The 60,948-nt window shown below is 34.6% G+C and overlaps 2 protein-coding genes and 4 pseudogenes across 3 annotated transcripts; all 6 read left to right on the forward strand.

The window, feature by feature from the left end:
- The first annotated feature begins 6,134 nt into the window (after positions 1–6,134).
- LOC143620278 (F-box/kelch-repeat protein At3g23880-like) lies at positions 6,135–48,517 on the forward strand (annotated as a pseudogene). The gene is made up of 2 exons (XR_013151313.1): positions 6,135–7,047; positions 48,278–48,517. The product of XR_013151313.1 is annotated as an F-box/kelch-repeat protein At3g23880-like (transcript).
- Positions 11,137–13,218, forward strand: LOC143620224 (F-box/kelch-repeat protein At3g23880-like). Its single transcript, XM_077091960.1, has one exon. The coding sequence runs from the start codon at positions 11,137–11,139 to the stop codon at positions 12,394–12,396; it is 1,260 nt and encodes a 419-aa protein (XP_076948075.1). The 3' UTR covers positions 12,397–13,218.
- LOC143620225 (F-box/kelch-repeat protein At3g23880-like) lies at positions 21,092–22,859 on the forward strand. The gene is made up of 2 exons (XM_077091961.1): positions 21,092–22,136; positions 22,849–22,859. The coding sequence occupies exons 1-2, from the start codon at positions 21,110–21,112 to the stop codon at positions 22,857–22,859; spliced, it is 1,038 nt and encodes a 345-aa protein (XP_076948076.1). The 5' UTR covers positions 21,092–21,109.
- LOC143620226 (F-box/kelch-repeat protein At3g23880-like) lies at positions 24,304–25,535 on the forward strand (annotated as a pseudogene).
- On the forward strand, positions 28,282–30,562 carry LOC143620227 (F-box/kelch-repeat protein At3g23880-like; annotated as a pseudogene).
- Positions 48,518–56,107: 7,590 nt separating the features above from the next.
- LOC143620279 (F-box/kelch-repeat protein At3g23880-like) lies at positions 56,108–57,356 on the forward strand (annotated as a pseudogene).
- Positions 57,357–60,948: the final 3,592 nt, after the last annotated feature.

Genomic DNA, 60,948 nt, shown 5'->3' on the forward strand with positions numbered 1-60,948 from the left:
TTCATTTCTTTTAATCAAACGCCCCCTTTTGTTAAAGTTTTGTGTAGTTTTTAAACATTTTAAAAGCCTAGGGACTAATGGTGTCAAATCCCAAACCAAACAGCCCCCACCCCCTTTCTCTCCCATTTTCCCGACTGCCAATCATTCCCGCCGCCAACTAAACCCAGCTCCCATCCAGCCACATCTCTGGCTACAAAATCGGTTATGGATAGCCTTGTTAACCGTTAATTAACTATTCAAACACAATATAGATGTATTCAAAGGCCATTACAATCATTAATTTACGTCTTTAACAAATCATTGACTCTCATTGAACAAACTTAAAACTGTCACTTCATGATTATTAATCGAAACCCGTTACAAGTTAAATCGAACATTATAAGACCCCTAAGCACACATGTCTATCCGTTTCGAACACACGCATCCCTTAATTCCTCTCAACACCCTCTGTTAGGGGCAAACTTTGTTTCCTCAAATTTATAAAAAAAAATCATTACTTTTTTTATCTCCACCCTATAATTTATACTCACAGTCCCTCAAACCCCACCCTATAATTTGCCAACTCACCTCACATAATTTTAGAGGATAGGATGAGAATGCTCTAGAGAAGATGATAAATTTTGATGGGCTTATTCGGTGGGTACCAACTAATTAATCTATTTTATTTACTAGATTTTTTATAATATATTAAAAAGGTAAAATGACCCTAATATCTTAATGTGTCTGGCACATGGTCATATTTAACTTAGTTTTTGAATGATCGTTAGTGTAAAAACTAAAAAGCAAAGTAATTTATCATATAAAGGACAACGAGGAAACTAAAATTTTTAAATGACTCAAGCATTAAATTGACTATCAAACAAAAATTGTAATTTTGTCTATAAAGAAATGAGAATTGAAAAAAAAAAACATGTGGTTGGCTCTCTCCCCCTCACCATTTGAAATGAGGAGTGTGACCATGGTTAATGAGCTCATTTAACCAGTGACCAAATGGTGGGCAGTGTTCCACGGATCTCACTCAATGACCAAATGGTCACCTAGGACTATTTTCCCTCACACGTGATGTATACCGGTCGATCAACATTAGAGCATTCACACATAGCTCTTCTATAAGATGTGAGTGTGCTCTATTTTTTAGAGTGTGGTTGTGAGAGTAGAAAAAAATGTTAGGTGAATTGGATAAACACTATAAAAATATGGAATCATATTATTTAATTATTAATTAAATTAACAATATATGATAAACGAGCAAAGCATGAGCTTGTAATCAATCACCGAAACCCTAGTTACGTAACCAGTGTATGAAATGGCACTCGAAGATCAGCTAAATGTAATCGAAACATCTGTTCTCACGCTTCTGATAGATATCATCGTCGAAATTCTGTCGAGGCTTCCGGTTGAATCGGTGTTACGGTGTAGGTATGTTTGCGAATCATGTACTCTTTAATTTCTGATCCTCATTTTATCACGTCTCATCTTGCTTTATCTGTTGGGTTCGTAGGCCTTGTTGGCCCGGTTTATTATATGAAGTCAAAAGAGGAGACGGGTGTGGGCGGTCGGGCCCAAGCCCGGCCCGGTTTAGATTTCTTGCATAATAATTTACTAACCCTAGTTCAGTCTCTATATAAACAACATTATGTACTTGTAATATTGGTCACTCAATAAAGATATACCTAGTTGCCACCCGTGGACGTAGGTCAGTTTAGACCGAACCACGTTAAATCCTCGTGTTCGTTTATTGCTTTCGTGTCGTGTTCGGTTTCGTGTGTGCGTTTAATCCTAACAAGTGGTATTTAGAGCTTAGGTTCGGATCACACGAAGAACACGGTGAACCAGTTCCGCGTGTCACCGCCGCACCAGTGATCGGGGCTAGGGTTCCGCCGCGTTACCGCTAACTGCTGCTAGGGTTTCGCTGCCACCAGTTGCCACAGGTCAGATTCAGGTTGTCGATCTAGGTTTTCGGTGTTGGCAGCTAGCCGACGTATCCAGCGATCGACCGGAAGGTTGAAAAGGTCAGCGCTAGTTTTTTTGGGGTTTCGTAAAAATAAGGTGTTTGGGAATTTGGTGCTACGTGAGATTATACATAGGCAGATAACATAGCCGCCACCCACCTTTGCAATTGGCTTCATATATTGGTTTTCACAACAGAAAAATACAAAAGGAAACAGTAGGTATTTTTTTTTGGTTGCTGTGTTTCATTGTCAAGGCAGAAAGTAATATATTTGATTACTTTGCTTGTGTTCACACCAATAAAAGAAGGCAGAAGTTTTGCGAGTCGAGATCCTACTTTGCAAAGTACGAGCAAAGAACCAGCGAATCAAGATCCTATTTTCGTTGAAGAACAATTTCAAGTCAGAAGAAATTTAAAGAAACTTAGAACCAGTGCCAACCGCGTTTGTCAGGTTTATCGTTTCAGTTTAAAGTTTCGGTTTCTGATTTACAGTTAGTTATTCCGCTGCACGTTAAATAGGTTGATTGTTTAACAGAGTTCAGTTGAACGGTCGTTAAGTTCAGGCTCGTGTTGCTGTGTCTGTCTCTGTTTTTTATCCAGTTTTTTGTTTTAGTCATTGTTATGGCAGAAGACGAAAAGTTTTCGATACAGAAGTTTGACGGACAGAAGTTCGGTTGGTGGAAGATGCAGATTGAGGCACTACTTTGTCAGAAAGACTTGGATGTAGTGTTTGAGGATGAAAAACCAGAAAAGATGTCAGAAGCAGATTGGAAGAAGTTAGACAAGAAAGCTAGGGCTTGTATTACATTGTCGTTGTCGGAAGATGTGGCGTTTAACATCATGAAAGAAACCACAGCACGTGGTTTGATGGAGGCGCTATCCAACATGTATAAGAAGCCTTCGGCAGCGAATAAAGTCTATCTTATCCGAGAGCTAGTGACAACAAGAATGAAAGAGGGTGGGTCAGTTACAACTCATATCAATAATCTTAATTCGATCTTGTCCCGCTTAGTGTCAGTTGACATTAAGTTTGATGATGAAGTTCAAGGCCTCTTGTTATTATCCTCTTTGCCCGACAGTTGGTCGCAAACAGTGACTGCAGTTTGTAGTTCGTCTACAAATATTACTTTCGATGGGATTCGAGATCTGATTCTGGGAGAAGATTCAAGACGCAGAAGTTCAGGTGAATCATCAGGCAATATGCTAGTCACAGAAGGTAGAGGTAGGGGAAAACAGCGAGGCAGTGGGAGCAGGAATAGGAGTCAGTCTAAGACTCGTAAGGATATTGAATGTTGGGGTTGTAAAGAGAAAGGACACTTCAGGAATCAGTGTCCGAATGGTAAAAAAGAGGTGAACGTTACAGAAGACGACACAGATGACGGGGTCAGTAGTGATGAGGCTTTGGTTTGTAGTGTTGAGAGTAGCGTTGATGCTTGGGTGATGGATTCTGGTGCATCGTTTCATGCCACTCACTGTAGTGAAACGATGAAGAATCTTAAATTTGGGGATTTTGGAAAGGTTCGACTAGCGAATGATGATATTTTAGAGGTTACGGGTATGGGAGACGTTGATTTGATAACTTCAGCCGGTACTTCTTGGACTTTGAAAGACGTGAGGGTTATTCCAAGTTTGAAGAAACGTTTGATATCAGTTGGGCAGTTGGATGACCAAGGGCACGATGTTAAGTTCGGGAATGGGCAGTGGAAAGTAGTCAAAGGGAATCTTGTTGTTGCTCGTGGCAAGAAAATGGGTTCGTTGTATATGGTCGATATGTCATCGAAAGGAGTGGATCCAGTTTTGGTGAAAGACAAAATCCGGTTCACAGAATCTCGTGGGCAGAAGAAGGTTCGTTTTGCAAGTAACAAACCCAGAGCCAAAGTGAAGATTCAGGATGAACGAGCTAGGAAGGTTAAATCAGTTGGGGGACATCGTGACAGTGGGAGCACAGGTAGTGTTTAAGTTACAGTTCCAGGTCGACAGTGGATTAAGAAAACCAGTATTCCAGCTGTAAAAGTCTCTCCAATGAATTACTTGCTGAATATGGAGAGTGTTTGTTCTCAGGTTATCTCAGGATCCGGTAGTTCGTTACAGTGGGAGCCGGTAGGGACAGAGAACGGGTCAGGGGCAGTTTCAGCCATGACTGACGTGTTGGAGCTCCGGGGAGCTTCAACGGGCCTTCAGGTTAATTGATGAGAAGGCGGTGGCAACTAGAAGAAGTTTAATGTTCAGATTACAGAAGTACAATCAGGAGTGCAGACGAGAGTACTCAAGGCCTCCGAGTGGGAGATTGTTGGGTTCGTAGGCCTTGTTGGCCCGGTTTATTATATGAAGTCAAAAGAGGAGACGGGTGTGGGCGGTCGGGCCCAAGCCCGGCCCGGTTTAGATTTCTTGCATAATAATTTACTAACCCTAGTTCAGTCTCTATATAAACAACATTATGTACTTGTAATATTGGTCACTCAATAAAGATATACCTAGTTGCCACCCGTGGACGTAGGTCAGTTTAGACCGAACCACGTTAAATCCTCGTGTTCGTTTATTGCTTTCGTGTCGTGTTCGGTTTCGTGTGTGCGTTTAATCCTAACATTATCAAGCAGAAACAATGTTCACGATAGACTAATATTTAGCACTAGGCGGAGAAAGATGCAAGAGTTGTCCTCTTTATGATGCTTTGTATGATAATAATTCCATTAATGCTTTACAGCTTGACTTTCCATTTAAACGCGCTCGTGATTCTGTTTGGATAGAAGGTTCTTGTGACGGATTGCTATGCATAGCTGTTGAGGAGGATGTTATTTCTAAAGCTTTGTTTACCAAGCAATGGTCATACCAGCTGGCGGTTTTGGTCTATGCATTATGGTTTTGGGTAGATGAGTCTACTAATGATTACAAAGTTGTTGACATTGGTGTTAGATTTACAGAGAGTTTTAAGCACGAAACCTCGGTTGAGATATATTCGTTGAGAAATGGAAACTAGAAGAATGTTGGTGCTTTTTCTTATGGTATAGTTCTTGAACGGAGCTCTTCATTGGGCTGCTAATAAAGATTATTCGCCAGATTTTTCTGCTAGCGTTGAGGATGAAAATGGAGTTCCAGTTGTTCAGTTGTCTTTTGATTAATGGGGTATAATTTCATGGGATTTAGTAAACGAGACTTATGCGGAGGTTCTACAACCTGAGTATGATGAAAGAGATTATTTTATGGATATGGAATTAGGGTGTTTGAGAGAATGGTTGTGTGTGCTTTCTAATTGTCGTGGAGTTTGTGTGAATTTAATATTGATCATAGATCATTAATATTGATCATAGAGTAGAGAACTCTTTAATAACACCAATGATTATTCTCTCTCAATATCCATTCAACACGTCGTACCATAACAGGAATCACGGCTTCATTCTCCTCTTACCATTTCTACAAGTAGTAAGTATTTTATGTTTAATATTCATGTTTAAGAATCTGATTTGTCAACTATGATTAGTGTTCTATAACTTTGACCCATGTTTAAAATATATAGAATCAACAACATAAGGTTGCTTAATTCCGAAATGGAAAAAAGTAACTTTTATATCTATCAATGATTGATCGTTAGAGGACCGTTAATGCGCGGGAGCTAAGTCAACACCACCGCGTACACCCTTTAAACCAATGGTGGCTCTGAGAATTCGATCACATGCCCGATCGAACCGTAAAAATAAGCCCCTTAAGCCTTAACAACCTAAATAATGTAAACTATTTTTTTAAACAACGATTAAAGTTATAACAATAAACATAACAATTGGCAAAGTGACGCTATTAGAACGAGTTTATGCCATACTGAATAGCAATAAACATAAGATTTCTGGTATTTTTAAAATATATATACATAATATGGGAAAATAATAAAATTTTTTGCGCCAAAAAAAACGTGCCCAAACGGACGCCCATATTGCCCACTCTCAGAGTCTCCCCTGCTTTAAACGATGGATTGTTAATGATTTTGAAGTTTCAATACGAGTAAGTTACAAAAGCTATGTCTAACTCATGATTATAATTTTTGCCATATGCTTTGTTAGAATTGCAAAAAACAAAAAAACAAAAAAACAAAAAAAAAAAACAAAAAAACAAAAAACTATAAGGGGTATAAAGTAAATACTATGAGTGACGAGTATATTGCAAACCCTAGGTCGGTAAGCAGGCACTGAAAATGGCACTCGAACACAAGCATCAACGATCGGAAGAAGAAGAAGAAGATGATCCTCAATCATCTGTTCTTTTGCTTTTTACGGAGATCATTGTCCAAATTCTCCTCAAGCTTCCTGTTGAGTCGCTGTTACGGTGTAAGTCTGTTTGCAAGTCATGGTACTCTTTAATTTCTGACCCTCTATTTGTCAAGTCTCATCTTGCTATGTCAGCTGGCAACTTAAATCGCCATCGACTAATTTATAGCTACAGTCGGTCCCTTCGCGTGCCGAAAATAATAAAATTCAAGACTTGTAGTCTTCGTGATGTGCTGTATGACAATTCCATTAATGCTTTAGAGCTTGATTATCCATCCGAGCACCCTTTCAAAGGTGTTTGGGTTGTTGGTTCTTGCAATGGATTGCTATGCATAACTGTTGGGAATGGTGTTTCGTTTATTTGGAACCCGAGTACTAGAATATCATACAGATTGCCACCCAATGGTTGTGATAAAATGCAGTTTGGTTATGCGGTGTATGGTTTTGGGTATCAACAGTCTACTGACGATTACAAAGTTTTTGAGTTATCTTGTTATGAGATTAATAGTACTCCGTACTAAGCATGAAACCTTATTTAAGATATACTCAATGAAAAGTGGAAATTGGAAGAAGGTTGGTGTTTATCCTCATCGTTACTCGTTCTTTGGTTCTGGTAAGTATTGTAACGGGGCTCTTCATTGGGCTGCTATGAAAGATTTTGCATCATCATCCTATACGTGGTTTATACTTTCTTTCGATTTTGCAACGGAGACTTTTGGGGAAGTTTTGCAGCCTGTGTATGATGAAGGTGATAAGGAATTGGCATTGGGGTCTTTGAAAGAATGGTTATGCGTGCTTTGTAACTATCGTGGAATTCGTACGGATGTATGGGTGATGAAGGTTTATGGAGTGGCAGATTCTTGGACTAAGTTGGTTTCCATCCCGTGTTTGACAGATCCTGGGAGGGATCGACTTTTTATGCCTTTATGTATTTCAAATGATGATGGAAAATTTTTGCTGAAATTCTGGTGGACGAAACTGATTGTGTATGATTCCAAGAACAGTTCATTTTCAGAAATTCAGAACTCAGATAGATGTCTCGAGGCTTGTACGTTTGTTGAGAGTTTGGTTTCACCTATGCCTACATAGGTCTTGGAGATATATAGGTAACTTTTTCTCTTTTAAGAAGTTTTCCCTTTCCTGTCAGTTGTAATAAACCATACGCCGTCTACTTCTTTTTACCCTCTGAAGACGCTTTGTCTACTGTTAGAAGTTTGCATACAAATTGTGTTGTGATTTATGAGTAGAAGAAAGTTTTGTTTACTGTACTGATATAGTCATATGGTGTAGTGAGACTAACGGTACGTACATATTAGTTGGCCATTATTGTATGAACATATATGAATGGATTAATGTTCTGTAAATTTGAAAAAAAAAGTTTGATACATTTGATTCCAAATCCTCAAATATAGTTATACTGTTAATTGGATTCTTAGTTTAGGATAAGTACAATACTTATTTTCTGCATTGAGTACATTGAACAAATATGTTGCTTATTTAAAATTTGCAAAGTACTTGTCTAATCTATCAGGTGACAAATTTATTTGCTTGGATCCGACAGAATAGAAAAGCGGTCGCTTTGAGAAATTGAAAATTGGTTGACCATTTTAGGAATCTAATGGGTCAAAATAGCCATTTTGGTAATTTTCCCATTTGGAAAAAAGATGTTGTCACCAAGAGGAATAATACAAGTTTGATACATTTGATACTGTTTCCTTAAACTGTTATAATGTTAATTGGGCACACAGTTTAAGAGAAGTCCAATACTTATTTTCTGTAATGATTACATTGAACATATCTGTTACTTTTTTTTGAAAATTTGCAAAGGTAATGACTACTGTGATTCTGTGAATTTGAAAAGGTGGTTGTTTTGAATAGATAAGTTGATATTAAATTAGCTTTTGTTCCAACAACTGTACTTATTAATGAAAGCAGCATGTCTTGATTTTCATGGTACATGTGGACTGTTAGGGACATAAACAGTTATTTAAAGAAAAAGGTAACTAACTTGGTGGTTTTTTCTCTATTAATGCAGGCTCTGATGGATACTGCAGTGGTTATTGCTCCTGGATTGACTGAGCAAATGATGGTCAACTGTGCTTTATTGTTGTAAGAATTTAAGTATCAGTAACCAGTAACCAAAAATTAAGATGATTATTAGTACAGACTATGTGTTGATGTTTGTTTTGAGTAATAAATTTGGTGGTATGTTTCTGGAAGATGGAATCCATATCTTTCCATATTCATATGAGAAACAATACTTTATATGGATATGTTTAGTCTTGTTTTGAGAAACATGGTATGCAGTTATGCATCAATTTGACAACTAGTTTTCAATATAGCCATGGACAGGTGCATTGGGTCCGGTTGCCAAAAGAGAATTGTCGTTTTAAAATTTATATAAATATTGCTATGTATAATATGTTTGATGCCAAAGATGTCGGTATGATAATAATCTAAGGTATCTTGATGAATCGATTTGGAGATTCTCAATGTGATGATACATTTTGGTTGTTATCATATTCCTATTTAGTGTAGGTAACATGTTTATCAGTCATAACTAGTGATGATTTTATTAAGGGTGTTTTTTTCTTCTTCTTATAGAATCAAGTTTTATTAAATGTTAACAAATATTTCTGTAGGAAGGCAAATAAGTGTAACTTATCGTACCATATAATAAATTTGAAAGCTTCCTCTGCGTTGATAAAATCGAGCAACTACAAATGCAAGATCCTTCACAGGCCTGCGACGCGGTCGATGCTCTACCCCAACTTGTATACCATGTCAATAAGCATACATATAAAAGAAAAGGGAAGTAATGGTATGCATATATGCATCCTAAAGCTTTGAACAATCACCATTTAACTTACAAGTCTCCATGAACCAATTTTCTTTTCCTTTTTTATCTAAGAGCCAAAGTACAGAATATATTGCTTATCTGAATATATTCCCAACATATTACTTCAGTATTTCAAAAGAATGGTTGTGCATGCTTTGTAATCACGGAGTTCGTCTAGATTTATAATTCATAAAGCGTGCTTTAGTCCTAGATTCTCACCTCATAAGCCTTCATTACCCTGCATTCTACCCATCTTCATCACCACTAAATATTTTGACTTTTCTTTTAATTCTCATTGTGAATGCTCAAGCGCAAGTCCCATTTAGCGGCATGCTGAAGAAATAAACTAGCATAGCTAACCAACAGTTCAAATTTCATTTGTTCTTTCTTCATATTAATTCAAACCACATGACATCTTGTTTGATCTTTAATTTAAAACCAGATTTCATAATTTTCTTTATTTGTGTTTCCATCTGTTAAATATACAATCACTTCGTTTTAGTTCATGCTCACATTAAATCTGCAAAATATCATTCAGGTATCATAATTTAAATTAACAATGATGTAATATTAGACGAAAAAGATTAAATAAGACGGATACAAAAGAAACTAATCAATCCTTCACGCTTGAGTGCAAATTCATCTTGACCAGGTAAACATGTGTGTTGAAAATCTTTGAAACTTTTGATTCCAAATGTGTGACTTGGGTTAAGTCAAATATAGTTAAGATAAATGGTGGCACACATTAATTTGTCATGTTCAGAGCATAATATCCAGACATCAGACATCACTGGTGTGTAATACTAGCAGACGTTATGACAGCAAAAAAACACGACCCTCTCGCAAGGCTCGTATAATGTTTTTTATTTTTGACCGGCAAAGAAATGACTAATTAATTTTAACACTGACAGATTAACACACACTGACCATATGTTCATTTTTCGTCTTACCGTACGGTCCATATGATTTGACCGGATATGGTGTGCATAATTGATTTGAAAGGATCGATGCGCGTTGGCATATTATTATGGTTGTTTATAGCATGAAGTGACTTATAAGTTAAAAAAATATTTACATTTTTTACATGAATACGTTTTTTAGGGCTAACAAGTCGTTAGTACTTGACAACAAGTCTCTAAACTTAATATTTATGTTATTACATGTTTAATTTAACCTTTAAGTCATATCATAAAAAAGTTTTCATAACTAATTATCATCATTGATCATTAATATTGATCATAGAGTAGAGAAGTCCTTAATAACACCAATGATTATTCTCTCTCAATATCCATCAACACGTGGTACCATAACGGGAATCAAGGTTTCATTCTCCTCTTACCATTTCTACAAGTAGTAAGTATTTTAAGTTTAATATTCATGTTTAAGAATCTGATTTATCAACTATGATTAGTGTTCTATGACTTTGACCCATGTTTAAAATATATAGAATCAACAACATGAGGTTGCTTAATACCGAAATGGAAAAAAGTAACTTTTTGAATCCATCAATGATTGATCGTTAGAGTACCGTCAATGCGCGGGAGCTAAGTCAACACCACCGCGTACACCCTTTAAACCAATGGTGGCTCTGAGAATTCGATCACATGCCCGGTCAAGCCGTAAAAAATAAGCCCCTTAAGCCTTAACAAACTAAATAATATAAACTATTTTTTTAAACAACGATTAAAGTTATAACAATAAACATAACAATCAGCAAGATTATGCTATTAGAACGAGTTTGTTACATACCGAATAGCAATAAACGTAAGATTTCGGGTATTTTGATAATATATATACATAATATCAGGAAAATTTTAAAACTTTTGTGCCAAAAATAAACGTGCCCCCAGCCAGACGCCCATATTGCCCACCCTCAGAGTCTCCCCTGCTTTAAACGATGGATTGTTAATGATTTTGAAGTTTCAATACGAGTAAGTTACAAAGTTATGTCTAACTCATGATTATAATTTTTGCCATATATATGTTTTGTTAGAAGATGAAAAAAAAAACTAAAACTATAAGGGGTATAAAGTAAATACTATGACTGACGAGTATATGGCAAACCCTAGGTCGGTAAGCAGGCACTGAAAATGGCACTCGAACACAAGCATCAACGATCTGAAGAAGAAGAAGAAGATCCTCACTCATCTGTTCTTATGCTTTTTACGGAGATCATTGTCCAAATTCTCCTAAAGCTTCCTGTTGAGTCGCTGTTAAGGTGTAAGTCTGTTTGCAAGTCATGGTACTCTTTAATTTCCGATCCTCAGTTTGTCAAGTCTCATCTTGCTATGTCAGCTGGCAACTTAAATCGCCATCAACTGATGTTCACTACTGGGCCAAAGATTATGAAGAGATGTAATCTTTCTGATGTGTTTTATAATTTATCCATCAATGTTTCAGATATTTATTATCCACCGAAAAACATCCGTCGAATTAATGTTAGATTTGTAGGCTCTTGCAATGGATTGGTATGCATAAATGATGGGGGTTTTGGTTTATCTATTTGGAACCCTAGTACTAGAAAGTTTCACATATTACCAAACTGCGAACATCAATATAAGGGGCGTTATTGGATTTTTATATACGGTTTTGGGTACGATGCCTCTACTGATAATTACAAAGTTGTTAAGCTTTCTTGTAATATTAAAGATACAACTAATTGTGAAACATTCGTTAGGATATACTCGTTAAAGGATGGAAGTTGGAAGGAAGTTTATGGTTTTCCTAAAGGATTTCGATGTTATGGTTTTGGTAAGTTCTCTAATGGAGCTCTTCATTGGTCTGCTAGGAACGAATCGCAGTTGTCCACTATACTTTCTTTGGATTTAGAAACGAAGACTTACCGGGAAATTTTGCTGCCCCCATATGATGCAAGTGATAGGAATATGAAGTTGGGGTCTTTGGGAGAATGGTTGTGTGGGGTCTGTATTTATCCTGGAATTCGTGCGGATTTATGGGTAATGAAGGATTACGGAGTGAAAGAATCTTGGGCTAAATTGGTTTCCATCCCATATTTGCGTGCATATCCTTGGTTGGATTTGGGTTCAGTTCCTTTGTGTATTTCAAATGATGGAAAATATTTGCTGGAATTTGGGTGGAAGAAGTTTATTGTGTATGATTCCAAGAACAATTCATTTTCAGAAGTTCAGAACTTAGATAGATACTATGACGCTTGTACTTCTGTTGAGAGTTTGGTTTCACCTATGCCAGCAACAAGTGTCTTGGAGATAGGTAATAAATGCTCTTTCAGCTTGCTTTCCTTTTCTATCGGTTGTCATAAACCGTTTGTTTACTTATGTTTACCCTCTGAAGATAGCTTGCATACAGATTGTGTTGTGACTTTTGAATAGAATAAATTTTGTTTACTCATATGGTTTAGTGATGCTACTTGCAATGGTAACGTATTAGTTGCCTACCATTGTGGGAAAATAATTGATGAATCGATTAATGCGCTTAAATTATTTGAATTGCGTTGCCATGATCGAGAGGAATACAAGTCATTAAGTGTTATTTCTAATCCTTAAATAGCTGCAATGTTATTTGGACACATAATTTGAGAAATGATCAGTACTTAATATTTGTGATTTATATATCAATGGCTACTGTGAACTTGCCATTGTTGTTATCCCTATGTTGAATGGTGCAGTTGATATAGTATATATATGTACAATGAAAGTATTATGTTCTAGCTATAGTTTTGGCTTGATTTGCATGGCCTGTTTGGATTGTTAGGGACAACACAGTTATTTAAATAAAAAGTAACTAACTTGTTGGTTTTCTTTTTCCAACTAATAATGGTTATTCATTTTTGGTGGTTTGTTTTTGGATGCAGGAAGCTATAGTGTTCCATGGCCATGCTCAAATGAGAGAGAATACACTAAAACAGAATATTCGCTTTGATGCTTTATGCTGGATAGTTTGTGTAATGGTGTATGGGAAACATGTATGTTAATTGTGTATTTCAGTTATGGATAATTTGTTGGTCATCGAATGATTCAAAATGAACAATTGATTAAGTTATGGATATATTGTGTGTTCACTTATCAGCGAGCAAAGTTGGAAAAAAAAACACCATTTCAGTGTCATCTTATTTGTTCGTCAATAGCAGTCCTGAATTCATTTCGTAACACATTTGCTTGGTTTCATATATGTAGATTAGATGTGCACTTAAAACAGCAACTAACGGATGGCTGATCGGAGAGAGAGTACAAACGAAAGAGATTGTGATATGAATACTTCAGGCGAGGACAGTGGTTTTTTAAGGTTTAGTTCATTTCTATCATGCTTAAAACATTCAACATACCACCCTATTCGCAGCCTTACAAGAAAAAACTACCAAGGCACACCACTACTCTTACCATCAACCATAACAATTATAGGGAAATAACACTACTACTATCATATTATAGGAAACAATACTAACTCTAATCCGGATTGGAAAAAATTGTTTCGGTTATGGAAGGTGCGGATTCGAGAAGTTATGCATTGGCTTGATCGGATTGGAGAAGTTGTGTATTAACTATTTACAGCGCATTTATTGCCTTACAATAAAAAATGGTGTATGCCAGCATTAGAAGTCCCCACCAACCGGTAATGAATTTGGTGATTTTATATGTCTTATACACGTAAAATGGATGGAAAGTGCTGGCATTAGAACCTGGTTCTAGAGCCATGAAATTTAACTGGTATCAAACATACATTAACAATAGCATTTGCATACATAGAGGTTTGTGATCAAAACTAAAAAACATTTATAATAACTTTCAAAAATACTTGATAGAGTTCACATGGTTGGACCGTGATCAACCCTCATAAATTGTCCAATTTAGAATTTTGTGGACATCTAACTATTGGACGTAATTTCCGTTGTGCTGACTCATCGAGCCTATGATGAGTTGGTGTCTTGTATATCAAGTTGAGCACGTGACTTGGTTTACATGGAATAAATTACTTGGTGAACAAGTCGAGCAAATGACTTGGACAACAAAGAATTTATTTATTAATTATTTTTTAAATATGTTTTTACTAATTAGTATTTGAGTATGATAAGAAGTTTGTATTCTAGTCTAATTAGGTTTTCATGTTTAAACTAGTATATATACCCGAGCTTGTGAGTTATATCATTAAGAGAGTTTAAGGATTGTAATTTTTGAGCTAATGAGAATTACAAAAATCGAGCTTATGATCTAAATATTCGTGTTTGTGTTTATTGATCCTGGTCACCAAACTTCACTAACCCGATATCATACTTACTGGAATTCGATGTTCCGAGCTACATTTCCAGTAAAGACATGGTGGAATTGGAAGTTGGAACTTGATTTTTTTTTAAATGGTTTTTATGGTATTTATTGAGGGCTGGCAAAAGTCAAAGTTGACTATATTGGTCAATACTGACCAAATAGTCAACAGTGGCCAACCGTTTATTGAAGCATATTGGGTCCATCCAGATTAAAAGATTTAGCAGTGAGATTGGGCCAATGGTCTATGTTGGGGTGCTTGGTTTTGTGATTGGGCTTTGTTTAGGGCCATATTTAAAAGTGGGTATAAAGTATAAACAGAGTACCGCTAAGGCGCTAACAATTGCTAATAACCGTAATATCAGTTTTCTCTATTTTTTTTTAACAATCGATAAACATTAGTGGTGTGTACACGTCGGTTTTGGCTTAAAATTGAACCAAAAACTGATTTCTGGTTTTTGAGATTTTGAAAACCGTTTGGTTTCTGTTTCAGTTTTCTTGAATTTTTATTTTGGTTTGGTTTCGGCTCAATGTTTTCGGCTTTATTATTTAAGCTTGAAAACTTTGCCCAACAAAAAATGTTGGAGACATAAAGATTTTTTGAGTTAAGTGTCATTATGATACACGTGGTTTATTCAAATATACAACTTTAGTATCGTTTTTGAATTTATTGCAAATGACTACTTTACTTTTCTAAAACATTCCACTTTAGTATCTTTATATAACCTTATCTATTTTTGTTCGTTAAGTCAGGGTAAACTTGTAAATTCAATTATTTTATCATTTCTTTTAATCAAACGCCCATTTTGTTAAAGTTTTGTGTAGTTTTAACATTTTAAAAGCCTGAGGACTAATGGTGTCAAGTCCCAACCCAAACAGCCCCACGCCCTTTCTCTCCCGTTTTCCCAACTGCCAATCATTCCCGGCGCCGGCTAAACCCAACTCCCATCCGGCCACATATCCGACTACAAAATCGATTATTGACAGCCTTGTTAATCATTAATTATTTATTCAAACGCAATAAGAATGTATTCAAAGGTCATTACAATGATTAATTTACGTCTTTAACAAATTATTGACTCGGATTGAACAAACTTGAAACCGTCACTTCATGATAATTAATCAGAACCCGTTACAAGTTATATCGAACATTATAAGACCCCTAAGCACACTTATGTATGGGTTTCGAACACACCCAGTCCCTTAATTCTTCTCAACACCTTTTGTTTTATAAAAAATCATTATTTTTTCTTTCTTTACCTTATAATTTACTCTCACAATCACTCAAAACTCCATCTTGTAATTTGCAAACGTACCTCACATAATTTTAGGGGATATAATAAGAATGCTCTAGACAAGATGATAAATTTTGATGGGTTGATTGGGTGGGTCCCAATTATTTCATCTATTTTATTTACTAGATTTTTTATAATATATAATAAAAAGTAAAATGATCAACCCTAATACCTTAATGCGTCTGGCACATGACCATATTTAACTGAGTTTTTGAAGAGCGTTAGTGTAAATGACTAAAAAGAGAGGCAATTTATCATATAAAGGACAACGAGTGAAACTAAAATTTTTAAAGGACCCAATCCATATATTGACTATGTATAAAAGACAAACATTGTTATTGTCTAAAAAGAATTTAAAAAAAAAAACATGTGACTCCCCCTCCCCCCCCCCTCACACACACACACACACACACACACCCCACCACACCATTTGAAATGAGGAGCGTAACTATGGTTAATAAGCTCATTTCACTAGTGACCAAATGGTGGACGGTGTTCCATGGGTCTCACTCAATGACCAAATGGTCACGTAGGACCATTTTCCCTCACGCGTGATGCATACTGGTCGATAAGCATTAGAGCATTCACACATAGCTCTTCTATTATCAGATGTGAGTGTACTCTATTTTTAGAGCGTGGTTGTGAGAGCAGAAAAAAATGTTAGGTAAATTTGGATAAACACTATAAAAATATAGAATTATTATATTTAATTATTAGTTAAATTAATAATTTATGATAAACGAGCAAAGCATGAGTTTGTAATCAATCACCAAAATCCTAGTTACTTTACCGGTGTCTGAAATGGCACTCTAAGAACAACCAAATGTAATCGAAACATCTCCTCCATCTGCTCTCACGCTTCTGACGGACATCATCGTCGAAATTCTATCGAGGCTTTCGGTTGAGTCGATGTTACGGTGTAAGTCTGTTTGCAAGTCATGGTCCTATTTAATTTCGGATCATTTTGTTATATTAATAAAATAATGAGCTAAATTAACAAAGATAAAAAAATATTTAACTATTATGTTAAATCATTCTCATCCTATACCTCTCCCATTTCTAAATTATATAAAAAAAAGTGTGTTGAGAATAGTACTCACTCCATCACATTCACCATTCCTCTACACCACTAGGACTGTTTACGAACCGAACCGAACGTGGGCATGCTCATACTTGGTTTGGTTTGAAAGCGAGCCGAACCGAGCAGATTGAATTTAAAGAAACGAGCGGTATCTTTATGCTTGAACTTGGTTTGGTTTTGAAACTGAGCGGCTTGGTTTGGTTTGTTTTTGCTTGATTTCGTACAATGTTTTCAATTTTAAATTTCTAAAACTTCAAAATATCTTAATTCAAGACTTTCAACTCTAAATTGTCTAAACTTTCACCTTTAAGATGTATAAAACTCAAAGTTAACAACAAAACATATCTAAAACGAGTGGCTATGGTTTAAATTTGAACTTTGATTTCAACATAAAAGAGGGAAATTTTAGAAACTTTAAAAAAATAGTATACTTTTATAAATATACATAAAGTTTATATATAAAGCTAATAAATATAAAATAATTCGAGCAAAACGAACCGAACCAAACCGAGCGAGGGTTTGCTCGTGCTTGGATTGTTTTTAAACTGAACCGAGGCGAACGACTCACTTCCAAACCGAGCCGAAATCGAACGAGCATATTTCGAGCAATTTTCGAAAAATGAAAGTTTCTCATGCATTTGACCTGAATTCATGGGTATGGGTCTCACCAAACCCAACTAGCTCTTAAACGGGTTATAACATATCATTATATTAAAAATTAATCTCTTCAAATATTTAAATATTTGATATGAAATTCCTATAAAATAGGGATATTTTAAAAATTAATGTCCGATCTTTTTTTAAAAGATATTATTGACTTTTTTTAAAAAGATATTATTTATAAGTAGGAAATAATTTTATAGTAAAAAACGGGTCATGGATCTCACCAACCCAGATAACTTTTAACCGGGTTATAACACTATTTTATCTTCTGTCATCAAATCATAAGTATATTATTAACTATTTTACAATAAATAAAATTAAAGTCCTATAAAATATATAAATATAATAAACGAATAATGTGAAACAAACCGTAATATGGGGGGGATAACAACTAATCTATAATATATATAAACGAAACATTTAAAAGCTCTCTAGTTGCTCATTACATTTTCTTAAGCCACAAATTGCATTATTTGTAAATGGAGTTCTCATGCATTTGACCTGAATTCACGGGTATGAGTCTCACCAAACCCAGATAATCCTTAAACTGGTTATAACATCTCATTAAATTAAAATTTATTCTCACTAAATATTTTATATTAAAATCATATAAAATAGGGATATACTAAAAATTAATATATGATTTTTCTAAAATTATATTATTGATAATTAAATAACAATTTTATAGTAAAAATAAAGCAGGTTATGGGTCTCACCATACCTATATATCTTTTAAACCGGGTATAGCATCTCACTTATTTGTGAAACATTTTCATCATCAAATCCTAAGTATATTACTAACTTCCTTACAATATATAAAATTAAAATTCAAACTATATATAATATTAGAAATGAATAATATAAAACAACTCCGTAAAACGGGGGATAAAAACTAGTTAATATATAAAAGTAACTAATATTTAGTAAACGAGCCGAGCTTAAGCTTTAGAAATATAGATCGAAACGAGCCGAGCTCAAACCTAGTCGAGTTTCGGCTTGGCTCGGATCGTTTGTACCCCTAATGGGCATATATATTTGTAACCAGTTTATATAGTATTATACCTTAGTTGTGACTTACCTTTTATAGACCATATGGATTATCATGCCTATATAAAACGATTATTTAAAGGAAAAAATAATGAAATTGGCCGGTGGGGTTGTTTTGTATTGATGCAGGTAACTCACAGTGGTTATTGCTCCTAGCAAATGATGGTCAAGAAAGGTCTTCATTGTTGGTATGAATTATTGCAAAGTAACTTGTGCCAATATTTCTTTTGGGTAATGTTTCTATGCTTTCCATGATCATCTTAGAAACGATATATTCTCTTCACTTTTATGCTTTTTGTTGGACGGTTTGTGTAGCATTTTATGGGTGTGTTTAGTACTGTTTTGAGAAACATGGTAAGCAATCTATGTTAGTATCTCAATTATGGTTAAATTTGTTGGATTTATATCATCATGATGAATAGGGGATTTGACAGGAAACCGTGAATAGTTTTTTATGGGAAGAACCCCCCCCCCCCTCTTGTCCGGAGAGTGGTTATTCTCACGCCGGAGGGTGGTTACGAGAAGAAACCCCCCCCCCCTCTTGTCCTTCCAGTAACGAGCTTACAGTGACTGTTTTGCAGGTTTCCTCATTGGACTTGGGAGATTGAGCTTGTATCATTAGTTTGGTAATTATTGGACCCGAATCCTGGGGACTCATTGATCTAACTCCTTAGGGATTAGATCCGTGTTTCTTTATTGTCTTTTGCCCATGGTGATTATAAGCTTGGTATGCAATTTGATATTTCCAGTTACACCCCTAATCTTTTGTTATATTACCATGTTAGATGCATAAAGTTTGTCTTATCTAAACACCACTAATGAACCAACCTCAAATTTAGGGCCATTTTTTTTGTATTGCATACAATACAACTACATATAAACAACACTATAGGAAAAAAAACGATTAAGTAATGCGAACGGATGAGCTTGATAAACCTGTAAAATGCTAATATCAGACTCTAATTATTAAACCCATCAAATATAATATGATTCGAAAAGTAAAATAATATAGCTAACGATATAAAGCTCACTAATCGAGCCCCTCACATTCCTCATGTGTAACCCAAATACGAAGGTCCATATAATTATCTAAATATATATTTATTTATATCTAAACATATAATTATTACGTGATCCATATAATTACATAAAATATTGCAGAGATATAATTACGCAAACACGTATAAGTAATTACTTGTAGTTTAGCAAACCCGTCATAATAAAATTTCATAACTAACCATCACACACATATATTGGTCTATAGTTTATGATCTCTTATAACCTAAACAAATAATAGTATGTATAGTAGTATTTAAATTCCTAGTTGAGACAAATTTACTAAAAATGTGGCAAATAAGATTTTGCTTCCCACACCGAGCACACATCGAACTCCATGCATCCTTAATTATTTCTTGCATTTCTATTTGTTTAGTTAATACGCAGTTATTCTATGTCTAGTAATGGATTAGTGGGTTCCTAATTTAGCTCAAGTCTTTTAATATTTTGTACGCCTATAAATGGCTTTGTGAGTCTAAGTTTGATTATGAATGAAGTATATCAATTAGTCTCAGTTTTCTCTCTATTTGCTAATCTGGATTTCCGTCTATTTTCTTTGGCCAACGATTAATTGTTGGAACCACATCAATAGGTTGTGTGATTACCAAAGTTATGGCACATATAGAGTTTTGACTTACAAAGAAATGATCATTTGAAGTTTGAACTCTAACAAATTAACAAATTCCGACCGTATGACCATTTTTGCTATACTATATGGTTTATGTGATTTGATCGAATCTAGTGCAGATAACTGATTTGAAAGGATACGACACGTATCGATGTTGACATGTAGTCATTTATATATGATCTTAATTGAGATTATATATAATTAATTAGTTTTTTTTAACGTTTTAGATACTAATACTAATATTTGGATTTGATGAACCAAATCAAAAAATATTTCTATATTGAATTAAGTGACTTATAAGTCAAAGAATTCATACATCTTTTTTATATGAAGTTGTGCACTATACATAATCCCCTTAGATATAAAGTTGTGCACTTGAAATAATAATAATCATAAGCATAATTATCCTCATTCGGCAATTTTTTGTTGATAATGCCAACGGAGCACAAATTAGATTTATTGTTAGTTAAAACAAGACTTTATAAAACAAGCCATTAACTAAACCAACTAAACCAGCTGAACATAAACAAAATAATTATAATTTAAATGCTAGATTGGTAAGTAAAGTAAAATATTTAAAAAATATAAAACAAACCTTTAACTGATGAGTATGAACAAACACACGTTAACGAACATAAATTGACACTTTATCTTTTAACGTTCACAAACACTAATGAACAAACGCACCCTTTGTTCATGTTTGTTCAGTTATTAAACGAAAGAACGTATACAAACTTCCCGCCAAACAATTCACAAACTGTTCGCTTAACGTTCGGTTTATTTACAACCGTAAATGCATTTAACCCGCTTCGCTGCGTCACACGGGCCAAAAAAAGCAATTACAAGAAGTATAAATAAATAACCGCACATGTGATATTTTTCCCCAAATCAATAACAACAATATTGATTTTATTTATTTATAAAAACTAATGAAGCTTTGGTTTACTGAATATGTAGGTAGAAAAGATATAAATTAGTTTTATAATATATATCAACACCTTTTGTATTTATAAATGCATGTTAATTACAAACCACCATCCCTAATTAACCCTAGCAATGGCAGTCGAAGACGAAGATCCTCCATCAGTTGTTACGTTTCCTACGGAGATCATCGTCGAATTTCTACTGAGGCTTCCGGTTAAATCGGTGTTACGGTGTAAGTCTGTTTGCAAGTCATGGTACTCTTTAATTTCTGATCCTCAATTTGTCAAGTCTCATCTTGCTATGTCAACTACAAACAATTACTATAGACAGCATAGACTAGTTTTTAGCACTGAAAGAAACATAATTAATGTTGATAACTCCTCCATTTTTAGTACTAACCAAGGAACACGGATTGAATCTTGTAATCTTGACGATGTGATGCATGATAACTGCGTTAATAATGCTTTAGAGCTTGATTATCCATTCAAACACCTGAGTAAACGTGTTTCAATTGTCGGTTCTTGCAATGGATTGATATGCATAGATGTTGACAAGGACGTTCTGTATATTTGGAACCCGAGTACTAGAAAATCATACAGATTGCCACCCACTGGTACTTATAGAACGCATCCTGGTTTTTATGTGTTGCATGGTTTTGGGTATATTGCGTCTACTGATGATTACAAAGTTGTTGAATTATCTAATTGTTTTTGGAATCAGCGTAAAACCTTCGTTAAGATATACTCGTTGAAGGGTGGAAACTGGAAGAACGCGTTTCTTCATGGTTTTCAATTCCATGTAGATTACGGTAAGCTCTGTAATGGGGCTCTTCATTGGGCTGCTAGTAGGTCATCATCTTATCCGTGGACTATAGTTTCTTTCGATCTAGGGAACGAGACTTGTGGGGAAGTTTTGCAGCCTGTGTATGATGCAGGTCGTAAGGATTTGAGATTAGGGTCTCTAAAAGAATGGTTGTGTGTGCTTTGTAGCTATCGTGGAATTAGTGCGGATGTATGGGTGATGAAGGATTATGGGGTGAAAGATTCTTGGACTAAATTGGTTTTCATTCCGTATTTCAGTCATCCTTTGATGGATCAGCGTTTGATGCCTTTGTGTATTTCAAATAATGGAAAACTTTTGTTACAATTTGGGTTAGTAGGTTGGTTAAAATTGATTGTCTATGATTCCAAGAAAGGTTTATTTTTAGAAATTCAAAACTTTAATATTTGTCAGCAAGCTTCTACCTTTTTTTTTTTTGAATGTTAAAGCTTTCCTCCTACTATTTACATTAAACCGCCATTGCCAGGGATCGAACCCTGGACCTCTCACCCAAAGGCCAAAGCCTTTACCATCCCACCAAAGCTTCTACCTTTGTTGAGAGTTTGGTTTCACCTAGCGCCCCCAGGCCGCAGCAGGTCTCAGATATAGGTAATCATTATTATAACAATAATGATTACTAATCATTATATATAATCTTAATACATAATAACTACATAATATATATTATGTTATATATAAAGTTATAATTTACAAAAAATGTATATACAAATAGTTATTAATAATTTAATATATAAAAAGTAACTAATATTTAGTAAACGAGCCGAGCGTGAGCTTTAGAAATAGAGATCGAAACGAGGCGAGCTCGAGCTCTGTGTAAGTTAAACGAGTCAAGTTTGAGCCTAGTCGAGTTCCGGCTTGGCTCGAATCGTTTGCACCCCTAATGGTCATATATATTTATAACTAGTTTATATAGTATTATACCTTAGTCGTGGCTTACCTTTTATAGACCATATGGATTATCAGGCTAATATAAAACGATTATTCAAAGGAAAAAATAATGAAATTGGTGGAATTGTTTTGTATTGATGCAGGTAAATCGTAGTGGTTATTGCTCCTAGCAAATGATGGTCAAGAATGGTCTTCATTGTTGGTATGAATTACTACAAAGTAACTTGGTGTGAGTACTACTTGAGTAATGTTTTCTATGCTTTCCATGATCATCTTAGAAACAATACGTTCTCTTCAATTTTATGTTTTTTGTTGGACGGTTTGTGTAGCATTTTATGAGTGTGTTTAGTACTGTTTTGAGAAACATGGTAAGCAATCTATGTTAGTAAGTATCTCAATTGTGGTTAAATTGTTGGATTTATATCACCATGATGAATTGGGAATTTGACTGGAAACTGTGAATTGTTTTCTATGCATGTTAGGTTGCAAAAAGAAGAATCTGTTTTCCGAAGTTTTGTCTAATTGATATATTTTAGAATATATTACCAAAATGTCGGTAAGGCAGTATTTCAGTAAGTCGATTTCGAAGTTTCTAAGTATGTTAATACATTTTGGATGTTATCATGTTTCTTCTCATTTTGTAGTTGAGCTTCTAGTTTTCTTAATTTAAAACTGGTTTAGAGATAATTTCATGCATCATGTACTTGTAAAATGGCTAGAAATTGCTTCATTAGAACCTGGTTCTAGGGCCAGGATATTTATCTGATAGCAATTAAATAGATAGAGGTTAGCACTAGCAAACACAAAATATTTATAAAAAAAATTTCAAAATGCTCGACAGAGGTCACAGATGGATGCTTGATTGATCGTGATCTAACTGTTAAAATGAGTCCAGTTTAGCACAAAAATTCAGGTTTCATGGTGGGTTGACTATCAAGCTTTGACACTTGTGGACCTTATCCGTCAACATCTAATCTAAAATTATACTTGCTGGAATTCATTGTTTCCGTTCCGTCAACATCTAATCCATAAGTTATGTGCTCTATATTACAAACATAATGAAGGTTGAAAGGATCAAAACCTTGTTTACGTTCTTTTGAATTTTGTCAAATTATTAAGAGCATTCAACCTTTATTATTACACTAAAAATCACTGTCTAGTCTCTATTATTTTTAATTAAATAATATTTTTTTATATCTTTATAATGTATAATAATATTTTCTTTCTCTTCCATTCATAATCACTTACAACCTCCGTTTTAAAAAATGGAGTCACACTCACATATTATAGAGTATATATGTTAAATGTTGTATATAAATAGATTTTTTCAAATTTATAAATTCGAGATTTCTAGATTAATTATTGTTAGTACAATATATTGTCTTTTTTTCTTTTTACCTTTAATTTTAGTTATTTATTTCTAATAACAAAGCTTATTTACTTTTATCTTTTGACAAAATGTGTAATATACTGGTTCAAAAGCCGGTTAATATATACTTTATAAATTTTATCTTTTGACAAAATTTATCATGTGTTAAAAACATGATAAATGATAAATAAGGTGATGTTTAAATTTCCCCCAAAATCAATTGGCTAAAATGGAGTATAATCACCACCAGCAACCAAAGAGAATCAGAATCAGTACATCTGAATCTGTTCCTACGCTTCTGACTGAGATCATCCTCGAAATTCTGCTGAGGCTTCCGGTTGAATCGGTGTTACGGTGTAAGTCTGTTTGCAAGTCATGGCACTCTTTTAATTTCTGATGCTCACTTTGTCAAGTCTCATCTTGCTACATCAACTAGAAACAATAATTACTATAGACAGCATAGGCTAGTTTTTAGCACTGGGCAAGGAGAAAAGCTTAAAACTTGTAACCTTGATGATGTGCTTTATGATAATAATAATAATAATAATAATAATAATAATAATAATAATAATAATAATAATAATAATTCCATTAATAATGCTTTAGACCCTGATTATCCATTCAGACACCCTTTAAAATATGTTTATGCTATTGGTTCTTACAATGGATTGCTATGCATGGCTATTATGGATGAGCTACTGTTTATTTGGAACCCTAGTACTAGAAAAGCAAACAGATTGCCACCCAGTGGCTATTAAAAACAGCTTGGTTTGTATGTGTAATGTGTTGTATGGTTTTGGGTATGATGAGTCTACTGATGATTACAAAGTTGTTCAATTGTCTTGTCATGATAAAGGGAGAACTAAGTGTGAAACCTTCGTTCAGATATACTCGTTGAAAAGCGGGAATTGGAAGAATATTGGTGCTTCTTCTCATGATTTTTAATATTTTGGGTTCGGTAAGTTCTGTAATGGGGCTCTTCATTGGGCTGCTAGTAAAAATTATTTATCATCGAATTCATGGTTAATAATTTCTTTGGATCTAACAAAGGAGACTTATGGAGAAGTTTTGCAGCCTGTGTATGATGCAGGTGATAAAGATTTGAGTTTGGGGTCTTTGAGAGAGTGGTTGTGTGTGCTTTGTGATTATCGTGAAGTTCGTGCGGATTTGTGGGTTATGAAGGTTTATGGAATGAAAGATTCTGGGACTAAATTTGTTTCCATCCCGTATTTGACTGATCCTGGGAGGGATCGGTATTTTAAACCATTGCGTATATCAAATGATGGAAAGTTTTTGTTGCAATTTGGGTTTGAAGATTGGTCGAAATTGGTTGTCTATGATTCCAAGAATGGTTCATTTTCAGAGAATCAGAACTTGGGTAGATGTGATCAAGCTGCTACCTTTGTTGAGAGCTTGGTTTCGCCTATGCCCCAGGCCGCAGCAGGTCTCGGAGATAGGTAAATGTCGTTCTTTTCACTTGCTTTCACGCTCCTGTCAGTTGTAATAAACCATATGTCGTCTACTTCTTTTTACCATTCGAAGAAGCGTTGCTTACTTATTTGTTGTGAGTATTGTGACTTGCAATGGTAACATATTAGTTGAACACTTTGAAATTATGCATGTTTCATATATATTTGTAACTAGTTTATATAGTGTTATGCCTTAGGTTTAGCATGATTTGCATGGATCATATGGATTATCATGGCTAAAACAATTCTATAAAGAAAAAGTAACAAAATTGTTGGTTTTTTCTATTAATGCAGGTAATCGACAGTGCTTATTGCTCCTAGCAAATGATAGTCAAGGGTCTTCATCGTTGCTATGAACTACTACTACAAAGTAACTTGGTGTTATCGAGTGGCCAATTTGTTTGTATGATTTTGGATCATCTGAGAAACAATACATTCTCTTCACTTTGATGCTTTAATTAGTTAGAGTGTAAACATTTTAATTTTATGTTTAGTACTGATTTGAGAAACATGGTATGCAATCTATGTTGCTTAGTATCCTAGTTGTGGTTAAATTTGTTGATTTTAATGTCTCCATGCCAAGTGGTTTTCTATATGGCCATGCGGGTCAGGTTACAAAAAAAATGTTTTTTTTCCCAAGTGGTGTATGATTGGTATATGTTTTAATATAATACCAAAATGTTGATATGGCAGTAATTTAGTAAGTTGATGTTGAAGATTCTTAGTACGTTAATACATTTCGGGTGCTATCATGTTTCTTCTCACTTTGTGGTTAGCTTCTAGTTTTATTAATTTAACAGGTTAGAGTTAAACCTGTTCTAGAGCCAGATATCACACATACATCAATAATAGTAACTGAAGTCACAAAACATTTGGTTTCACGGTTGGTCGACTATCGACTTTTTACGGACCTTCTATCAGCATCTAATCCGAAATCATACTTGTTGGAATTCGATGTTCTCACGTAAGTTATGTGCTCCTATATTACATATATAATGAAATAAGTAATAACTCAAAATGACTAATCATTACAAGATGAGTTTATATATATTGAAAACGTCGTGTATATAGTGAGTCACCTTACTGAAAATACATCACATTCCCGCTACACATATTCTCCCGTGTGTTCATATCTTCTATATACGATAAAAGAAAATGTCTATGTTCACATAACAATTAAGTAGCCTACCAATGCTTAATTGACACTAACTAATGCATTCCATTTTCTTATTGGCCACATGTTATTTCTAGAGCGATTCCATTTAATACATTAGAGGCTTAGAGCAGTTCATTATTAAATTCATCTTTTTAGTTTAAGTTATAATATTTCTAAACATTCAAAACATGCATTTTAAAATATGTTTGTCTTACCACATTTAAATATAAAATTGTAACTCAAATTTATAAATGTATATACATTATCAATATCTGTTAAATAATATAGAGTATATAATAATAAAATCAAAAAAATCTGGAATACATGACGTTTAACATATATATTTGAAAGTTTTATTTTTCATTTACAATTAGAATTACTATTAATATTATTGTTATTACTATTATTTTACTATCATTGATATTATTATAAGTACATATTGGTAATCAACAAAGGGACGTGTACCGGCAACAAAGTAGCTAAGAAAATGAGGATTGACTCTCGAAATTCCTTGACTTTATGATTGCAAAAAATTATTATTTTTTCATAATTATATTTTTATTATAGATTAGTTAAACTGCATCAAGGGTGTTTTAGATAATTCGGCAAAAATATCTAATTTCAAGTTATAATCTCTAACATGTACAATTTATGAACAACGTTTTTTTGGTTGCAAAGGATTGTTAACCGGTTCTTAATTTGATGCGGGTATATATGGTTTTTGAAAGGCATTTTGATTTAAAAAAGCCTATGTTTCAACTTTTGGGTATGCACTTGCTTTCCCATATACGAGGACTAGGGAAGAAACGTTTTAGTTTTTGTACTATTTTGTTTTTTATTTATCTTTTGAGTTATAGTTTTTTTATTATTACTTTTGAATACTTTTTGAGGGGGTTTTTATTTTAATAGAAAACCTCTTTTAAAAAAATTCAAAAAAATAATAACTCAAATTATAAATAAAAATAAAAAATCTAAAAAAAACTAAAAAATTACCATAGTTATCCTCGTTCCAAAATAAATAAATAAAATAAAAAAGCTGAACCCCGTTCTGACCCAAACCAAAACAACCATTTTTTTAATTGACCAATTCTTACTCAAACCCGTTTCAACCCAAGACTCGTTTCGATCCATCACCCATTACTCAAACCCATTTGCCACCTCTAACCGAAATTAACCATAACCGATAAACCGATCGTTTATGGTTATGTGAATATGCTTAACTGATCATTCGTTTGTGACTACTGTTAACGTGTCTTCGTCAACCACCTTTAGCAAAATGAAGCACACCTCGTATGTTAGTGTTTTTCCAAATTTAAGACCACCATTTCCATCTTTACACCTTCATTCTAGATGGGAACATATAACTTCATGATGTTGCTATCTATATCTTTACACCAATAATAAAATAGTCATAATTTAGCTTCAAAACACCCTAACTTAACCGTTTTCGATAGGAAAAAAAAATGAAAAAAAAAGTAGTTATAATAATAATAATAAGTGATATTATTAGACATGTAATAAGAAGATTAAACCAATTTATTTCCCCAAATGAATTCAATTCAATTAGGGAAGAACCCTAACTAACCTGCAGCCAGCGGGGGTGAAATGACACTCGACGACGACAAGCATCGGCAATCTGTTCCTACGCTTCCGACGGATATAGCTGTTGAAATTCTCCTGAGGCTTCCGGTTGAGTCGCTGTTACGGTGTAAGTCTGTTTGCAAGTCATGGTGCTCTTTAATTTCCGAGTTTGTCAAGTCTCATCTTGCTATCTCAACTAGCAATAATCAACATAGACAAATTTTTAGTACTAATGGAAAAATAATTAAAACTTGTAATCTTCATGATATGCTTTATGATAATTCTATTAATAATACTTTGAAGCTTGATTATCCATGCGAACACCAGAGTCAGTCGGTTGATATTGTCGGTTCTTGCAATGGGTTGGTATGCATAGCTGTCCAGGGAGTTTCTCTGTTTATTTGGAACCCGAGTACTAGAAAATAATACAGATTGCCACCCACTGGTTATAATACGCCTCCTGGTTGGTATTTCTATGGCTTTGGGTATGATGAGTCTACTGATGATTACAAAGTTATTAAAATATCTTCTCGTAATAAAGATAAGTGTGAAACTTTAGTTAAGATATACTCGTTGAAAAGTGGAAATTGGAAGAACGTTGGTGTTTGTCCTCAACGTTATTTTGTCTGTTGTTTTGGCAAGTTCTGTTATGGGGCTCTTCACTGGGGTGCTAGAAAAGATCATGGATCATCATCTTATTCTTGCACTATAATTTCTTTGGATTTAGCAAAGGAGACTTACGGGGAAGTTTTGCAGCCTCTGTATGATGCAGGTGATCATAAGGTGTTGAGACTGGGGTCTTTGACAAAACAGTTGTGTGTGCTTTGTGATTATCCTGGTATTCGTGCGGATGTATGGGTGATGAAGGTTTATGGAGTCAAAGAATCCTGGGCTAAATTGATTTCCATCCCCTATTTGACTGATCCTTTGACGAATCGGTTTTTTATGCCTTTGTGTATGTCAAATGATGGAAAAATTTTGATACAATATGGGAGGAAACTGATTGTGTATGATTCCAAGAACGGTTCATTTTCAGAAATTCAGAACTTAGATAGATGTTTTGACGCTTGTCCGTTTGTTGAGAGTTTGGTTTCACCTATGCCTGCAGCAGGTCTTGGAGATATATAGGTAATTTTCACTCTTTTAAGTTGTAACAGACCGTACTGTCACGGAGTGATTTCTCTAACTCGCGTGCGGCTCTTAGATCCGTCTAAGATCAGCCTTTACACCAACACTTGTAACAATTCTTGACGGCTAAACAGATTGTGCAAGCTAAGTAAACCAAAGACTACTTTATATTATAACAACAAGAGATTACAAGGCTTTTAGTACAAGTGTGTAACTTGTTATGTGTTTTTGGGGTGATTAGAAATGAGCCTACTTATCACATATTTATATTAGTGAAGGGTTGGTCTGGTCCCTTCTAAATCTAGAGATTTCTAAGTATGATTATACATGATGATTTCTAGATTATTCCATCACAATATCCAGCTTCTAGATTGGCCTTTGGCTGCATATTCTGACCAGCATCACATCAGTCTATTCCAGCATTTTCCCTGCCCTTTCAAGGTCGTTCTAGAGACTTCCGGGGGCTGCAACCTGGTCCAGCATTTGGTGCACGTTTCAGGTGATTTGCAGCAGTTTCCGAGGCCTTTAAGGGCTGATTTAGAGTATCTTGAATGCGTTGGTGTGGTCCAGAAAATTCGAGGCTGATCCGGAGAGTTCCGGGCAGCCCTTGATGCACCCAAAGTGTTCCGGAAGCGTCCGGAACTCGCAAAATAAGATTTGTGTTTAGGCGGATCGTGACAGTACGCTGTCTACTTCTTTTTAGTTTTTTACCATCTGAAGAAGCCATGTTACTGTTAGAAGTTTGCATACAAATTTAAAACAAAAGATATTGTCATCAAGAGGTATAAAAGTTTAATACATTTGAAACAAGTCCAATACTTATTTTCTGTAATGGTTACATTGAACAAATATGTAACTTTATTTTGAAAATTTGCAAAGAAAGGTAGAGTGGCTACTATGAACTTAAAAAGGTTGTTGTTCCTATCTTGAATAGAGAAGTTGACAGTGAATCAGTCTTTGTACCAACAACAATATAGCACATGTGGACTGTTAGGGACATAAACAGTTATATAAAGAAAAAGGTAACTAACTTGGTGGTTTTTTCTCTATTTATGCAGGCTCTGATGGCTACTGCAGTGGTTATTGCTCCTGGCTGGCTGGCTGGCTTGACTGAGCTAACGAAGGTCAAAGGTGCTTTAATATTGTTGGAATGAATTAAAGTACCATTAACCAAAAACTAAGATGATTATTAGTACAGACTTTGTGTTGATATTTGTTTTGAGTAACAAATTCAGTGTTATGTTTCTGGATGCCTATGGCCTTTCCATTTTAATATTATATGGGTATGTTTAATCTGGTTTTGACTTTTGGGAAACATGGTATGTAAATTTTGCATCTCAATTTGACAAGCAGTTTTCAGTATAGCCGTGCTAGCTGCCTTGGGATGGGTTGCAAAAAGAGAATTTTCGTTTTAAAATTTATATAAATGTTGCTTTGTTTAGTATGATACCAAAGATGTTGGTATGATAGTAATCTAATGTATTTTGATGAATGGATTTGGAGATTCTAATATATTGTATACTCGTGACAGTTTTTTTTAAAAGGCGCATTTTTGATTTTCTGTGAACTCTCACCATTTAGAAAAACATTATCTAACTTTTTCATACTCTCATCTGATTGTAATATATGGGAGGTGCCAATGTGCCATTGTAACATTCCAAATCGAGAACCTATGATTCTAAACTACAGATGGACATTGTACATTTTGAGAATCTAGACATGTTGCTTAACCAAAATGTATAATCTAAATATCAAAACCCTAAAATTTCTTAATAAAGATGTTAAACCTATATAATATAAACAAACTGTCCAGTGTGAACTTAAATCATTCAAGTTTGAAAACTTTTCAAATGTTGAACCAAAGACTAAAGTATTATCTTAAATAACACATTTTGTTATAAAAATTCCAGGTATTCTTTATAGAGGTTAACAATTACGAAAACATGGGTGTGATATGTAAAATTAAGACGAGAAATACTGGTAAATATCTTAACTTGGGGTTCAAACGAGTTAAGTTGTTTGTGAGCTACTTGAGATCAGAAGGATTGATGATTGAAAGGAGTCCAGTCATATCGAGCAGCTACCTCAAATAAAGCCCATTTAGTTATCAAGCCAAGCTTGAGCTTTGTATGGAAGATCGTATAGGCCCGTCGAGCCTTAACGAGCCTAACACGTTTTTTTTTAAGTTTTTACTCGTGTACTTCTATGCAGGGGTGTCCAAAATGCCCGAACCCAATTAACCCGACCCGAATATCACACCCTCACTTAGGGCCTAAACGTGTGACCAATAGTTGGTACATGTTTTGAAAATATATCAGAGTTTTAGCGGAAGTCTTTAGTTTATAATAAAATATTAATTTATATTTTGAAACATTAGTTCATTTGTAAAATATAACAAAATATTTGATTTAATATAAAGCTTCTCGAATAATAAATATTCAAGAGTTTGATTTTCAAACCTTTGTTTTATTTATAAAACTTTGTTTAAATATTGTTTGCAATATTTTAATAATTTAAAATATTGAGCCATCTCTACCTTGCGAGCATCTATCTCCATGAGTTGACTATAATTCCATGCTACCTGTGCTAACTTTATTTCCTGTTATATTTGGGGGGGGAGGGGGGGGAATACGTCAGCGATATGCTGGTGAATCGTTGACTCTAAAAACATTTTATAAATCTTTCTTTGACTGACAAGATAGTTTTCATGAAACATCCTCAGCATAAACGTCTCTTATTTCTGGGATTTGTACCACTTTCCATACACACACAATTACGGTTCTCCGGGAACTGACGCCCATTGGGAACTAACGGCCATTGGGAACTGATACCCATTGGAGAACTTTTATTATGATCTCTAGTCTGCGGCCACGTAGCATTGACTGATAGACTAGATTGATTATGTTTGGATCTAGACACATGTGTACTCGGTCTGAGTTGCTTTTATTTTCTATCTTGTATTTTAATAGGGATCACGTAATCCCATAAATCTTTATTTGACTGTCTTTATTTAAGATAAACAACCCGTTTATCTTGACTGAAAAAATTTTAACGTATTCACCTGTGACTGTCTGTTCTGAATGATGTGGTGATCTCGTTTGAAAACTTTTGTGAATGAATGATTGATTAAATGATTGACCTATAGTAAAATAGGTTTATATAAATACTCGAATCCTCTCTTAATCCGGCTACAGACCTTTAGATTGGTTTTGATAGCTTAAACCTTGATTGATTGTTTGTTTGTTTGAATAAAACATTTTGTATATGAATTCCTTCTCTTTATTTGCCAATCATGTACTATGTTTCTTCTTCAAGAAGAAATGGCTATGATATGTTTCTTCTTCAAGAAGAAACGTCATTTATCTATAACCTTGGTATATAAAATCTCATGTTTCTTAATCATAAAGAAACACTAGTTTTTGACTATACCTCTTGTGGGTAAAGCTTATCTTTCTTACTATATCCTCATGTATGTGAATACTTATATTTCTTATCCATGAAGAAATTATATTTAGTTGTAGCCTTTGTTTATATAATTTTGTATTTCTTAATTATAAAGAAATTTTATTTAATTGTTATAATTTGATCAAGGTCTAAGCTATACCCCTGACTAGGGTCTAAGCCTTTGGAATAATAATATTTTATTTTGGCAAAACCCCTACCTTGTTGGGCTTATTATTTTCTAGATTCTTGGGCAGCACTTTGACGCTTGTACGTATAAAGAGAATCTTGATCAACAACTCCTTGACACGCAAATCGAGGCAATGTTTGGGGGTCGCCAGGTCGTGCACGTACTTCGAGGCGGGACGTCTGGTCGTCTTGGGTCAGCAAGGTTTACGAGGTCGTCACGTGTTACGAGGTCGGCGCGCAAAACGAGGCGCGCTGGTCGTCGGGATTGTCGGTACGAATTTCGAGGTGTCGTCGGTATATGGTATGGATTACGAAATTATAATTTGTCGGGTTAGGGCACGAAAACCGAGGTAGAGAGAGAAAGTATTTCTAGAGAGAGAGTGGAATGGTGTGAAGAAAATAAGCCATAATCACTCCTATTTATAGCTGAAATCCGATCCCATCGCGATACACGATGGAACCTTTTTCTTGGTCATCGCGTATCCCGATGACACATGTTATTCAGAGAGTACCACGTGTCGCCACGTGGCTGACATGTGTCACTTTCTTAGACACCCTCTGCCACGTGTTGCCACGTGGCGGACACGTGTCATTTTCTTAGACACCTTATGACACGTGGCGGACACATGTCATTTTCTTAGACACCTTCTGCCACGTGTTGACACGTGGCGTACACGTGTCACTTTCCCATTATCCTAGTCATCGCGTATCGCGATGGCTTAATTTCTTGAGTCGTAGCGTATCGCGACACCGTTCTTTTTGGATTTTTGTGACGTCCTCATCGCGTATCGCGAGGTTTCCTTGGCTATGCCTATCGCGTATCGCGATGGGTTAATAAATCAATTTTTTTTTCATTTTTCATCCCTTTACTTCTATTAACTTGTCATTTTTGGATCAAAATTTTGGGGATGCTACACCGAACCCGAATAAGCTAATTAGGGTCAGGTTTAATAGGGTCAACAAGTATTAGTCGGGTTATTCGGGTTAACCCGATTAACCCGAATAGTTATTAGGGTCGGGTTTCGGGTCCATTTAAAAAAACGGGTGTTGAGTTAACCTCATTGCCTACTGTTGTACTAGTTATATTAATGAGTATTTATGCCCAAAGCCCAAGTCCACCTACAATACAAATCAATTACTATAATTGTACACAGAGGTTCCGTGTTACATGTGAAGGTGATGAGAAGGTGTTTGAAAGTAACAAGTGCTCCCTTACCTTTAGTGACTGGCATCACGGGTCATGAAATACACATAGATTGCAAATGATACTTTTACCGAATACTCAAGAATGATAAACAATAATTAACGCACAACTTAGAAATAACCGACTTATATTATAACCAGAAAATATAACTCAAAAAATTGATTACAATAACTTTGGTAGTGATGGTGGTGATTGTTGTGTTTGTTGTTGTTGTTGTTGTGTCTAACACTAACTTTGTACATGTATTTATACTAGTGACCCAACTTGGTCACCAAGCATAATATGTGGTCACCACTCAACTTGGCCACCAAGGTGAACTTGGGCAACAAGGTCAACTTGGCCAACAAGGTGAACTTGGCCTCCAAGCATATGGAAGAATGTTTCATAATACCCCTTAGACTTTAACCGACTTGTTAAAACCTCTTTGGCCCGGTTCACCGACTTGTGACCCGAAATAGAAATTAATCCAACATTCACCCCCCTAATTTCTGATTCGGATTATTAAGGTCTTCAACTCCAAGTAACTCGCGCATCTCCGTGAACTTGATTCTTGCGAGTACTTTAGTGAGGATATCGGCTCATTGCTCTTTCCCGCTAATGTGCTCAACATCGACCTCGTCGTCGTTGTAGCAATCTCGAATAAAATGAAAGCGAGACTTTATATGCTTTGTTCAGTTGTGAAAAACAGGATTTTTCACAAGGGCTATTGCGGACGTGTTATCAACTTTCAACATAACTTTCTGCAATGCTTCTCCAGTCAACTCGCTCAACAACTCTCGGAGCCATACAGCTTGACATGCGGCTGCTGAAGCCGCCATGTACTTGGCTTCACACGATGAGAGTGCAACTGTCGCTTGCTTTTGTGAGCACCATGTAATTGGAGATTGTCCATAATAAAACACGTGCCCCGTGGTACTTCTACCATCATCCTCATCTATGTTGTGACTACTATCACTATAACCTACAAGTCTTTTAGACCCGTTCTTCCCGTACTTGATCCCATAACTCGTCGTTTCTTCAAATATCTCAATAGGTGTCGTATTGCCATACCATGATATTCTCGTGGGCTTTGCATATATCGACTAACAATACCCACAGAGTATGTCATATCCGGGCGAGTGTGTAATAAATACCGTAAGCAACCCACTACCTTTCGATACTCGGTTGCATCGAGTTCGACTTCATTCTCGGCTTTTGAGTATTTCACACCATGATCCATCGGGACTTGAGACGGATTACAATTTTGCATACCGGTCTCCTTTAGAATTCTTCTGGCATATCCTTCTTGTGTAATTACTATCTCGTCCTCTTGTTGGACTACTTCGATTCCGAGATAGTAGGTTAACTTCCCGAGATCCGACATCTCAAACTTGGTCGCCATAACCTTTTTGAAATCGGAAATTATACTCGAGCTTGTACCTGTCACAAATAAATCATCCACATACACGGCTACGATCAAAAAATGTTTCCCATCCGTCTTTCGGTAAACCGATTGTTTCTTGGAACATTTTTGAAACTTCATGTCTCGTAGGATGTTATTGAGCTTTGTGTTCCATGCTCGGGGAGCTTGCCTTAACCCGTACAAGGCCTTTGACAACTTGTAAACTTTTGCCTCCTCGCCTTTTTTCTCGTATCCTTCGAGTTGTGAAACGAACACAACTTCTTTCAATTCACCATGTAAAAATGCCGTTTTTACATCAAGATGGTGGATTTCCCACCCGTTAGATGCTGCCAATGCGATTAGTAGCCGAACGGTCTCGATTCGGGCTACCGGAGCAAAAACATCATCAAATTCAATCCCGGGTTGTTGCACGTAACCCTTAGCAACCAACCGAGCTTTGTACTTGTTTATCGTTCCATCCGCATTTCGTTTGATTTTGAACACCCACTTCAACCCGATACATTTTGCACCCTTTGGAAGTTTGACTAACCTCCATGTTTCATTCTTGTTTATCGAATCGATCTCGGTATTCATAGCAGGAACCCATTCTTGGTTCAACTTAGCCTCAAAATAGCTACTCGGTTCACCACTTGCTGTAAGAAGCAATTGCTTATAGTCAGAGTCAATATGTAACACATAATATTCTTGTAATCTTCTTGGTAAAACCGAGACTCGGGTTGAACGTCTTAGACCCGTTTGGGCCTCATTTTCACCCGAATTGACCTGTGATCCATTACTCATCGATTGAACTTGAGAGCGGGTTGAGGAATTAGGCCCGATATGACTTGGTTCAGCTGAGTCGTTGGACTCGGGTTGAACCGGTGATGTAGGTTCAGAGCTTGGGCTACCCGGGTTGCTTCTAGACGTTTTTTCAATAGTGGGTTCGATTTGACCAGTTCCATTGTCAACCGCACCCCCCCAAACAATAGAAAATATACCCGGCTCGTAGTCATTCTTCTCGACTTTCTTTACCCAATTCCACCCTTTGTTTTCGTCAAACACAACATCTCGACTAACAACAATTTTCCGGGTGTTCGGATCGAAGAGACGGTATGCTTTTGAACCCGTTTCCGACCCGAGATAAATGAGCTGTCTTGACCTATCATCAAGTTTCTTTAGATGTACACTATCAACTTTAGCATACGCCATGCACCCAAATACTCGAACGTGTTCAATAATCGGTTTCTTTTTCTTGAACCGTTCATATGGAGTTTGATCAACCAAGGCCCGGGTTGGGACCCGATTGATTAGAAAGGTTGAATGTCGGACCGCTTCGCCCCACATATAGTTTGGTACCTGCATTGCCTTTAGAATACTCCGCACCATCCCCATTAAAGTTTTGTTTCGCCTTTCTACCACTCCATTTAGTTGCGGCGTGTACGGGGCGGTTAAATGCCGAATAATTCCACTTTCATCGCAGAACCGATTGAAATCACGTGAAGTGAATTCTCATCTCCTATCGGTTCGAAGAGTTTTCATTGGTAAACCCGCCTCCGTCTAGATTAGGGCTTTAAACCTCTTAAAACTTTCAAACGCTTCACCTTTTTCTTTCAATAAAAACGTCCACATATATCGTGAGTAATCGTCTATAATAACAAAGGCATACCTATTACCCGAGATAGTGGATGGGGTTATTGGACCGCACAAATCACCATGAACTAACTCCAAAGGTTGGGATGCTCTAAACGAGGATGTAGCCGGAAATGAACGCCTCGTTTGTTTACCCACCAAACACGATTCACACAACTGATTTTCATGTTCAACATGTGGTAAACCTCGTACAAGATCTTTCTTAGCCATCGATTTCATTAACTCGAAATTGATGTGCCCAAGTTTTGCGTGCCAACGCCATGAATCATCTTCAATCTTTGATTGCAAACACACAGGAGCTCCATTTTTCATTCGTATTTTGTAGAGTCGGTTTTCGGATCTCTTGACCTTCATGAGTAACCTCCCGTTCTCATCGTACATGGTCAGAAGATCGTGTTTCATCCGAATGTCACATCCGGACTCCGTTGCTTGACCGAGACTTATTATATTATTTTTTAACTCCGGAATATAATAAATCTCGGTTAGCAAGTCTTGGTCACCCGATTTTCCTTGGAAAAGAATTTAGCCTTTTCCCTTGATTTGAACAAATGACCCATCTCCGAACTTAACCCTCCCGGTTATGTTCTCGTTTAACTCTAAAAAATATGACCGGTTTCCCGTCATATGATTACTTGCCCCATTATCAAAATACCATACATTATCTTCGACCCGGTCGATCTCGTATTTCTTTGGTATTAGGTTTTGTTCATTTAAGAACACAACTTGATGCATATACGCCGCATCATCAAAATTTCACGGGCTTCGGTTTGGTATGCTTCTTGACCCTTTTGAACTCGGTCCGGGCAACCGGATGCAAAGTGACCAAACTGGTCACATCGGTAACATAAAATCTTTGACCGATCTTTCTTCACCTTTGTTTTCCCCACTACTTGATGACCCTGGTTCGGTACTAGGGGTTCGGTATTGGCCGTTAAAACGGCCTCGACCACAACCTCGACCTCCTCGTCATCGTCCCCCATTAGATTCAAAACTTCTACGACTTGATGAATCATATTTACCGAATAAAAGTTTACCTTGGTCACCCCCTTGAATTTCTTCTTCTCGGATTCGCTCCTCATAGGCTCGGAGTCGGCCTACAACATCTTCAAATCCCGTTTTATTGAGATCCAACATTTGCTCAAGCAAAGCAACCATTTGAATATACTTTGATCTTGGAAGACTTTTGAGAAAATTCTTTACCAACCTTGCTTCATCTATAACTTCGCCGAGAGCCGCTGATTTCGAGGCAATGCTAGATAACTTTCCTGCAAAGTTATCTATGGAATCTGACTCGTTCATCTTCATATTGTCAAATTCCATTGACAAGGTTTGGAGACGTGCTTCTCTAACCCGTTCAGCACCTAAGTGTCGGGTTTTAATGGAATCCCACATGGCTTTAGCAGTTTCTTGATCTCCAATTTGCATTATCAAGGTTTCGGTATGGATTTAAACAACAAGGACATAGCCATGTCATTTTTGTCTTCATCGGGGACACCCGAGTTGATGGTGTCCCAAACTTTTTGAACTCTTAGGACTACTTTCATCCTCATAGACCACACGGTATAGTTCGTTGCAGTTAACATTGGACATTGAACGAAAGATGGCCCGTTCTCTTTCCCCTTTGTTGGCGGCGGTGGAGTCGTGTCACCCATGGCTACTCAAACCCAACTTGTTTGAATAAAGTAACAATTGAACGAACTATGCGATCGACAATGACAACAACTTCTTTGGGAGATCAAACCAACTTGTTCGATCAACCACGGCAACAACTTCTTCGGGAAATCAAACCAACTTGTTCGATCGAGACACCTTCTTTGTTGGCCATTAATTATCGCGTTCTTGAACCGAGCTTTGATACCAATTCAAGAATGATAAACGATAATTAACGCACAACTTAGAAATAACCGACTTATATTACAACCAGAAAATATAACCAAAAAACTGATTACAATAACTTTGGTAGTGATGGTGGTGATTGTTGTGTTTGTTGTTGTTGTTGTGTCTAACACTAACTTTGTACATGTATTTATACTAGTGACCCAACTTGGTCACCAAGCATAATATGTGGTCACCACTCAACTTGGCCACCAAGGTGAACTTGGGCAACAAGGGCAACTTGGCCAACAAGGTGAACTTGGCCTCCAAGCATATGAAAGAATGTTTCATAATACCCCTTAGACTTTAACCGACTTGTTAAAACCTCTTAGGCCCGGTTCACCGACTTGTGACCCGGAATAGAAATTAATCCAACATATACTTGGGTTATCTCAGTTAAGTAGTTGTGTTTATTGAATTAAGCTCAAAATGAAGTACAACCCGACCAACCTGAAACCCGATTAACCCGAACCCGACAAACCCGAACCTTATAGACTAATATTTAGCACTAGGCGGAGAAAGATGCTTAAGTTGTCCTCTTTATGATTCATTGTATGATAATAAATCCATGCATGCTTTAAAGCTTGACTTTTCATTTAAGCACGCTCGTGATTATGTATGGATTTTCGGTTCTTGTAACGGATTGGTATGCATAGCTGTTGAGGAGGATGTTATTTCTAAAGCTTTGTTTATTTGGAACTCTAGTACTAGAAAATCATACAGGCTACCAAGCAATGGTCATACCGGCTGGCGGTTTTGGTCTATGCATTATGGTTTGGGGTATGATGAGTCTACTAATGATTAAAAAGTTGTTGAAATTGGTGTTAGATTTGTAGAGAGGTTTAAGCACGAAACCTCGGTTGAGATATACTCGTTGAGGAATGGAAACTGGAAGAATGTTGGTGCTTTTCCTTATGGTATGCCGACTGAGCTTCGTGCTAAGTTCTTGAACGAAGCTCTTCATTAGGCTCTAATAGAGATTATTCACCGGAGTTTCTGCTAGAGTTGAGGATGAAGATGGAGTTCTGTTGGAAAATTTATTAGTGAAAATGGGTTTTTCACTAACTTTGGACATAAATAATATATTTATATATGTGTTGTATAAATATTGATTTGAGTGTCTAAAACGGAGCTTAGATGAATGAATATCAATGCTCGAAGTTGTATGGTTGGAATAACCAAAGAAGAGAAAACTGGATTTATCTTTGACATCGTGTCCCACGTAGGAGCGCATTAGTGTCGCGCCTGCATAACGGACTGTTGCGAACAGTTGTTTGGACCTGGTCAAATAGTTTGTTTCAACTCATGCCATGAATAAATATGATGGTTTTGATTCACCACTTAAATCTAATTAAAAGTATTTAACCATGTTAATTACAATAATTAATTTCAAGTTTATTACAAGATTAATTATCTTGTTTATGACTAAATTAATTTTATTGTTTATGACATATTAATTTTGGTTAAGTATTTCTCATTTTGTGTAAGTATATAATGAACTTGTTGGTTCATGTTGTAAAGAGACTTAAAAAAGTTTTGAAGTCACTTACACACACTCATGACAAAATTTAGAGAGGAGCACTCTCTATACTTATGTCAAACACTTATAACAAATTTTCCTACATCTTGATAAACACCAATATAGCCGGTGAATTCCTCGGGTTCGTGGCCATCTCCGGCAGTACACATACTGTTCCGGTTGTTGTACCCTGGGAAACAGACGCGCTTGAGAGTAGGCACGAAATCTGTTTTAAGGGCCCCGTGTCTAACACGATCCTCAACCAAAACCGTTACCCAATTTCAATAAACGAATTGTTTTTTTGAAGAAACATTTGTTGAAGACTCAAGTGATGAAGACTCGTGACATGGATGCTAGAAGAAAGCTTATGGAAGCACTCCTAGTAAGATATGGATTAAATCATTTCGGTATATAAATTTGTATTTTACATTCTTTTTATGTACTTTTGTAAACGATATTGTACTAAGTGAATTTCCCACGATTAACGAGGGTATCGTTATTATATTTTTATTATTATCTTAACTAAAAGTGAACCACTTTTCCTACAATCTTAAAAAGAATTTCGTGAAGATTGATGGTTCAATCTTAAAACCTATTGATAAGGATTTTTGGTTCACGAAAGTTTAAAATGTTAAGTGTATTTTTTCTATAAAATCTTATAAATTTTTGGGGAAATAATGTGATTAGTACAAAAGATATCGGATTTATTTATATTGGAGTACAATATTAAATCCGAATACCGTTACAAATCGTATAAGAGTTTTTGACAATTTCTTCTCATGAATTAATTTGGGAGTTTGTTATTAAACTTGACACTAAATATGTCATTAATAAAATGGCGGTTTTATTTTGACTCATAAAATCCATGTTGATTTTGTTGAGTACAAAACTTAATATGGAAAATAAGTTTCAAGTGGTGATAGATGAGATGAGATTAAAAAAAGTGTTCATTTTGTTGCATATATATTTGTGTGAAGAGAATCACAATATATTGAAACGATTTGAAAAACCGTTGGGTTTTTAATTTAAAATGATTTTTATAATCATTCTTCATCTAACAAGCGCGCTAGAATATATATTATTTAGCGTAATAATTCTGATCTTATTGAGTTTGAAATGTTTATATTTTCTAATGAGCGTATTAGAAAAGGTTGGTTTAGTAAAACCATATGTATTTATAAACATACAAGGTGGGATGCGAGGTACGGTTTTGTTGTTTGCGAAGTAGGTATTTCGCAGTGTGCGAACAAGTTAAAAAAAATATTATTTGACGAATTGATGGTTTATACCTTCTAACGAGCGTGTTAGAAATGGTGTTATTCGTATAAACTGCTAAAATTTATAACGGTTTTTATCGTTTATTTCTAAGGAGCGTCTTAGAACCGATTTTGTATTTATAAACCATAACCTCTAAAACATTTTTTTTTATAATTGCTTATTTCTAAGGAGTGTCTTAGAACCGCTTTAAATCTTATAAATTAATAAGCTTTATAAACAAGTATATTCTTTTTATTTTCTAAGGAGTGTCTTAGAAGTGGTTCATAAGAATCGCAAGTTTAAAAAACGATGTAAAATTGGTTATTTCTAACAAGAAGTTAGGAATGGCTTATGTTAATAAGAACCAACATTTTATCGTTTAGTAAACATTTGTTTCTAATGAGCGTATTAGAATCGTTTATCTTATAAACCATCTACTTCAACGATGTGCAATCGTTTATTTTTCTAACGAGCGTGTTAGAATCGGTTTAGTGTGATAAAACTATATTTTAGTGAACAAACGATTTGCAATCGTTTTAATTTTCTAACGAGCGGGTTTGATAATGTTTTATTTAATAAACATATTTTTGAGTTTATGGTCTTGATTGGTTATCAAAACATAAAACTCATAAAGTTTATTATTAAAACAATTGCAAACTTAATATATGACTTGAACGAATAGAACACGTCTTTTGCAATTAATATTGGTTCGTTGCTAGAAAGATAATTAGCACATCTTGAACCATATATTAGCTAGTCTCGAGTAAATTATTTTGTTAAAACAATTTGTTATTGTTGTGAACATAATTAATTGTTCAACTACTTGTGAGTAGTTTGTCATGTAAACAACTTTATTGTTTTGGACTAGATTTGTCATTGTTCAAGTTTGGAGTTTCAAGATGAAACAACTAACTTGTATTTATGAATACTTGACAATTTATTGAGAGAGTATCTCATGATATGTCGAAAGACAAGATATCAAACGTTTAACTAAATCGTGAGAGTATCATGATAAAAACTATACGTATATTGAAAGGATATACACAAGAATGAAATATATCATTAAACGTTGAGAGTATCAACATGAGAATTTCACAAAGTGTGAATTCTAATTTGATTACAACATATGAAAGAAATGTATGTTATTATTATTATTAACATTTATAATAAATCGTTCGAGATTTGTTATAAGAGTTTTACTAATGATGGACTTGTAGATGCTTCTACCACCATCAATTTTGTTTGAACTATGTGGAGGATGTGTCCTTCATTTTGGGAGAGTATCCTAATACAGGGTTTCAAGAAAACAACGTCTTCACTAAAATTGACTTGGATTAAGACTTATGTGTAAGTCCACATAAGTCAAATGTTGAAGCCTTGAAGATCAAGGGAAAAAGAGTTGTGTTCTTGAAATGAATGATAAAGTCATGTTTTGTAACATGAAATAATCTAGAGATTTTTTCTAAACATTGAAGTTTGTGGGGTGTCTAAGTGAATGTGAACAAGGTATATGGTGTTATACCTTGAGGCTGTGAAGGATCAGAATGATGCATCTTCTATTCACATGCTAAAGTATTGTAGTCTAAAGCATGCTAGACTAGTACTTAGTTAATTATGGTACTCCCCGGAGACTAATTAGCTTTATATATTCAAAATGTATATATAGACACACAACGAATTAGCGTGTAGAGAAAGTTGAAAGATACTTTCATTCATTATAAGGAAGGGCATTAAACTCATTGGTTTGATGACAAACTTATGACAATGACATATGTTGGTTGGTCAACTCAAAGCTATTGAGTACCAAAATAAACATTGGTGAACTCACTGATACAATGAGGCAACTCTTGTTCAAATCACGGGTATCTAAATGTCGTTATAAACATTTATTGTCATAAATAAGGTTATACAAATAGTAGTTCAAATGGCAAGAAATGTGGGGGATGAGACATTTAAGAACCGAACCTTTGGGTATGTAAAATTGGTTGTATGAGAAGATTCTCAAACACGTAGAAAGGGAGAACCTTTCATTACCCCATTTGGATGCTATCCAATAACACTTAAATGTGGGAGTAACTTGCATTTGAATATCTATCTATTCTAATAAATACCTACATATTTTTGCCACTTGTTATTTTCATAGCTCTCTTCCTCTTTTTTCAACATTTCAATATTGATCCTTGTATTTTAAGTCATTACAATATATTACTTGAAGTTTATTTTTCTTAAATGTAAATCCTATTCGATTCATTCATTAACATTAATGATGAAAGATACTAAAATAAGGAAATATCAAAATTCAAGTTGCAGACCTATTAAAATAAAATTTTAAAATCATAGGTAATTAAAATCAAGGTAAAGTATAACTTGTTTTTAAACTGGGATTTTAGCAGCAATGCATAATTTTTTATATAAGATTGGTTTCAAATTTGGATTTAAAATTTTCTCATATGTATTTGAACTAAGAAAAATGTGTATTTTCTTAATTTTCTCCAACCATTTTATATAAATATTGCAAACATGAAGAATACATTTTATATATATCTCAGTGTTTAGCATTAAATCATTGAAGTTGAATATTATAATTATAATCCATATGAATCACGATTTACTATATGAACTATTTATCATTTATTTATATGACTTTTTTGTGCAGTATAAAAGGTTAGCAACAAGAAGATCAATATTTAATTTTCAATTTTTTCTTTCATAACTCAAGACAAAAATGCTCAAAAACATATATTTTATGACTTAATTTATACTTTTTTAATGCATTCAAATATATTTAATTTAATGTCTTATAAGACAAATTACTTAATTAAAAGCATTCAAATTTTTAAACAAAAAAATCTGTTTCAATCCCTTTCCACTATTTTTGCTTTCCAGAAAACATTTATGATATGAAAACCTAGAATATCGTTTTCATCAGTTATTCATTCAAATCATTTCAATATTATATTACTTAGTAATTTTATTTTTAGACAAATACAATGATTTGAGGTTATATTAGTGTTATATGTTGGGTAGTACATAATTAAAGTGTCTATTATAATTTATATTTAAAATAATAAAGCTATACACAATTTTTTTTAAAAAAAAAAAGAATTTACTGTTATTTGAACATGACTTTAAGGTTAGTATGTCTTTGTCATATTCCATTCATATGAAATGAAACAAATCTTTTTGTTATTTTAAATTTTGGGTTTTATATGTTTCTTGATTATACAATTGTTAATTTTAATATATAAAATTAATTAAAATTTGTCATATGCAGAATATTAATAACAACAAATAATTTATCACGATCAATCAATTCAGATTCTAAAGATTCTAATGATGATTATATCATCAAAGTTCAGGTAATCTGATTTTTGGGATAATAGTGTTCTTTATTTGGGATAAACATGAGCAAATGATCTCAAATGACATATATGTTTTAACTGATTAAAAGGTATGTAATTTTATGTGTATGAATATTTTTTTTAGTTTCATGGATATATATTATAATTTATCTAGGGTCGCAATATGTACTTGAATAACCTTATTTGTCACACAGACAACTATACATGGCTATATCAGGAGTTATAAGCAGACATATATGTTACCTTATAAAGAGTTATAAGCAGACATAGACAAAAGATATTGATTTTTGATAAACAATATATACCAACCAATACAATCACAAATGTAGTGTACCAGGAAGATTTTACTCCATTCGTTCCATTAAAAGTGTTAGTGTTTCTTTTTTTGTTTGTCCCATTACAAATGTCCACTTTCAAAGTTTATTAGTCAATTTTCAAATTTACCCTTAAACACACACAATTAACATTAATAACCAATATTGATGAACCCAATTTCCAAGGGCATTATTGTCATTTGGTAAGCAAGAAAAGTAATTATTCAATCTACCTTAAACTTTATGCTTTTCAAACAATGACACTTCTAATGGGACGGAGAGACTACTTATTTGTAACATATTTGTGTTATCTTAGTTATGTAATTTCTGTAATTTTCATATAAATTGTAATTGTATTAACAATATATAATCATTTTGTTGACTGCAATTCACTTAATGGTTAAAAGTTAAAATTTTTCATTAATTACCGTGTAATACACGGGCCTCAATATAGTTGGGCATATATTTGGTTGCTAATGTTTGTCAATAAGAATTTGGTGATCCAAATAGATATTGCAAACACGTGTTCGCCTAAAACATAATATTTATGTTCTTCTAAGACACTTATTATAACAAAGTTCAAGGTGATACCTGTTGTTATAGTCATAGAAGCTTGAATATAGGCAAATTAACTTAAAAGTTAAGAACACATCATAACAACTCATCTCAAACTGAAATTATCTACAAATAGCTTGACAAAGTCATAGATAAATTTTTGGATCCAACAACCCGAGGGTTGATGAGAGATGAAGTTGTGGAATGGGACTAAAGCCCGTGGGAAAAGGAAGTATGAGGGAAACCTAACTTAGTAGACTGGAGATCCCAATAGCTAAGTTCAATAGGACAACTTAATCATATAACCGAAGGGTAGTCACTGTGGGGGGGGCATCGCTAATGTATATGTTTACATACAATCTAATATATATATATATATATATGTTTATATATATATAAATATCCTCAAAAAAAATAATAAAGGGAGTTTAATTACTTCCTAGTCCATTCCTATTAACAACGGTGACATGTTGTGAGGTTAAGCATAATGTATGGTTGGTGATTTGTGTAAATTGTGTTAACCTTAATGTTTTTAATGATTTGAGATAAAATCACCTATGTGAAAGAGAAGTGGGGTCGCTTCGAATGAAACTGTGGGGTGCGCAGTTCCTAGAGCTTTCACAGAACCAGGCTAGTGTTCCATGATCATAACGGACACGACAGTGAGGGGATGTGCCCAGCTAAGGAGAGTATTGTGTGAAGGCATATTGTAGTTTCCACAAATGGGGTCTGTTCAAAGACATCGCGTCTACAAACCGCTAGGAGGCTAAGTATGCTTCACAAAGGAAGGTTCAAAGGGTAACACCTACTATCCTGCAATACTCAATTGTCGAGGTTTTCATTGGAAATTTTATGTGTTTTGATTGATCTCCATTCATGTGGGGGATTGTTGGAAAATTTATTAGTGAAAATGGGTTTTTCACTAACTTTGGACATAAATAATATATTTATATATGTGTTGTATAAATATTGATTTGAGGTCCAAAACGGAGCTTAGATGAATGAATATCAATGCTCGAAGTTGTATGGTTGGAATAACCAAAGAAGAGAAAACTGGATTTATCTTTGACATCGTGTCCCACGTAGGAGCGCATGAGTGTCGCGCCTGCATAACGGACTGTTGCGAACAGTTGTTTGGACCTGGTCAAATAGTTTGTTTCAACTCATGTCATGAATAAATATGATGGTTTTGATTCACCACTTAAATCTAATTAAAAGTATTTAACCATGTTAATTACAATAATTAATTTCAAGTTTATTACAAGATTAATTATCTTGTTTATGACTAAATTAATTTTATTGTTTATGACATATTAATTTTGGTTAAGTATTTCTCATTTTGTGTAAGTATATAATGAACTTGTTGGTTCATGTTGTAAAGAGACTTAAAAAAGTTTTGAAGTCACTTACACACACTCATGACAAAATTTAGAGAGGAGCACTCTCTATACTTATGTCAAACACTTATAACAAATTTTCCTACATCTTGATAAACACCAATATAGCCGGTGAATTCCTCGGGTTCGTGGCCATCTCCGGCAGTACACATACTGTTCCGGTTGTTGTACCCTGGGAAACAGACGCGCTTGAGAGTAGGCACGAAATCTGTTTTAAAGGCCCCGTGTCTAACACGATCCTCAACCAAAACCGTTACCCAATTTCAATAAACGAATTGTTGTTTTGAAGAAACATTTGTTGAAGACTCAAGTGATGAAGACTCATGACATGGATGCTAGAAGAAAGCTTATGGAAACACTCCTAGTAAGATATGGATTGAATCATTTTGGTATATAAATTTGTATTTTATATTCTTTTTATGTACTTTTGTAAACGGTATTGTACTAAGTGAATTTCCCACGATTAACGAGAGTATCGTTATTATATTTTTATTATTATCTTAACTAAAAGTGAACCACTTTTCCTACAAGTTCCGGTTATTCAGTTGTCTTTCAATTGGAGTATAATTTCTTGGGATTTAGCAAACGAGACTTATGGGGAGGTTCTGCAACCCGAGTATGATGAAAGAGATGATTTTATGGATTTGGAATTAGGGTGTGTGAGAGAATGGCTGTGTGTGCTTTCTAATTGTTGTGGAGTTTGTGTGAATTTATGGGTGATGAAGGTTTATGGAGTGAAAGATTCTTGGACTAAATTGGTTTCCATCCCGTATTTGACTGAACCTGAGACGGGTCGATATTTGATGCCTTTGTGTATTTCAAATGACGGGAAAAGTTTTGGTGCAACTCGAGTCGAAACAGATTGTCTATGATTCCAAGAACGGTTCGTTTTCAAAGAAACAAAATTGTGCTAAAGTTGATCAAGCTTCTACCTTTGTTGAAAGTCTGGTTTCACCTATGCCTGCAGCGGCTCTTTGAAATAGGTAACTTTTGCTCTTTTAAACTTGTTTTCACTTTCTTGTTGTAACTAGTAATAAACCATATGGAAAGTAAAATGAAGGGAGCCATATATATATGTAACTAACTTATATAGTATTATGCCTTAGTTTTGGCTTGATATGCATAGATCATATGGATCACAATTTACCAGGGCTAAAATAAATCGATTATTTATAGGAAAAATTCTCGATTATTTAAAGGAAAAATTCTGAAATTGGTGGTTATTGCTCCAAGCAAATGATGGTCAAGAAGGGTCTTCATTGTTAGTATGAATTACTACAAAGTAAGTTGGTGTCGGTATTTCTTATGAGTAATGTTTCTATGCTTTCAATGATCATATGAGAACCAGTACAATATTCTCTTCTCTTTTATGTTTTTTTGTTGGACGGTTTGCGTAGTGTTTTATGGATATTTTTAGTACTATTTTGAGAAACATGGTATGCAATCTATGTTGATAAGTGTCTCATTTATGGTTAGATTTGTTGGTTTATTGTCACCATGAATCCATGATGAATGGGGATTTGAGCGGAAACTACAAGTAGTTTTTTTATATAGCCATAATAGTTGTGAGGCGTCTTTCTGGTTTCAGGGCCGGCCTTGGGGGTGGTGGGGTGGTCGACGGCGAAAGGCCTAACAATCCGTTAGGCCCGAATTTTTTTTAAAATTATATGTATTTTTATTAAATACAATATGTATATTTAATGATTAAACTTAATTACATAACCACTAACTTGGTATAGTGGCAAAGGGTTTTACTCCCAACCAAATGGTTATAGGTTATAGTCTCATTTGAGACATTTTTAATCATATTCTTATACAAAAACTTTTTACACAACCCAAAATTTAAACAAATAAACTCATATAAAAATTAAATTGTTTAAACTCAACAAAATACTCGTTTTATTTTAGGCTCAAAAAAAATTTCACATTCGACCCAAAACTTTTTTTGCTTTATTGGAGCCGGCCTATCTGGTTTATAGCCATCTAAATGACATTATATATTTAACTAATATGAAGAGCATTCTCATGTCATCTCTATCCCATTTAAAAGTTATATATATAAAAAAAAAAGTGTTAAAAACTCACTCCCATCACATTCACCATTCCTTACACCACCCTCTATATTTTAATAAGTTGTCCCTCTATACTTTAATAAGTTGTTATAATAGAATTTTATAAATGTGGTTGTAGGTGTATAAAATCAAGAAATATAATAAAATAATCGTTTATAAGTAAGTTAACGACAAAATCGATGCACTGTGGATGGTATGTGGAAGGCAGTTTGAATTTTGAGATAAATTTTGAAAAGTATGATTTTTATAAAATGGTTGAGTGAATGTAAATGCTCTAAGTTGAAAAGTTTAATTTCTTATGACTTTGTCACACTATTTTCACACATACATTTTTTTGCCTAACTTTAAGTTACACACATGTACGTTTTTGGCCCCTCATTTGTTAAACAAGTTTCACATATGTACGTATTTTTCCCTCAACTTTTGTTTCATGCATTTATTTTGTTAGCACCACAACTTTGTTACGATTTGAACTTACATCATCGACCGACTTCCCATCACGTACCCGTCGCAAATGAACGATAGCTTTCGAAATGTAATACATTCAAGATTGTAAATGAACTGAACGAAGCTTTGTTTATGTTCGTTCGTTTAGCACTAAACTTGTTCATGAACGCTAACCGAGCGGAAAATGTAGTTCATGTTCATTTGTTAAGGAATTGAGGTTGTTCACGAACTCTAACCGAACGGAAAATGTTGTTCGTTAAGGAATTGAACTTGTTCACAGACAGTTCACGAACGCAAATGAACATGTATTGTTTAAAAAAAAACATTCTTAATCCAAAACATTATACATAATCACCTTAGAAATAAAGTTGTGCACTTGAAATAATAATAACCATAAGCATAATCATCCCAATCGACAGTCAACGAAGTACAAGTTAGATTTGTTGTTAGTTAAAGCAAGATTGTTCACAAACACTAATGAACAAACGCAACCTCTGTTCATGTTTGTTCATTTATTAAACAAACAAACTTTCAACCGAACGCTTCACGAACTATTCGTTGAACGTTCAGTTCACTTACAACCCTAAATGCATCTAACCCGCTTTGGTGAATCGCACACGGATATATTTTGTTTATGAATCCTAGATATCGGACCTTCTGTTGAGGCTTCCCGTTGAGTCTCTGTTAAGGTATAAGTCAGTTTGTAAGTCATGGTACTCTTTAATTTCTGATCCTCACTTTGTTAAGTCTCATCTTGATATCTCAACTAGAAACAATTACTATAGACAACATAGGCTAGTTTTTAGCACTGGGCAAGGAGAAAAGCTTAAAACTTGTAATCTTCATGATGTGCTTTATGATAATTCCAGTAATGCTTTAAAGCTTGATTATCCATCTAGACACCTGCTTAAAACTCCTAAGATTGTCGGTTCTTGCAATGGACTGACATGCATAGCTATCCAAGCTCGAGCTTTCGAATAAGTTAAACGAGCCAAGCTCGAGCCTAGTCGAGTTCTGGCTTGGCTCGAATCGTTTGCACCCGTAACTGTCATATATATATTTGTAAATAGTTTCTATAGTTTTATAACTTAGTTGTGCCTTACCTTTTATAGACCATATGGATTATCAGGCTAATATGAAACGATTTTTTAAAGGTAAAAATAATGAAATTGGTGGGTTTGTTTTGTATTGATGCAGGTAACTCGCTCCTAGCAAATGATGGTATGAGTTACTACAAAGTAACTTGGTGTCAGTATGTCACACCCCCAAACCGGGCCTAGGAGCGTGACTTTCCCGTTGGTACCTGTTTTGTAAATATATCAGAGTATAAGGTTTATTTTAGCGGAAGACTTCTTTTAATTAAAATAATATTATTTTTATCTAACTTAGTTCGGGAATAAACACCCAAACTTACATTGTTTTACAAAACAAGTAATTTACATAACAAGGATTTTGTTTATTTTTATATATAAAAAAATGAGCCATTCTTCACGAATCTTCTAACAGTATGACTCTATCCTTGCTTAGCACATATTTTCCTTACCTGAAATGTTAAGTAAATACATCAGCGATATGCTAGTGAAACATATTGACTCAATAAAACAATTTTAACAATCTTTATAATACATAGAAAGTTTTCTTATTACTTAGCAGAAACGTCTCTTATTTCTGGGACCATTGCCACAGTAAAATACAACAAACTAACATGCCCTCAGCAATTGATGCCCATATAGAGGAGATTAGTTTGACCAGCATGTAACAAACTATATAAATTCTCGGGACCCGCTGCCCATACTGAGAAACTAGTTTAATCTACATGCAACAGTATGCTTGGATCCAGACACATGTACTGACTGTCTAAGTACGTTGTTATCTAACATGTATTATAAGTTTTAGAGATCCTGACATCTCATGTAAACATTTAACAAACATTGAGATCACGTAATCCCTTAACTTTAACGAACTTGTCAAATCGAACCCAATGTTTAACTTGGCAAGTTTCCAATAAAAAGGTTGTACGTATTCACCTTTCAAAATCGAGCTTTAACTTCTTTCGTTTAAGCTGGATGAACGGGATTGATCAGACCTATAGTTTGATAATAACCACGTATTAATACTAGATCATGTAATCTAGTTCCAGATCTTGTATCTGGTTTAACCTTGTAATTATTTTTGAATAAAACTCTTTTGTTTATTTTAGGGTGACGTTTGATATAGCATGCTTTGGCCTAATAGGTTCAATCACTCTCATCGAGTCTCTCCAGGAAAGTAAACGGGTCACTCGTTTGATTAGGATTTATACGAATTACTTTCCTTAGATAAGAAACTCAACTACCGGCGATGTCCCCCTTCCAGTTACTACATGTCCGTCAAAATATAATTTTTACATGGACATTACTTCATCTAGAAATAATATCCTTATAAAAACGTTTAAGCGTATATCAAAATAAGGTTATAGACGATGCCCTTGACTAGGGTTTAATATATATATAGAGATAACTTAGTACATAAGTCACCTTAGATAGGCTAGACAATTTGATAACAACTTGGACAGAGGTTTGATTTTTTGCTTACGAACTTCCTGACTCGCAGGGCTTTGCCGTAGCACTTAGCAGCGAACAATCAAGTGTTCGAAAGAGAGAAAGAAGAAATTTTGGTGTGAAATATAAGTTGAACATAAAGTCCATATATATAGGCAAGCTGGTGACCCTTTGAAACCGCCATTAGGGTCAAAATTTACGATTTTGGCCCTTAAGCTTTTGTTTTGATGTTTTCGAACCCTGAACTTTCTTGTTTCGCCATGCAAAAATACTAAGGCGGCCCTTAAGCGCCACATTGCGCCCGAGCCCGTGCCAGTGCGCGTTCGAGTGCTTCACACCAGGGCCGACTCCGAGAAAGAAGAAAAATAATTGGGCCGAAGGCGAAAAATTTTTTAGGCCTTAAGTAAAAGAAATATTTTGTTGGGTTTAAACAATTCAAATTTTATATGGGTTTACTTGGTTATAATTTGGGTTGTGTAAAAAACTTTTGTATAAAAAAAGGATTAAACATGTGTCAAATGAGACTTGAACCCATAACCTTTTGGTTAGAAGTAACACCCTTTACCACTAGACCAAACTATTGGTTATTTAATTAGGTTAAACACTAAATATACATATTGTATTTTATAAAAATACAATATAATTTATAAAAAAAATAAAATCCGAGCCTAACGGGTGTCGGGCCTGTGGCCGTCGACCACCTTGCTTCACCCAAAGGCCGGCCCTGCTTCACACCCTCTGTTAGGACTACTGGGTGCATAAGGGCATATAAGAGTATTACTATGGAATTTCATCTCCTTATAAGAAGCTTAACATTTTTATCCATTTCCAATGTGGGATGAGATTTGCACTCCTTATTTATACCCATGTGCAAGGATTTCACTTTCTTTCCTCCACTAATGTGGGATGCACCCTTCTTATCTTATTTTCCTTTTTCCTTATTTTAAAAAGTTTATTCATATACTTTTTAATTTGAAATTTTTAGTCCAAATTATTTATGGATTTTTATGGGATCTTACACAGTATATCTTTTGAGTAATGTTTCTATGCTTTCCATGATCATATTAGAAACAACACATTCTCTTCAATTTTATGCTTTTTGTTGGACGGTTTGTGTAGCATTTTATGAGTGTGTTTAGTACTGTTTTGAGAAACATGGCAAGCAATCTATGTTAGTAGGTATCTCAGTTGTGGTTGAATTTGTTGAATTGAATTTATATCACCATGATGAATTGAGGGTTTGACAGGAAACCATGAGTAGTTTTTTATGCGTGTCAGATTGAAAAAAAAAAAAGAATTTGTTTTTGTGAAGTTTTGTATAATTGGTATATTTTAGAATATAATACCAAAATGTCAGTAAGGCAGTATTTTAGTAAGTCGATTTTGGAGATTATAAAAATGTTAATACATTTTTTGGATGTTATCATGTTTCTTCTCATTTTGTAGTTGAACTTCTAGTTTTATTAATTTAAAACGTGTTAAGAGATAATTTCATGCATCATGTACTTATAAAATTGCTAGAATTTGCTTCATTAGAACCTGGTTCTAGAGCCAGTATTTCTGTGTGATATTACACATATTAACAATAGTACTTAAATAGTTAAATACATGGAGGTTTGTCAAATTAATAACCCCAAATAAAAAAAAAGTGTTACAAGTTACCCACTATCAATGTGTGTGTATTGTGAGACATGAGTTCATTTCAACTTATTTAAAAATACATCACATTCCAAACTCGCCAACTCTAACATGGAAAGTTGGAAACCAAACTTTGTTTTGTGGATGGTGTTATCATGATAATCATGTTAAGCCGGAAAAGGTTAAATTGGTTAGGATGTTACAACCCACTAGAAAGTGGAAACAGGTTCAACGTGAGCATGATCATTGATATTATTAGAGTGTTCACGCTATCTACTCCATCTTTACAACTACATTAAAAATCATTATCTTTTCCTTCTTGTTTTTAATTTAATAATATATTTTTATACATTTTCAATACATTTTCTCTTTACTCCACTCATAACCACTTAAAAAGTATATAAAAAATTTATTTTTAATTAAATAATATGTTTTTATACATTTTCAATACTTTTTTCTCTTTTCTCCATCTATAACCACTGAAAAAGATTTAAAAAAAAATGATAGAGCATAAGGAGTATCTTACCAAATTTACCGATGAACAATAATTTTTCTCTCATCTACTCACATCGCTTCATATAATGTGAAAAACTCACTCACAAAAATTTAGAATACCTGTTGTAAATGATCTTATACAAAAATCCATGCCAAATTGATTATAACCCGAACTTTTTAACTTCAAAGTAACATATTTTTTATCGGGTTATGTGCCTAGTTTTAGTCTTTGTTTCTGTCCGTCTATTTTGCTTAATTTTAATTTTTTAAACTTGTTATTTTTTACCAGTGTAACTTTTTATTTTTACTCATGACATTTTTACTAATTTAATATTTAATCGACCGTATGTTAAAAACAAACAAGACACATAAGAAAGAGAAATTCTAGTGGAGACTCAAGTTCAATCCTTATTTATATTATTTTTGGTAAGAGTCAACTTGAGCCCGTTTCTTTTTGCAATAGTCTTAGATGAGCTGTCAAAGTCAATTCAGGAGAAGATACCATGGGTGTATGATGTTTGCAGACAATATTGTATTAGTGGCTAAGTGAAACCAAAATCTGAACATGAGGTTAGAGGAGTGGCGAGCAGCCCTAGAGAGGAAAGGTTTAAGGCTTAATCGCGCTAAGACTGAGTATCTCCACTGTGACTTAGGCGAGGGAAATAGATAGTGACGGAGGGGTAGAGGTCGACCCAAACTTACTTGGGATGAGAGGATTAAACATGATTTGACAGACCTGCACCTCTCAGTTGTCATGGTTGAGAATAAGAATTCTTGGGGACGTAGGATTAAAGTTAAGGACTTCTAGGAGCAACATATAGCTTCTCACTAAATACGCTTCTCAGGTGGTTCATTCTAGGAACGATGTATAGTTTCAATGCTAAATGATATATTATTGTAGGACTTTTAAATTAATAGTATATTTTTAACTTAGTATTATGACCACTATTATTATTGTTACCTATTCGTTTGTCTATTTACCTATATATATACTATATATATATATTGAGCTGGGTGTCTTTCTGGAAAACTTCTCTATTCTTTGGTATATATGTATGATTTGCCTACGTTCTACCACCCCCAAACCCTGCTAATAGCTATGCTATTAATTAGATTTTTACTGGGTATGATTGATTGATATGACAATTAAAGATTTGAGATATGCTTTGTGCAAGGTTATCAGTTCGAAACTCAAGCTCATCCGGTTTTCATCTCACCTTGTGTTACGATAGAAATTTATGTTCTTTTGAAGTGGTAGACGGCAACTGCAAAGCCAAACTCTAAAGTTATACTAATATAACATGAATTTATACTAAGAAATGAATAGCCTGATATTTTCCCCCAAATCAATTACAATTACCTAAGAACCCTAGTATGCTAATTGGCTAAAATGGAGCATCAGCAACCAAATAGAATCAGTACATTGCAGCAGTTCTCAGAAACTCAATCTATTCCGACGGATATAGCTGTTGAAATTCTGTTGAGGCTTCCGGTTGAATCGGTGTTACGGTGTAAGTCTGTTTGCAAATTATGGCGCTCTTTAATTTCAGATCCTCAGTTTGTCAAGTCACATCTTGCTATGTCAACTAGAAGCAATTACTATAGACAACATAGGCTAGTTTTTAGCACTGAAAGAAACATAATTAATTTTGATAACTCCTCCATTTTTAGTACTAACCAAGGAACACGGATTGAATCTTGTAATCTTGATGATGTGATGCATGATAACTGCGTTAATAATGCTTTAGAGCTTGATTATCCATTCAAACACCTGAGTAAACGTGTTTCGATTGTCGGTTCTTGCAATGGATTGGTATGCGTAGTTATTGACAAGGGCGTTCTTTTTATTTGGAACCCGGCTACTAGAATATCATACAGATTGCCACCCACTGGTACTTCTAGAAATCGGATTGGTTGGTATGTGTTGTATGGTTTTGGGTATGATGACTCTACTGATGATTACAAAGTTGTTGAATTATCTAATCGTTTTGTAGATCCGTGTGAAACCTTCATTAAGATATACTCGTTGAAGGGTGGAAACTGGAAGAAAATTGATGCTTTTCTTCATGGTTTTCGATTCCATGTTGATCACGGCAAGTTCTCTAATGGGGCTATTCATTGGATTGCTGGCAAAAGATTTAGGGCCGCGCATTATAGTTTCATTGGATTTGGAAAAGGAGAGTTATGGGGAGGTTTTGCAGCCTGTGTATGATGAAGGTCATAAGTATTTGACACTGGGGTCTTTGAGAGAACAGTTGTGTGTGCTTTGTTGTTATTATCGAATTTGTGCGGATTTGTGGGTGATGAAGGCTTATGGAATGAAAGATTCTTGGACTAAATTGGTTTCCATCCCGTATTTAAGTGATCCTTTGATGGATCAGCGTTTGATGCCTTTGTGTATTTCAAATTATGGAAAACTTTTGTTACAATTTGGGCCAGTGGGTTGGTCAAAATTGATTGTCTATGATTCCAAGAAAGGTTCATTTTCAGAAATTCAAAACTTCAATAATTGTCAGCAAGCTTCTACCTTTGTTGAGAGTTTGGTTTCACCTATGCCCCCCGAGGCTGCAGCAGGACGTCTCGGAGATAGGTCATTTTTATATTATATATAAATATAACAATAATGATTATTAATCATTATATATAATCTTAATACATAACAACTATATAATATATATTATGTTATATATAACATTATAATTTATAAAAAATGTATATAAAAATAATTATTAATATATAAAAAGTAACTAATATATAGTAAACGAGCTGAGCCCAAGCCCATCTCGAACTGAGCTCGAGCTTTAGAATAAGTTAAACGAGCCAAGCTCAAGCCTAGTTGAGTTCCGGCTTGGCTCGAATCGTTTGCATCCGTAACTGTCATATATATATTTGTAAGTAGTTTCAATAGTATTATACCTTAGTTGTGGCTTACCTTTTATAGACCATATGGATTATCAGGCTAATATGAAACGATTTTTTAAAGGTAAAAATAATGAAATTGTAGGGGTTGTTTTGTATTGATGCAGGTAACTCGCAATGGTTATTGCTCCTAGCAAATGATGGTCAAGAAGGGTCTTCATTGTTGGTAAGAATTACTACAAAGTAACTTGGTTCGGTATTTCTTTTGAGTAATGTTTCTATGCTTTCCATGATCATCCGAGAAACAATACTTCTCTTCAATTTTATGCTTTTTGTTGGACGGTTTGTGTAGCATTTTATGAGTGTGTTTAGTACTGTTTTGAGAAACATGGCAAGCAATCTATGTTAGTATCTCAGTTGTGGTTGAATTTGTTGGATTTATATCACCATGATGAATTGAGGGTTTGACAGGAAACCATGAGTAGTTTTTTATGCGTGTCAGATTGCAAAAAAAAAAAAAAATGTTTTCGTGAAGTTTTGTATTATTGTATTATGAGACGAGTTCATTTCAACTTATTAAAAATACATCACATTCCAAACTCGCCAACTTTAACACGGAATGTTGGAAACCAAAATTTGATCTGTGGATGGTGTTATCAAGATCAAATAGGTAAATTGGTTAGGATGTTACAATTCACTAGAAAGTGGAAACAGGTTTTACGTGAGCATGACCATTGATATTATTAGAATATTCATGTTATCTACTCCATCTTTACAACTACATTATAAATTATTATCTTTTCCTTCTTGCTTTTAATTTAATAATATCTTTTATACATTTTCAATACCTTTCTCTTTTTCCCACTTGTAACCACTTAAAAAAATTATAAAAAAATTATTTAACAATTAAATAATATTTTTTATACATTTTCAATCCTTTTTCTCTTTTCTCCATCTATAACCACCTAAAAATATTTATAAAAAAAATAATTAAGCATAAGGAGTATCTTACCAAATTTACTAATGAACAATATTTTTCTTTCATCTACTCACAATCACTTCATATAATATGAAAAACTCACTCACTACATAAAGTTTTAGTCTTTGTTTGTGCCCGCCTATTTTGCTTAATTTTAACTTTTTAAACTTGTCGTTGCTTATCAATGTAACTTTTTATTGTTACCCATGACATTTTTATGGCACTTTCACATGAGTTGCAATAACAGTTGTGACATGTGTTTTTCCGGTTTTTAGTCATCTAAATCCATATTTATACTCTATAAAAAGAGGCTATAAAGTGACGTGAGGTCAAAGACTCACTCAAAAATAAACCGATTACAACTATTAGATAGCGGTAAGCGGGTATCGAACACAGGGAGTTTATGGAAATTGTGTTACCAAGTAGTTATGTAATTTATCTAAATTAAACTAAATGCAAAAAGTAAATTCAAAGATTTGGTTGTTTGGTTTTGATAAAAAAAAAAGAACTAAAGCAATAAACGAGTTTTAATCAATATGCGAAAATATGTCTTCCCTCGGTTTCAGGTTTCCATGAATGTTACGGTTAATGTTTAACTGAGATGAACAATAGGTAAAGTTCGTGTTTATGTAAATGAATGCGATAAATGAAGATCAAGTACTTGGATTATACAACACAAGGTGATCACTCAAAAACCAATTAGTTTATCTAACCCTAAATCCCTCCCGATTAATCTCGATTACTTAAAGAACCAAGAACTGACAGTTTAGAACACAAAATCGATCAACTAATAATCTATCAATCAATACATAAACACCATAATAATGAAATCAATAAGATCAAATATTATCTCAGAAATTGTCTAAACATTCAACCAAACAAACATAATAAACCTTACAATCCGAGGGAAAACATAAAGGAGTTTAGCCGAGCATGATTCGGTTCATCATTCCTTCGATTATAATTTGCATATGAATAAAAAACGAGTCTTTAACGATTACCACACTCAAAATAATGTTCTTGTCCCCAAAAATCGCCTCTAGTTCGTCCTTAGATGAAAGATAATGATAAGAATGTCAAAAGCCAACCCTAAAACGAGTTTATAAGGCTGTTACAAGTTTCAGCGTCAGTCCCACCGTAAGCTATGGTGGCCACCTTAGCTTACGGTGGCTTCCAAAAAGCCAACTGTGGATCTAAACTGCCATACGGTGTCATTTTCTTCAGATCCCACCGTAGCTTACGGTGGCTTCACCGTAAGCTACGGTGGCCTTTAACAAGGCCTTCTTGTTTTCGTCATAACTTTCACGTTCCAAGTCCGTTTTCTTCATCGTTTTCGCCCACGTTCTCGTAATTACATCCTCTATCTTCTCCTACCTGCAATTATATGAGTAACCATAATCAACTAATTCAACAAGATAAACCCATTAAACACATGATTATTATTGTTCTTAAACCACTTAAGGGTTGTCCCATGGACCACCCGTCATAAAGTTTGTCACTTATTACTCTCATATTAAACTTTACAATAAATCTATACAAATATAATAACAATTATTGTCATTCCTATAATTTATGCTGGAAAAATTACTAATTTAATAATTAATTGACCGTATGTTAAAAACAAACAAGACATATACAAAAGAGAAATTCCAGTGGAGACTCAAGTTCAATCCTTATTTATATTATTTTTGGTAGGGGGTCAGTTTGAGCCCGTTTCTTTTTGCAGTAGCCTTGGATGAGCTGTCAAAGTCAATTCAGGAGACGATACCATGGTGTATGATGTTTGCATACGATATTGTGTTAGTGGCTGAGAGAAAACAAAATCTGAACATGAGGCTAGAGGAGTGATGAGCGGCCTTAGAGAGGAAAGGTTTAAGGATTAGTTGCGCTAAGACTTAGTATCTCCTCTGTGACTTTGACAAGGGAAATAGATAATGACGTGGCCTACCGTGTGCAAGTAGGGTGGTGTAGATGGAGAGCAGCCACAGATTGTTGGGCTATTAAGAAGACCCAGGTGCGTAAGCTTGAGGTTGCAGAGATGAGAATGCTAAGGTGGATGTGTGGGCACGCAAGGTTGGACCGTATAAGAAATGACATTTTTTTGGGAGAGACTAGGTGTGACGAACATATCAAATAAAATAAGAGATGGTAGATGGTTTTGACACGTGAAGAGAAGACAGGTGACGGTTCCTGTCAGATCTGTAGAGCATTATTATAGAGGGACGGATGGGTAGAGGTCGACCCAAACTTACTTGGGATGAGAGGATTAGGCATGATTTGATAGACCTGCACCTCTCAGAGGACATGGTTGAGGATAGGAATTCATGGAGACATGGGATTAAGGTTAATGACTTCTAGAAGCAACA

Source organism: Bidens hawaiensis, unplaced genomic scaffold (assembly GCF_021521415.1).
Source record: "Bidens hawaiensis isolate Kalapana, Puna unplaced genomic scaffold, B.hawaiensis_p1.1 tig00002553_1, whole genome shotgun sequence".
Classification (NCBI taxonomy): domain Eukaryota; kingdom Viridiplantae; phylum Streptophyta; class Magnoliopsida; order Asterales; family Asteraceae; genus Bidens; species Bidens hawaiensis.

What these genes read in the sequence shown, in the direction of transcription:
- LOC143620224 (XM_077091960.1), top strand. Translation starts at nt 11,137, where the DNA reads ATGGCACTCGAACACAAGCATCAACGATCTGAAGAAGAAGAAGAAGAT.
- LOC143620225 (XM_077091961.1), top strand. Translation starts at nt 21,110, where the DNA reads ATGGCAGTCGAAGACGAAGATCCTCCATCAGTTGTTACGTTTCCTACG.